Here is a 72,089-nt window from a genome sequence, read left to right on the forward strand (position 1 = left end):
AGCTAAGGTCGTCTTACCCAAACCGCCCATGCCCGCAATCGAAATCACACGTTGATGGGGCGTTTCTTGGAGAAGTTCAGATGTCAGTAACTCAACATCCTTGGTGAAGCCCACGACATGTTGGTCGTCTTCATAAGGTGTTGTCCTTCGTAGTTGCTTGAATCTCTCATTCATGCTACTTGATCCCTCCCCAGCAGCTTCGATATTTCTAATCTTGAAAATTTCATGATTTCGATCGATTTCATCGAGTCTATTCTTCCATTCTTGAACCTCCTTTCCTATCCCATACTTGTTTGCTTGTTTGTAGATGCAAAAGTATTTTCTGAGGCAAGCCTTGAACCCTGTCCTTTTGGGTCCAACTTTGAGAATAAACTTGTCAATAATATCCTCGGCTTCGTAAGCAGCATCTCTAATATCGGACACCCATTTGCGTATCCTACTGTCTTGATCTTGTTTTTCTTCTGCATCTTTCAAGAAACACAACATGTATTCCAGTTTGTTTTTCAGAGAGTTGACTTCATCTCTCACTCCTCGCAAAAAATTAACTTGTTCGGTGAGAAGGTTACCAAGCCTTTGCGCTACGGAGGAGACAATAGCATCGACCATCCTAGGCAATTATGTTCCTCAAGACTCTCACTAATTTGAGAAGGCTAAGAGATGTAGGTGTATTGAATTTGGGTGATTGATTTTAGGAAGAAGGGAAATTCAAGAGATTAGTTACTTCAAACAAGAAAGAATGAAGACTTGTATAATAGAATATGATGTGTTGTTGCCTCTAAAAAGGAAGAGGAATTTAAGCAATACCTCATGGATGCTTTCAACTGAATAATGGCGTATAAGAGTTATACATAACTGTGTGATTGTTTAAGAACTCAATACTTTCCTTTCACAATGATAATTCGATTTCGAAAGGACACTTAAAGGGACTTGATATCCTTCAACTTGAAGGCTTTCATTTCATGGACATCAAAAACCCTTGCCCACCTATATACATACATAATTCTACTATACATAATTTTAAAAATGGGCATATTTTGTACTATCTATTTCATAACTATACCATAATGATTTGTAACAAAAAGAAGAAAAACAACTCTTACTTGTGGTCGATTTTGTCATTTAATTTGTTGAGTTATGTCAATTTAGTGAGAAATTATTCAATACTTCTAAAGTAAGTATAAGCGGTACTCCAAATGTGTTGTTATTAGTATAAATTATGGAGGGAAACACTATGGGACACACCTCTTAAAGGATGTGTACCATATGCACCTTATAACTAAAGAAAAAATTGTGTAATTTCATGCTTTATGAGTTATAATTAAACAAAACATCTGATATAATTAAAAATATTATGAGTCATAATTAAAATAATATCACAATTAAAAAAAAAATTATCATAAAAATAAGAAAATAATATAATTAAGTGTGCATATGATACACCCTTTTCAAGGGTGTACATATTAGATTTTGCCTGTTATAAAGTCCACCACTTTTGTGTTGAAATTTTAAGAAACAAAATATTAAGTGACAATTTGTAAATAAAATGAAATATTATTCTAAAAATATTAAATAATCTTTTCAATGTAGTTCAATGGATAACATTCAATAACGACATTAAATGAGTCAGTAGTGTTGGGACAAAGGCTCGTGTTGTGGCTTATATTTTGGAGCATGTTTTTGATGATTCGAGTCGTTCATATTTTGGAGTGTATCGAGTAGAATATATCTGTAAAAAATCAAGTTAATCAGATATCGTTAACCCTTTCATCCACTCACATTTGTATTCATTTTAACACTTTAAATCACAATGTCATTTATTTTTGAAGACACAAATGTGAGTAGATAAAAGGGTTAATGATATCTAATTAACTTGATTTTTTGTAGGTATGTTCTACTCGATGTACTCTAAAATATGAACGGTTCGGATCATTAAAAATGACACCGAAATAAGCCCATGAGACAGCACAACAGACACCCCAAATCCTAAATATGATACTAAGGAAAATTCTATGATATGTCCCACGTTTGTGACCTTGGTTATATCTTATTGTCGTGTTATTTATAATTTTTTGTGATACTGATTATTATACTATTTTAATTATGATTTAAAAAGTTTTTTTGTTATACCTCATTTTATATTTAGTTATGACTCATTATTATTATTTTTTACAATTATGAACTAAAAACATTTAATTATGACATTTACCATGACCCATAAATATGATATGAATTGAGGAAAATATTTAGAGTAATTAATTCTATATAAACAAAATTTATACAAAATAATATGTCTCAATTTTAGTCTTTCATTAGAAGTCAAAATGTCCACAAGTAGGGTGGATTAACTTTTAACTTGTCTGGAAACTTGACAATTTTTTTTTTTTTTTTTTTAAATCATATTCACGTTATAGGAAATATATGTTGGAAAAATTGGGTTTTAGAGGCTTATTATGAACTAACTTTTAGCCCAAATGGTTATCCCACATTGACAATTTAAGAGAACTTATGGGTTGGGCCTTAAGGAGCACCCCAAGTTTGTAGAAGGGAGGAGTTAGTGACAAAGTAGACTTTGGCTCAAACCACCACACGCGCACGACCACCGCCATCCGTCTGGCCAAGCCAAGCGCGAGGGTGGGTCAGGTCAATCCTAACATTAATTTTTTGAACAAAATTTATTTGAATTTTTTCAAATTCTTGCGGGAAAATTATTTGAATTTCTAAACGAAATTAATTTAAATTTTGTGCCAAATTTTTCTGTCCAAACAATGTCCTTTTTTCAGTCCATTTTCCAGCAGGTTCAAATTGTTCTAAACAGTTTGAAAACTGCCCAGTAGTTTCCAACAGATCTAAAACTGTTTTGTATCTGTTCAGTTTGAAAATCACACCTATTCGGATCTGTCCAACTGTCACAATTTTGCCTATAAATACATGCCATCTTCTAGCATTTTGGACATCCAGAAAATTAATCTTGCTTCTCGTTTTTTCTCTTTTGCATTGTTATTCTTCGTATTAGTTTTAGGGAAAGTTTTAGAGAGTATAGAACATAGATTCTAGTTTACCATACAGATTGTTTGGAGTACTACTATAATCTATATAGATCATTGTATCTTGGGAGATAAACGCTATTTATCCGTAAGCACGGAAGCTGGGCAAATCTGTCTTAAGGACAGAGTGTCACACACTCGACTTAATCATTTTATTGTTAAGTTGTTTTGGTAAATAAATTCTGTAAGTAATTTATTTTTATTTATTTGATTTAGTTTCTTTACACAAAAGATTATTCCAACAATATATTTATTAAAACATACTCAATTATTTCTAGAAGTTACATAAAAATTTTCCTCATATTAGTCCTATTTCTTTCATGAAAGTGTAACATTTTGCATGGAACAAATACAAGACATACGGATTTAAATCATGGGAATGAACTTTTTCATTAAAAAATAAAAAAATAAATAAAGTTTTCCACTTACTACCTCTCTCACAAAATGTTTATCTTCACTCATTGATAAATTTTTTTTGATGTTATAGTACCAAGATGGAGTTTACAACTCATTCAAGAACCTTGGATCACCAAACTAACAAGAAAAGTATTCTTCGTTTCTGTTATTCTCTCTCCCTCTTTACCAAAAGCTTGCCTGAAATACCAGTTCATCCCTTGGACAAAAAAGGAAGATTCCAAAGTTAGCTTTGTCCTTTCGCGTTAAATTTTCTCAATAACCAAACAAAGAATATTACTTGTCAACCTGTCAAGAAACTTGAAATCATAAATGCATGATAATATTGGTTATCATAGGTATAGTGTAAATTTCTTTACGGGTTATGAACAATACACAACACTTAATTGGTTCATTTTGAACTTTTGGTGGGAATGAAATCTTATGGATTGTGAACAAATTTGCAATCATCTAATTTATATGTTGCAATCACAGATGTGGATAGTTGAGGCTTTAAATGCATTCTTGATTAAGGGAAAATGAGTTAACTAATCACTAATCGGTTAATGATTAGTGGTGGTGATAGTTTACTATTAAAAATATTAAAAATGTCCGTCCATGAAAAATGTATACTATTTGGGGCATTTTTTCATAAACCATACTCCTAGTACTTATGTTCTAATTACTCCAAACTAATTTGTTATGTTTCAATTAATTCTATATGTAGAAAAGTTTCAAAAACAACTCCCTATGTGGAGGCATGTATTCGGTATTCAAATGGTGTTGCGCATTGTTTGGCTAAGTGAGCAGTGGGAGGAAGTGAAGTTCCTCATTGTTTATAAATTTTAACCACAACGTGAATATCCCATTGTACATATGAATTACTTATATTCTTATTATTCACATTTATATTTTGTGATGTGAATCTTCTTATTGTCAACATGAACACGAGTAGTTCATACAATATGAAAGTGAAAACATAAATGTAAATGTTTGCGATGTCTATGTTGTGTAAAATATAAATGTGAATATTCACAACACAAGAATAATCGGACTTGTAAATACTTGAGATTTTTGAAAGTTAATTCTATTAACAATACAAAGGTGTGTACTATTAATAGAATCTGCCATTTTTCTTGCAAACTTTATTGTGCAATCGTAGTTTGTCAGCACATCAATCATGAACATTTCATACTGTGAAATTTAATTATTTTTATTTTATATAATTATATATTCAAGTGAAATCTTATATGATAAATCTCATTAAATAAGTTTCAAAAATATAAATTTCATCAAAAATAAATATGTACAACAAAAGTTATAAATTTTAAAGTTTAATATACAAAAAATTAAAAATAATCTAAATTAGCTCAACATATTAGGTTGCTAAGAGTTAATAAAATATCTATAAGAGTAAAATTGTTCATAAAAGACCTAAAATATAATAATTAAGATTTGTTAGATCAAATCTGCAAAAGAAGAGGACCAATTAAAATACAAGAACATTTCATGAACTAATTGAAATACAAATATATAAAAAGAGATCTTCTAATAAATCCCTCACTTTCTATTCTAACATACCAAATGCTAAAAAATTCACAACATTTTTTAGAAAACATTTTTTTTGTTAAAACAAATGGATTGTAAATCTATCTTGAAATTCTTGAGAGCTTCTTGGCTTGAAAGCCAGCTGGTACGTTGTGATGGATTTTCCTTTGAACATCCTACAATTCTAAGGTAGCATATTCAAATTCCTCATTGACAAATCCAAAAAAAAAAAACACTAACATTAAAATATTAATGTGTTCCCTAAAATTTAAAATCGTACATTTAGATCCCTATGAAAATAAAACAAATTTGATAGTTGGTGTTCTCTTACTTTAGATAATAGAGCATAGCATTGTAGTATAGATGAAAGTCAAGATATTTAATTAATAAAAATAGATTTGCTTCAAGCAACCAACAATGCTAGGCTACACAAAAAAATTCACAAAAACCGTCCTGAAGTCATGCCAGTTGACCCATCCTAATTTTCATTGAGGCAGTCAACTCGTACTTTCGGAAACGTTTGAAATAGGTGAAACTAATACTAAGGAGAAAGAAATTTGAAATTCTTTTGGGCAAATGCAAGGATAAAATTGCAAACATGGGAAATTGCCAAAAAACAAAAAATCACCTCACTAGTATATATCTACAACATCAATTTCTACCCGTGTAAAAACTTCATCAGCAAACCTCTAAATTTCATTACCGGACTGAACACAGCACACGTGTCAGCCATTCATTGGTATTGATCTTCCGGATTGAGTATGTTTTCCTTGAAGCTCTTTGTCAACCAAATTGCAGTTTCTCTAGGAGAAACCTTCCCTGGTCCAAACGGCTTCAACAACACCCCCAGTTCATTGTACCTTTTGTCTTGCAGCAGTCTTGCACTAAATTCAAGCAACCCTTCCAAAGCTTCAGCTCGCTGCTGGTATGAGGACATGTCAAATGGACGACGCTGCAAGTCTGACAACGTCCGGCTCGTTGCCCCAGCTGTCGCATTTTGGTCTGAGCACTCACTTCCATCCTCTCCACCCAACTTAATTTTGCCAAAACTTAATCGGCCAAAGTTTCTTTCTAACACCTGCACCGTACATTTGTCCTTCATGATTGATTGATCGCCTTGTGGCGAGGTGGAGGAACCTTGTGCAGAGGTTGATGAAATTCTTCGGATGGGAATGACGGAGTCTTCGTATGAGGCTAATGGAAATTCAACCATCCTGTCAATTCGAGGAGAATTGACAGAAACATCTGGAGACTTTATGCAGTCAAGGATACCGACACAGGGATTGGATCTCATCGGCAATGGCAAAGATGCTCTGCGATTTGCATGAACGGATTTTTTTTCTGGTTTTTGAGAAGCTGGAAACTGCTAGTGCAAGCATATAAGATCTAAGAATGCAACCTTTAAAAAATGGAGAAATTGCAGTTTCAAAGCTCCAAAATTGTAAAATAAGCCCACAAATAAGCTGCTGCTTTAATAAAATATTCATATATATAATATATAATAAATATATATTTGTGTCCCTCATGTATCATGTCCAACCAATTTTAAAAATTTTGCATGTCAGTGTGTATGTGTCGTGCCGTGTGTATCTAATATCTATGCTTCTTAGTTTAAAGCAAAAGATATCATTTTATCATCGTATGTCAGTGACTCATCAATTTACTTACAATTAAGTCTAACCTACTACAAGTTTCGAATCAATTTAGTTTAGAACTTGTTTAGTTAACGAAGTTCAATTTTTCATTACAAGTACCAATTACAGTACACCAATCCAATAGAAAGCTAGACATATTCAAGGAAAATTATTTCCTACCTTCAATATCATATCCTTCTGTAAACTCAGTTGAAATGAACAAGCATTTTCATGCAAATTGTTATGCGTAGTCTTTATCTTTATTTTTTTATTTTTTCTTTATTGGATCTTGCTTTCTAGACATACAAGATTTCCATAGTTGTGAAAGAGCTTAACCCAGCCCTAACAAAAAGAGTAAAGTGTGTCAATAAAGATAACACCTTGGCTATTCATAGAAACTAGAAATGTACTAACGTGTACACACACACAAAGACGCACATGCATGTATTAATAAGTACTAGAAATGTCTCCACACACTACATGTGTGCATTTTACTACACTTATTTATCTTCACTTCCCCCACAAAAAAAAAAAATCCCTCATTCTGAACTTACTATTTAAATTCTTCTAAAACTAAAATGCTATGATTTTACCAACAATATAGCGAGAGACTTTGTAACCAAATCGATAGTTAGAACTATTCCCATCATGGATTAAGTGAGCTTTTTCAAAAGACACGTTACTGTTTTACCCTTATTATCAAAGAGAGAAGAAAGAACCTGTTAGTTTTATGGGTAGTTTAGGCATGTAAAAAGTGTGACAAAGCTTCAAAAGTTGTTCATGTTGTGCCAAAGTGAGTTGTGTGCTTTATATAATAAAATAGATAAAATTGATTAGTTTAATGTAACTTACTGATACTCGGTTCTTTGAAAGTTCTGCTTGCTTCTTAGGAGTGGGAGAATCTTTTGTCGGAGTCAATCTTGGAGTCATGGCAAAATTTGAAGCCTTTGAAATAATTTTTCTACCAAAGTCCGATTCTTCATGAATGCATTCAACAGACAATTCTGCTATCTTTTTATTCAAATAACTTGGAGTGCTTTGATTTCTCTGAGAAAAAGAGGAATCTCGCTCAGCTCCAGTAATATTTGGATTCAAGGTCCTGTTATTGCCGAATGAATGCCATTTTTCTTTGTACGTGGAAACAGGAATATCTTCTGGCTCCACAAATCTAGTTTTCTTTATGTAGTCAGCTTGAGGCCAATGGGTTGGTAAGCTGTTGCGCCTGGGGCTATTAAGTTTGAGATGAACCTTCAGAACATAAGGCTGGAGGTGTTGGTGCCTTAGAAGCTCTGCTGCCTGCAAACAAACACAATTAAAGTCTCAAAATAGACAAACCCAAAACAAATAAAGGAAAAACACTAGAAGGCGGTCAACCTTCTTTCAGAGCTTCTGGACACTTCCAATTTGCTATGCAAATCGTGCCATGTGACTTACTTATTTAAGTACTCTGAAATTACTTTCTTGGTTTTGAGAGCCAAAGTAAAAAGAACTTTGCTTTTGAGACCACAAAGGCCCTTTAGTATAGTATTTGGATAGCTTTTTAAAAAAACAATAGATTTTGTAAAAAGAATAGAGGGGCAAGAAAAACTCATATTTGGCATTGGAATTAAGAGCTAAATTTTTTGGAAGCAAAAATACAAAAAATTGCATTTAGTTGAGACAAATAGTTCTATTACCACCACCATCAATGGCCTAACCCTGATTTTTTTTCCTCATAATACTACAACCATAAAATCATTGATTACTATCACCACCATAGAGGTTATGAAACAGCCATACATGTCAATCTATATCAAAACTACATTACCAGGATCACCATGACACATCTATTGATGCCATTTGCAATACAACACATCACATCATTATTACCACTCTATTCCATACTACCACAGGCACTTCACTATTGACACACCCATCACATCTAGAACCACAGCGACCATCAAGGACCTATGACTACTATCCTTACAGTTACCATGATGATTACAAACAAAGTCATGCTTCTCTATTTGCAGTACGATATCATTTTTGCATTGCAATCTACCAAATATTATTTTCAGCTTTTTCTTTGCAGACAAACAACAGCATAGCAAATATATGTTTATTTCTTAATTCATATATATACATTCCAAAAGTTAAATCCAATTGAAATATAAAACCACTAAGTACATTAAACATGTCTTGGCTTAGAATTTTGGAAGATAAATTACAGGGATTTAAAATTATTAGTGAAACTTACTAGAAAAGGCTTATGCTGATGACTATGAATGGCAATATATTAGCTATAACAACCACAACTAGCTGAGTCCTATTTAATGAATTAGGAATCATTTAGATTAGCTAAGGCCATGGCAAATCATTCATATGCTTATATTAATGCTTCTCCTACGTAAAACATTTTCATAAAGTGTAAAAAAAAAAGAATAAAGAACAGGAAATACACTCGGCCGAAGTTCTGGATTTTTCCGCAGCATGCTTTTGATGAGGGCCCGACTGGAAAACAGAAATAGAGCAAAGATTAGATTAAGACACTAATTAAAGGGCACAATATACAAATAAGAACACTACTCCTCACAAGGAAAAATCTAAAATTTCATAGGCATAAAAAACTAGGATATTCATTCATCTTTTGTTATCCTCTTACACTATCTTATCTTTTCAATAAGTTGCCATACATCAACTCTAATGGTGTAAGGCACAAGAGAGTCCCCAAATATACAAACTAGAAGAACCAAGATAACAAGAAAGATATTGCATGAACAGCCACAATAATTACGTAACACAAGGAAAATGACTCACAATGCACTAGAGTATTTGGTTGGAAGTGGTGCCACAATAGACTTATTTATTTTGTTGATCAGCGCTTGCATGTCCTGTCCCAAAACCAAAAGCATAAGCATGGCAATTTATGTTGCTCAAAGTCAAACCATCCAGTGTATTACAAGTATTTTCAATAATACTTGCCCAAAAGAATACCATGGGTTCTGCAGTTTCTCAGAAAGAGCCAAAAGGGAAAATAATAAAAGACCTTTCACTAGTGCAGATCAATGATACCAGATGTTCAGAAGGCAATGTATCTATTTAATGGTTGTGTCGCCTGAGCCTCCACAATCGAGGCTAGGACCCAGCCAAAAAAACAAGATTTTATCCCTACCTCACCTCCATAAGACCAAACATTTTCACACAAACTGACAAAAGCAGAGCTAGCATTGGATGAGGGACAGCCCCACCCTCCCCCCCAACTTTTCAGAAATTACTGTTTGACCTATAGTTTTCAAAATGTCTACCAAGTCACACAACTTGTGAGTACTAAAGGCAGGCAACAAATGAATTCCCTCAACAAGGCAAAGTTCACAACAGCACAATGTGCATACTGCCAAAAAATTAAACCAAATATAACCAACAAGAGAGACAGAGTTCCCAAAATCTGATACAGAAATGAGCCTTCTTGTGTCACAAAACGGCAAAAATACTTGAGCCCCATTTTGTAAACTGCAATATATATTGCATTTAAAATTATGAATCATGTTTTTATATGACCCTATCACATGTATTGTTCACAAAGTTACATAGCAAAATAGCCATATCCATATAGCCATATCCATGGTCAGTTTCAACTATATTCAGTACCAACTAACAGAACATTTACCACAGGACACTCACAAGAAAGCGTTACCACATAATTCTGTCAGAAACAGAGTTCTTGAAACTTACAAATGCTTTAAATGCAGGCTTATGAGAAGTCATTTCGTATATACAACATCCTGATAATACAAGCATAAGATCCGTAAGTGTACATTCAGCTAGATAAACTACAAATATGCCAAGTTGCAACTTGCATTCATGATTGCATTATCACTTATATATGTATTTATGTGATATTTGTGTATATACTTACCCAAGGACCAAATGTCTGACTTAGAGCCATAAGGTATGTCAGCAAGAAGCTCAGGGCACATATAACTTGGAGTTCCTACAACCTGAGTTACGAAAAAGAAATCTTGAACAATAAAATTAATGCAAAAGTTGAAACTTGAAAAATGAACCAGTTATGTTATGTTAACCACAAGACTTACAGAGGATGCAAGATCATCTGATGTCAACATCTTAGCAAGTCCAAAATCACCTGCAACAGGATTAATCAATGGTGATTCAGCAAAATACCGACACCTCTCAAGAATATTAAGGAAAGAAAACATATCACTTACCAAGACGTATGTCTTGATCTTTTGCCAAGAATATATTTGAACACTGAAAGAACAAGACTGTCAGTAACATGCAATTTCAGAAATTTCAGAAAGATAATTTATAAATCCTTAAGTATACAGTTAGATGCAACTTACCTTAACATCTCGATGAAGAATATGATTCACATGTAAGTAGTCAAGAGCCATAAGCAATTGAACAAGCCATTTACACAGCTTCTATAAACAATTTAACATCAATGTATCAGTGAACAAAGAAATTGTGAGCTGATACAAACTGAAAACTGCAGAGGTGGGAAGTAGAATGCAGTACAATCTAGATTGCGACAACAGAGAAGAAAAACGAAACAAAATAAATGTGATACTAAGATACTAGAAATATAAAACAACCTCTTCTGAAAAAAGAACACCATTTGCTTTCTTTATAGCTTCTGCCCTGTAAAAGACAAAGTAGCAAAAAAGATGACGTCATATAGATTGCATGTAAAGTTTCAGCCCAACTAAACGGATTAAGCCAAGTATTGCAGTTTTAGCAAGAAAAGTCACTTACATGTCTCCTCCTTCACAATAACCAATAATGATGCATACAAAGCAGCCCTGAGAGCCAAGAAAATGAGATTGTCAATTGTAACATCCAAAAAATGACAGAGCATATGCGACTATTCTGAAGTGCATTGAAAAACTATTAAGAAAGCACAACTGGCCAAACAATGCAACAGGTAAAACAAAGTAAAACTTTTAAAATTGGACCAGGTAAATTGGCATACAACTAAATATGTCAATGTGAATAAAATATTTTCACTGCTGGCTTAAAACTACCCATTAAGACTAATGAGGGCCATCAGAACTTCTACCATTTCTGGTTTTCTGCCATGTAGACCACCTTTCGCAAAATCATAACATCAGATCTACATGATGCAAAATACACACTGAAAAAATAAATAAAAGAGGAAAGTCACTGTAACAGTTTTAATTCATGACATTGCTTAATTAGCTTCTCAAAACTTTCATAACCTAGGTGAGCAGAGGAAAACACATGTTGGATTCAGAGAACTACACAAAATTGTATTTATATATATATATATAGAGAGAGAGAGAGAAGTATCCATAAATGATGGCATTTAAGTAGTAAAGTTCCATAATGATAAGACCAATGATCAACTGGGTTAAACAATGAAGCATATTAAAGCAATATCAGCATAACAGGAAGGAAAGAACAAAAACAAATAGAATAGAGACATTCAGGTAGCCTATTAGACCATCAGAAAACAAAAGATGAAAGAAAATACCAATGTCAATCGAACAACATCAATAATAAGAGATATAATATCTGCTGACCTTCTCTACCCAAGAATCTTTATACTCCACAATAAACGGATTCCTCATTTTGGCAATAAGCTCCATCTACATAGTGCAAGAAAAAGAAAAATATTAGTCTGTACTCTACTCTAGTAATCTGACAATGTCCTAGATAAACACCACAGCAAAAGTTCAGCATGTAGCAAAACCAGCTAAAGTATAAATGTCTACATGCTAATTAATGATAAGTATGCGCAATTGTGTGCATAGCACTTAAATGCTCTTCATTTGACATTTAATTAATTCTCCAACCATATTTTAGCTAGGTTTCTATATTTTATTGTAATAAATACACTTTATAAAGTGTTGGTAGTTTTTGTAAGTTAGTGAATTTAACTTCCCATTTTAGAGTAAATTTTTTTTCATTTTTATACCAGACAATTTAACATAAAGTTCTTCTTAAATATTGTTATACCAACCCTAATAAATTTGAGAACTGTTCCAAAGATCCAAAAAAACAAAAAACTCACCTTAACCCAATTAAAAATAATAATAATATTATTATTAATAGCAAATTTTTCATTTCATTTTTTTTTTTTTTTTGTAATTCATTTCAAAAAGAATAATGACAATACAAACGCAGAAATAATAAAGAAAAAAAAATTACCAACCTCCTGGTGCGCAGATCTACGGGTCCTATCAGTTTGGCGGGCAAGACGAATCTTTTTCAACACATACCTTAACATTTGGACAAGGGAAATGATCAAACCAATTGCACATAAAAAAGTTTAATATATATATAAATAAAGCATGATTCATCTTTTCATCATTCATTAATATTTAATATAACACAGATATATGGCTCGAAGACAACAATAGCAAAAGAAGAATATGTCACTATTATCCTCACTTCTTTTTTTCATCCTTATGCCTCACAAGAACGGCAGAGCCAAAAGCCCCCTTCCCAATTTGCTCTAGTATTTCGTACTGCTCCATTTAGCAACTGATTAGTCTTCTACTAGGGTTAGAGCCCAAAATGCTTCAGTCCTGTCACATATTTCCAAATTCCAACAACCATAAGTTACAATCAAAAGCAAGAAAACCAACAAACTTTTCCACAGATTGAACACATAAGAATAATTTGAAAATGGTAGCAAAAGAAAGCTGCATTATTTGTGAGGTTACATAACAAATGCTTATCCATCTAAGCCGACAATGTTTCTTGGACAAACTTAAAAGAATGCCAAGATTATAATAAAAGTGGGTAACCAAACAGAATATGATAAACCTAGATAGAACCCTGATTTTTTGAAACCAAATAGCGAATGTTTATTACTGTTTAAGAACACTAGTTTCTTCTCAAAACCACGGAAATACAACTAAAAGCGTTCAAATGTGAGTGTGTGTATATAGAGAGATGTATCTCTGCCACATTGCTCAAGTATAAGCATTGATATAATCAAGCAAAATAATTAACCTAAGATTTTACTCAAGGTTGAGTACCAGAATGCAAGGATCTTAACAACACCACAATTCAAATAACATTTCAAAAACATTTTTTAATAAATGCATAAATAAATAATTAACCTAAGATTAACCAAGGTTGAGTACAAGAATGCAAGGAGTACTAGAATTCAAATAACATTTCAAATATATTTTCGATAAATGCATAAATGTTAAAATTAACTACAGCCAAAATTCATGAAGCAAGTGGAGAGAGAGAGAGAGAGAGAGAAGCAAAATATCTTACTAAAGAAGCGGTTACAGTCCACGAATTTCGAAGAGTTCAGAAAAAAAACGTATAATTAAATCCAAAATCCAAAAACTAATGATAATAATAATGAGAGAAAGAGAAAGAAGAAAACAAAATGCCTCTTCGCAGCCAAAAATAAATAAATAAATAAATGATGCAATATTTGATAAATCAAGAAATTAAGCAAGAAACAGAATGGAAACAGCACAAAATTACACGTAAAATACTGAATTCCCAAGTAAAATCAGAAAACGGAAAATGCAGGACCAAAACACTAGAGAAATGAAAGCAGAGAAATTGAAGCAAAACTACATACGCCGTTCCGAAATAGTTCACCAGTACAAAGAATAATCAAAAGATTAAAATAAAATAAAATAAAAAAAGGTTTAACATTCAACAGATTCACAGAAAAAATAGAAGAGAAAGGGGAAAAAATCACCTGGAAAATGTGGAAGTGTGGAAGTACAGAAATCACGACTCACGAGCTGTGTCCAGGAGAGAGAGAAAGCGCAATGCGGATTTCGACATTCGAGCGCAAGCGACGAAGCTGTAACGTTGCAGCGGTAGAAGACGAAGTAGCTCTAAAGAGAGAGAGAGAGAGCGATGAGACTCTTAAAAGAGGTGGTTAAACATTGCGCGTTTACGGAGATTTGAGAGAGAGAGAGAGTGAGTGGAGGGAGTGTCGGAGCAAATATTGGCAGCGTTCGTGGAGGCGTCTTCTGCGATTATAAAATAAATTTTTTTTTTAGATAATTATAAATACACTTTTGAAAGTTACGTAAAATATGAATGGCCTGTTGTTTGAAACATTAAAAATACTTCTTTATCAAATAAAATTAATTAAAAAAATAAAATTTTAATTACTTTTTTATACAATAATAAAATTATTTTATTTATTAATTAAAATAAATTTCTGACATCATTAAAAATTATTAATTAATTTATTATTTTATTAATAAAAATAGTCATTTGTTATAAAATTAAAAATTTTAAATAACGGGATGTAATTTTTAAAATTGTAAATCATATTTAAATAAATCTTAATAGATATATTTGCAATTTATTAATATTGATTTATCGTAATTGTAAAGAAAATTAATACAAGTCTTTGGGGAAAGAAAAAAAAATTATTGGCATGGTGTTAGTGAAAAATATTTACGTAAAAGTAATAAATATTAATAATTAATATTACACATTTTTTCACTAAATAATAATTTTCCTAAAAAATCACATTTTCTTCTTTTTTTTTAAAAATGTGTCAAAATATTTTTTTTTTTTTTTGACTATTTAACCTAGAAGGATCTGAAAAGCAATAAGATTTTTTTTTTAAAAATCCAAAAAAATAGTTTATTAACATAAAAACAAAATTAAAAAGAAAACTTGGTCTGTAGTATACTTTTTTTTATCAAAAAAACAAAATACTTTTTTGATCCGTCTAATAGAGTAGAACCTGAAGTGAAAAGTTTATTACTATTTTTATTTTAAATTCACTAAAAAAAATTTAATCATCTTTAATTTTATGTAATTTATTACATTTTAATTCTTGGTGTTAGTGCATCCAAAATCAATATGTAGAGCTCGGCTCGGTAAAACTCGTTCGAATTCGATTCGTTAATTTTTTCTAGCGTTTGAGTTCAAACTCGAACTCATTAAATTTTTAATAAACAAGCCCAAACATTGTGCCTGTTTGGCACAGCTTATAAACAGCTTAAATCAGCTTTTGGCTTAAAATAAGTCATTTTGAAGTGTTTGGTTGAGCTTGTGAGAGATAGATTATAACTTAAATTAATTGATTTTGAACTAAAAGTTGTAAGCTGCCTCAGAAGTGCTTTTTCTTTTAGCTTATGCGCGCAGTTGGTTGTGGAAAGGTGAAATGACTTAAATGTCTCTTTAAAAATTCAAAAATTACCAAAATACCACTATATAAACTTGACAAAAAACACTGTTCGCATCCGGAGAGAGAGAGAGAGAGAGAGAGAGAGAGCGTGAGAGACGATTTCCAGTGGCATGAGAGGCGATTTCCGGTGATAATTTCTGGCTAAGATTTCGAGTTGTTCTCTCTATATCTCTCTCTCTCTCTCTCTCTCTCCGGCGTTGGTTCATCGCGAAGCCTTGGTTTATAATGAAAAAATGAAAATAATAATTTATAATGAAAAAATGAAAAAAAATTATAATAAAAAAATGAAATAATTTTATACTAATTAATTTATAATGAAAAAATGAAAATAATAATTTATGTAATACTAATTATATTAACTTTTATTAATGAAATAATTTTTTTTAATTAAAAATGAAAAAAAAAATGACAAAATAATCATTTTTATATCATATCAGGGCAAAAAGGACAATTACACAGCAAAAAGTTATTTTATAACTTATCAATCAAACACTACTCTGCTGCTTAAATCCATTAATCTCACAGCTGTACTAAACAAGTTAACAGCTTATATTCACAACTATAAGTTATATTCTGTTAAGGTATAATCTATAATCATTTTTCCACAGCGTTACCAAACGGGGCTATTCTAAAGTTCAGCTCGTTTAATATTTATTATTTATTTATTAAACAATGTAAAAATATGTATAAAAAATAAGATAAATATCTTATTTATATATTTAAGAAATGTAAATGTAAATAATAGTTAATTATAGATAGTACATTTATATTATAGTGGTAGTAGATATTATTATTTTGATAAAATATTGACTTTTTTTTTTAAATGTTTATATATATTGTTTGTATAATTGTATAATCAAAATTTTAATTGTAACTTTAGTCTCATACGCAAATATGAATTTATAAATTTTTTGGCTCGTTAAGGCTCATGAACAGGTTCGAGCTCGAGTCAAATAAGTCTAAGCCAACTCAACTCAAGCACGGTTCATTAAATTTTTATTGAGTTCGAACTCGAATTCTTTAAAATCTTAATAAATAAGTCTAAACATACTAAAACTCAGTTTCACTTTTCCATGAAATATAAACAACATTAAGATAGTCTCAAAGTATGCAATTTGTAGTATTCCTTTTTTCTTAAAATATGTTTTTTGTTTTATTTTAGTCTCTAAAATATGTATTTTCTTAATCTTTTGTCTCTCATCTTTCATTTTAGTTGTATTTTTTTTTTTTTTTTTTTTTGGTTGAGATTCTCTCAGGTTGATATCTTAACTTGAGAGAATTTGAGAGATTTGTAGAGTCTACCTTAGGTCCTATTTTGATGATCTGAACCGTCATTTTTTAGGACTCGTTGAGTAGAATATTCATGCAAAAAATCAATATGATCGGATATTGATAGCTATATGTTTGAATCAAATTTATATGATAAAAAATGGATGGTTATTATTGAAATTATATTTGTCGTCCATTTTTTTAAAATAAATATGATTCAAATATATAACTATCAATGTTCAATCATTTTAATTTTTTGCATGAAAATTCTACTCAATGAATTTGAAAAAAGTAAACGGTTCAAATTATCGAAATTGATTCCAAAATGAGTCTACTAAGTCCAAGCGGTCTGTCAAATTGAGATCTCAACTTAAGAGAAGCCAAATCGTTTTTTTTTTTTAATTTTATTTTTTATAATTCTACAAATACTCTTTCCCCCATTGTTGATTTTGAAAGGTGTTGATGCTAGAGATTAAAGTGTAACTGATCGCATATTCTCGAGATTAAATGAAATAATTAAAATATTGGAAACTAAATTGTAACAGAACACTACTTTGAGAACCATTTGTCTAATTAGGCCCCGTTCGGCAAATTCTCACTTTAGTTTGAAAGTTAAAAAGTCATTAAAGTTGTCAAAAAATCAATAAACATCAAAAAGTCAAAATTTCTTTCCAGTCACTCTTACTTTTACACATATTTTAATAAAAAATTAAAAAGTTACTTAAAAAAAAAAAGTACAAACCACCACTTACCTCCATAAAAAAATATATACAAGTTAACAAATAAAATAAAAAAATTTCAAACATTATCCATTTCAAAATATACAATGTTAAGGGCATCTCCAATTAGGGGTGAGCAGCGAATATACTGATCCATCAAAACTGACCGAACCGAACCGATCCGTAGTATTTTGGCCGGATGCGTGATAACGAGCGGACGGTTGCGGATTGATTTTCTCCAATCCGCCAATCTGGCGGATGGATGGCGGATTTGAGATTCCTTTGGCCGCAATCGAACCGCCAAACCGCGAACACCCCTAGTAATTTATAAGACTTTGTGTTTTCAGCTTGTTTAAATATTTTGTTTGTATTTTCAATTTAAAAAGACTTTAAATATTCTGTTGAATTTTTTTTTTTAACTTGAATATCTTTTTTGAATTGAAAAAAATAAACGTATTATTTATCTCTATTTTTTGGTTTTTAAATCTATCTCTAAAAATAATAAATAGAAAATATGATATATGCTGGTTGGTTTTTGTTTTCAAAAATATATATAGATATAGATGTAACAACACAGAGACATTCAATCTCTACTACTACTCTGTTTATGGTTTTAGTGGGTTGAATTGATTTTATATTTTAAGAACCACAGATTGTAATACTTTATGTAGATGAGACATGCTGTGATTGTAGTATGTGGATGACGCATACAGTGATTGTAATATTCTAAAGTTTCAAACTTTCTTGCTTTGGATGAGGCATGCAGCAATTGTAATATTTTTTTAAGTCATTAACTGTAATACTTTCTTCTTCTTTTTTTTTTTTTTGTTGAGGAAGTGCACAAATTGAATTATGTTGAAAATTTATAAAATTTTAAACCGCCAAACCGATTCGCATCCATCCTCCAAACCGCCAATCTGCTTAATCCACATCCACCGGATAAGCGGACGGATGCGGATTGATTTTCTCTAATCCGTCAATCTGGCGAACGGATGGCGGATTGGAAGTTCCGTGGCCGCAACCGACCCGCGCCCACCCCTATCTCCAACCGTTCATATTTTTTTCATCAAATTTGAGTAAAAATTTGAGTAAAAGTTTCATTTAATATCAAGTGCTCCAACGGAGGTTTTTAAGACTTCATCAAAACACTGGTTGACCAGGCGAACGTCTAGGTGGATGTTTGACCGATTGACCGACCAGTGTAATTTTTCCATAAATTTGTGTCTTGAGGTGGTCATCCGGGGACATTCGGGGGTAAAAATCCAACGGATATAAGAGCATCTCCAACGGTAATAGGCATTTTACCTATCTAAATATTACTATAAAGTATATATTTTATTTTGCCTATCAACTGTTTTATGTTTTTACTCCAACCATGCTCTTTATTTTAGCTATTTATCCAAATATTATTAATTTTATAGAATGCCACGTCAACAACAAAGATGGAGGGAAATGATCCTAGTGATTGAATACATTTTGCCTAGCATTGAAGGCTAGCTACATGTAGCTAGTGAATATGAGTTGAGGCAAAATGCCTAATCATATGCCTAGTGCATTGGAATTGAAAAAAGTGAATCACACTAGGCATTTTAACTAACAAGTATTATATGCCTAGTGCATTGGAGATGCTCTTAGTGATTTGATGAAAGGCACATTCATCTTCAATTTGATGAAAGATTTGAGAAGTTCTGAATTTGATGAAAGATTTAGGGCTAAGTTGAAATAATAAAAAGTGAATTTTTCATCAAATTTTAAATTTGATGAACCATTTAGTGACTATTGGAAATGCTTTAATATAGATAAGAAAAAATTATAAAAGTTATTATTATTATTTGGGTAAATTATGCAAATAGTCCTTGTGCTTTACACGGTGTGTCAATTTAGTCTATGTAGTTTCAATTTGTTCGATTTTGCTCCTTAATTTAACGGATTGTGTCATTTTAGTCCAATAAATAACGGTTGTTAAATTAATTTAATGGAAAGTCAAATAATGTGTTAATTTGGTGCCTGTACTTTACACAATGTGTCAATTTAGTCCCTGTAGTTCCAATTTTCTTGATTTTGACAAGGACTAAATTGATACATTATGGAAAATACAGGGTCCAAATTGATACATTGTTTGATTGTTCGTTAAATTAAATTAACAACTGTTATTTATTAGATTAAAATGACACAATCAGTTAAATTAAATGGCAAAATCGAGCAAATTAAAATTACATAGACCAAATTGACACATTGTGTAAAATACAGAAACTATTGACATAATTTTCCTTTATTATTTTAATCATTGTAGCAATTATTGATTTTGGAACGTTCTTCTGGTGATTGAATAACAGACCAAAAGAGGGGCATGGTGGGCTCACCCCAACTACCAAAATCATGCTCCTTTTTTATGAAAAAAAATTTCTTTGTTGACAATTATTTGACACGTACGTTCTTTTTTTTTTTCTTTTGGAGATTAAATTTTAAGTTGGTAATTGACAACATTAAAAAAATGAGGCCTCACTATAGTATTTTTGACAAAAATAAAAAATAAAATAGTTGTTAGCGACAATCAAAAGGAATTTCAGCGACCACTAAAGACAGGTATATAATAGTAAAAAATATAAATATATAATAATGTATATAAGAAATATAGGGCAAAATTTGAAAACTTGGGCTGTAAATATAGTTTTTGCCGTTTAGGGTGACAAAGAAGGTAGGAGAGGGGCTGGGCGGGGTAGAAAAGGGGATGGGTGGATGCAGAAGAGGGTGGCAAAATGCACTTGGAGGTGATGATGGTAGTAGAGATGATGGTAGTAGGAGTTGTGTATCATAGTTAAGGGTAATTTTGATATAATGATGGACGTATTAAAAATAATTAAATTTTGAAACAGGTATTTGAAAATTTTGTTAGTCACGGACAAATTATTTTATTCTCATTGAAACAGGTGCACACAGAATAAAGAGACACCCCATATAATTATGATTGTTTTTAATCAAATAAGCAGATCTATTATTTCTCAAAAAATAAAATAAATAAATAAAAAAGGAGAAGAAGTAAGGTTGTGGTCCATTGGGGACAGTTTGGTGATCGTCTTCTAAAACGGTTAGTAAATGGCACATGTTACTTTCTTTCAATCGTAATAAGGTAAATAGCTTTTTGGTTGTTGAAATCAACTACTTTGTTTGGTGAATCATGATTTTATGATACTATTGATAAATTGGAAAATATCAATTTGATGCCAAATAGGTTAATAATTGTAAGTACTATTGAATGAATTACATTAAAATTTTGTGAGGAATGAAGATAAAATTATATTGACCCTTTAATAATAATAATTTGAAATATGTCAATGAAAGTGATAAAATTATTATATGACCCAAGTGAGGTGTAGGCACAACTTCGGGTGGAGAGGGGGTAAAAATTCACTACAATATAATATCACATCATTACACAGTATTATCATTCAATAAAAAATTATTGTATAAGAATATGATCAATCCACTATGTATGTGACAATATAGAATAATTTTGCAAATGATAGTTATATTTCAATAGTGAAAATCATATGTCAAGTGATAATTTAATATCATGAGTATATTGAATTTTGTTGAAAAAATAGTACCAAACTATAAAGGAAATATAATTTAAAAATATATAAAAGGTTTTTGGGTAAAATCAAAACTGAAATAAATTGACAAAACAACGGAACAAAACTTACAATACATAAATAAATAAAACCTGATCGAGTCGAGTGTGTGACACTCTTTTCTTAAGACAGATTCGTCCTCCCACCGGTGCTTAGGATTTAATAGACGTCTATCTCCCAGGATACAATGATCAATATCTTACACTAGCAGCACTACTATTGTAAGCTTAGCGAACTTCGTTGTGCATGTACTCTCTTAATAGAAAAATTAGACTCGGGAAATATGAAGAATAATGCAAAGTGAAGAAGAAAATGACAAATCACCATACAAAATGAAGTAAGGGAGATGGAATATATAGACATCTATGTGACTCTTCAGAAAGGTTGTGATCCTTCAAAAGGACACACCCTTTCATCTCAAGAGACACAATCATTGGAGTAAATTTTAATTCAAATTTTCCAACAATCCCTCACATGAATGAAATTTACGGAAAGGACATGCAACAACATGTAGACAAAAAGAGAGTACATTTAAGGAAATATCCTGCATCGGGATAGGTAGCTTTTAGCTTTGAACCTTCCCTAGTGAAAGTCTATCAGACTTACTAGCTAATCAGTGGAAGTAATGCCTTGAACTGTTCAACCGTTTGCGTAAGCCAAGACAATAGAATTCACACATAATATCTCCAGACACAGTTTAGTTCTCACAGTTGTGCCCGTTTTGGCCTTGGGCAGGTCCTGGTGTTTCATGAGTGCTTTAGAAAATTTAGCCTTATCAATTCTCATAGAAGCCGCCCCTTTATACTCATATAGGTGATCCTTATTACGAGTCTCTTAAATACTCCTCTTGAAAGATACCCCTCTAGGGTTTTCAAGATATAAGTGATCATTAAAAGCATAGCTTACCCTAAGTCCCCTACATACAACACATGTTGCAGATATCACTCTCATCATAGGAATGGATAGGAGATAGACTCCTTTAGTGATTTCTGGCGAGCCACACATAACTTAGTTGTCCCTTTGAACTTAGTTCTTAGGATCTTCAGTCATCTAAGTAGGGTTACCATTATGATGACTTCGATGTAATAGGTTTTAATCACATTCTTGCTCTAAGTGAATTCCAACAAAGAGAACATCAAAATCCTTTAGTCCAGATTTCCTAACATACCTGTTAGAAAATGAACCTCAAAACTTTAAGGCAGCAATGATAGGTCCTGAAGCACCTTTGTGGAAAGAGGCTATTAATAATGAAATTGAGTCCATTATGCAAAATCATACTTGGGAATTGGTGGATCTTCCACCAAATTCTAAACCTCATATAAATGGATATTCAAGAGAAAAATGAAGGCAGATGGTTCAATAGACAAGTATAAAGCAAGACTTATAGTAAAAGGTTACAGACAAAAGGAAGGTCTGGACTATTTTGACACATATCCCCTGTGAAAAGAATAACATCCATTCGTATGCTTATTGCTATAGCAGCGTTGTTTAAATTAGAATATCACTAGGGAAGGTTCAAGACCGAAAGCTACCTATCTTGATGCAAGATATTTTCGACTTATACTCTTTCGATGAAGTCTGCATATTGTTGCATTTCCGTTGTCATTAAATTCCATTCATGTGGGGGATTGTTAGAAATGGTTGGAAAATTCTGGGTAAAACCAGAGTTTTTTCCTAACTTTGGTCTATTATTTAAGTGGGACCCGAGCGTCAAATTTGGCGGGTCAAAGTGGTAACGCGTTCTATGCCGCATTTTGATTCACGTGGTATATTTGGTTGCTCAAAACCATTACCGAGTGAATGAGAAATTGAAGCCAAAGTATGCTCCATGGAAATGGAGTTTTGGTGGAAAATCCTTAAAGGTTTAAATAAGGCTTGTCCCACATTGATTTGGTGGGAGGGTTTGAATGAGTTTATAAGGTATGGGATTGGAACTTGGGGTGTGCCCTAAGGGGTACCCAAGTTTTGTAGAGAGGGAGGTTATGGGCAAAATGGGCTAGACCCATTGGACCCAAAAATCACCACACGCGCGCGCACCGCCGCTTTCCGTCCGGTCAGGTGGGCTGGGCTAGGCTGGGTTGGGCGCGGGTGCGTGGTGTGAGGTTGGGTTGGGCTTGTCCGACCCAATACTAATCTTTTTTGGCCAAAAATATTTGAATTCAATTTATTTATTTTTTTTGATAGAATAAATTATGTCCAATTTTAATTTTTGAATTCAAAATTTTATTTGCACCTCTTCAGAAATTCTTTACAGGTTTAGATCTGTCCAAAACCGAATCTATTCGGTTCAAATTTAAATCCACCCAAATAGATTTGAAATTCAAACAGATTCGGTTATCTGTTTAAATTCAAACCCAACAGGTACAGTACCTGTTCAAACATGTATGCTACCTGTTCAATTCAAAATTAAAGGGTGTCATTACTTCTATAAATAGACCAGCTCTCATTTGATCAGATTCACTTCAATTTTCGTCCATCTTTTGCTGCAAATCATCTCTGCATTTTGCTGCATTTATTCCATTATTTTTCAAAATTAAAGAGCAAAAACACTTTGTGTGTTCGTTGAACAAATAAATTGTAGTGTTACATTTATTTGTTATTGATCATTTAATAAAAAGGAATTGTTGACCATATTCAGATCTGCTCAAGCTCAGTGAGTTGCATTTTATTCAAGAATGGGTCAGAAAATAAAGCTAAAATTATTGAAAATTCAAATTTCAGATTAAGAATATTCAATTTAATACTAAGTTGAGATAGTGCTAACCACAGTTTATTGTATTGATTCACCACCAACTTCATGTCCCAGACCCACATATGGGCCGGCCATTGATAACCCAAATAATATATTAGACTGGTCTAAATGATTCGTAAAATGAACAAATTTGTTTGGTGAATTATTTTTAAAAAATATTTTATTGAAAAATCAACTTTTTAAAAATCAAAAGAAAAATAAAAATTGGGTTTGAATTTTCCAACATGTTTTTGCTTAAAATAAAACCATTAGAAAACGGTGGATTTTTTGAAGTTTCACCATTTTTTGGAAAAAGGGAAAAATTGCAAAAAATAAAATAAAAAACTTAGAATTTGATAAATTTTTTTAATTTTATCAATTTAAACTCTAATATTTTGATTTTTTTTCAACCTAAACAATTAGTCTATTTTTGTTAAGTAAAATTGATGAAAAATGACATTTTAGTCATTAAACTCAACGAAAATAGATTGATAGTTAAATTAAAATAAATCAAAAGTTTGAGATTTAAATTAATAAAATTAAAACTTTGGAGTTTATTTTGTTACAATAGTCAAACATTAATTTTTTTTTTTTAATTTTCCTTAGAAAAAATGAACAATGAAAACAAAAACATAACCAAACTGCTACTCAAAAGCGTATTTGGTAGTTTTTTTTTTTTTTTCTTTTTTTCTATTGTTGGTCATTGAAAAAAAATGAAATTTATTTATAAATTTTGTTTGAAATTTTGTTTTTGGGAAAGTTTTTTGAAAACAAATTTAGATTGGAGTTGTTTTCAATCCTCAAAATGAACTAGACAATCCAGTTATTTGTTATGGACTCACTTCAATCAGCAGATTGTTCTATGTAGATCATCGGTAAAAACAAACAAAAACAAAAATTTAAAAATCCAATAATTATAATTAATGACATAATTTTATTATATTCATTTAGATAAATTACACTTTTTTCCATTTATTTTGGTCATTTTTTCAATTTGTTCTTTGAAGTTCCCCTCCCCCAACCCCAATCCCAATCCCAATCCCAATCCCACTTTGACCCTTCATATTTTAAGTTTCACTATAACCTTTCATTTTTAAATTTTTTCGAGTTTATTGCTAAATTGCAAAACTAAATAAAAAAATATTACGTTAGAGATTTGCATTTATGTTAGAGATGTCAATTATATATAATAAAATATTGAGATAATTACCTAAAAGTCCTATCAATATGTTTGGTTGTAGCTTAGGTCCTATTAAAAAAATTTTGAACCAATAAGGCCCATTTGTAGGTATAAAGACGCGTTTGCCCTTTAACATGAACAACTGTATATAAAATTCCATTCACGCTATTTACTAGAAAAAAAAAAAGAAATCAGTTTACAGATCAGTTATGGAAGTAGCTGAAGATTCAAATTGTGAACGATCTTGAAGGATTTATTGCTTTGGTTCGCTATTATACGTAATTGATTTCTCGATTTTGATTCGAATAGGAAAGGATCTTGAAGGATTTCTTAGTTTGGTTCGCTTTTTGAGTTGAAATCTATTGGAGTTTGTTATGTGCGATTTCGATTTATAAATTGAAGAATTGATTTGCTCGATATTTGATCTTCGATCTGGTTTATAGGTATGTATTGTTTCGATTTTGTATATTATTTTTTTTAGAATTTTCTTTAGTTTTGATTGAATTTATTTATGAGAATATGTTGAATAATTTTGTTTTTACGAATTGAAGACGTGATTTGCTGGATGATTTCTCGGTTTGGTTATTTATTTTATGAATTGAAAACGTGATTTGTGAAATATTTGTATTGTTATGAAGTTTTTTGTTCTGGTACTTTTTGTTATGAAGTATTTGTGAAAACTGAGAAAGTTCTTAGTATTGTTATGAAGTATTTGTTCTGGTTTTTATTGATGCGATCTTTTTTTCTTGTTTAGATTGAAAGATGAGTGAAGGTTGTACGAGTGTGCCTATTTTTTTGTTGTGCAAGTATAATGGTTGCACATTTGCAATTAAGATTGATCAAAATGTTACATATGATCAGTTGGTTGAGAAGCTATGTTTGAAATGGGATAATTTGCAATCTGATAATATTTGTCTATCTTACTCGTTGCCTGGACATCCTAATTGTACGTTGGACAACAATGAGGAGTTAGATTTGTTGTTGGCATTAGTTATGCATTTTGATTCAAAGGGTATTGATGTTGTTGTGAGAGTAAAAGACTCAACCATTGACTGTGGTTATCTCAACAAAAGATTGGATTATGGAGAAAGAGAGTCAATGTTGGATCTTGAAGTTTGTGATATTGCATTGTCTCATTACAGCAGTAAGTCTATGAACTTGTCAAACAGAGCATCTACATCCTCCAAAAGGAATTCGAGGTTGGAGGTTGAAGAAGAGGTTGATATGTTATCATCATTTTGTCGACACAAGGAAAAAGTACTGTTATCTGCTGGTTAGGCAGTTATTATTACAAATGTAGGACAGAAATTTGAAGGTAGAATTGTTGAATTTCGTAATGAATTGGTGGAGTTTTCTATTGAGTGTGGATTTGAGTTCATATTTGTTAAAAATGATAAAGTTCGTGTTACCGCACAATGTTTGTTTAGAGAGACAAAAGGTTATATGTGGAATGTTCATGGTAGAGTGGAGAATGCTAATGGGTTTTTTTATATAAGGAAGTTGAACAATGTCCGCATATGTGGTGCTGAAGTACGTATGATGAATCGTCCTCATATGAGTTCTGATTTAGTTGCTGATTTGATTGTTGAAGGTGTTCGTGATAATCCATTGACACGTCCAGTTCATGTTGTTCGGGATTTTAAGTTTGGGTATGGGCTGAGAGTTAGTTATCATCAAGCTTGGTTAGGGGTAGAGAAAGCAAAAGGTGAGATTTTTGGAGACTACTTAATGTCATTTGACCAGTTAAGATGGTATGTGGATGTTGCAAAGAGTTGCAATCCAGGGAGCTACATTGAGTTTGAGTGTGACGATGATACTAAACGGTTTAAGAGATTATTTGTTTCTTTTCATTGTTCCATTAGTGGATTTAATTATTGTCGACCTCTCTTATTCCTTGATGGCACATTTTTGAAGGGAAGATTTAGAGGAAATTTACTTGTTGCTACAGGAAAAGATGGAAATCAAGGTACATAAGAAATCTGTTTTCTCTGTTCTGAAATTGAGAAAGTTCTCAGTTTAGAAATATGATTGAATGTTTTAAATTTTATATAATATTGTTGTTGTATATGCATTTTTTATTTTTTTAGTTATTCATTTTAGTGTTTGATATTTTGAATGTTAAAGTGTTACCATTTTCTAAGAATAATAGAATATTTTCGTTTTTTCTGTTTTGTACATGCAGGGTTCTTTCCTGTTTGTTTTGCAGTTGTTGGCTCAGAGAATCAAGATAACTGGCGTTAGTTTTTGGAGCATTTGAGTAGAATTGTTTCACCAGAACGAAATACTACATTTGTGTCAGATCGTAACCTTGGATTAGTTGAAGTGTTGCCAAAGGTTTTCCCAATGGCTGTCCATGCTTATTGTTTATATCATTTGAAGATGAACTTGAGGCATCATTTGCGTGGTATGTTTTATGGATTGAAAGAAAAGCTGATCACTCTGTTTGGGAAATGTGCATATGCTCCAACTGAAGAAACATTTCATCAATGTTTGGTTGAGTTAAAGACTAAAGATGGGTCAAGAGTTGAAAAGTTTTTAGATGACATACCATATGATCATTGGAGTAATGCATATTTTCGAGGGCAACGCTTTGGAGAGATATGGTCAAATGTAACTGAATCTTTCAATTCGTGGATACAAGAGGAACGCCACTTGCCTATCACAAAGTTGATTGATAGTGTAAGAATTAAGTTGATGAGAAAAATTGCTAAGAGGAGGGAACTTGTTAATAAATGGAATGGTTTGATATGCCCTAAAATGGTGTCCAAGTTGCATGATGGTTTTAATACTTCGAGGCCATGGATTGTTAGTTCATTTGGAAATGATGTCTATGAGGTGCATTCACATCCATCTGTTTCAGTTGACATTAGTAGACGAATTTGTTCTTGTGGCGAGTTGCAGTTGAAAGGGTTTCCATGTACACATGCAGTTGGTGCTATACAAAAGAGTGGACATGATTTAAGTTTATTTGTTGATCAATACTTCTATATTCAAAGTTATCAAGAGTCCTATTCTTTTCCCATATATCATGTTCCTTCAATTTGGAAACCAGATTGTAATGTTGATGGTGATAGTGAAGTTGTTCTTCCTCCTTTGTCTAAGAAGCAACCAGGAAGGCCAAATAAGAAGAGGATTCGTTCGAATGGTGAGAAAGTAAGGCAAATTACTTGTAGTAGATGTGGAAAGGTTGGCAATCACAATAAGAAATCGTGTAAGGAGGCTTTATGATTTTTTGTAGCTGCTTTGTGATTGTAAAAATTTCGTATTCATAAATTTCTTGAAGTAGCAGTTTGTACTGTTGAGTGCTGAGTAATAATCTTCTATGTTTTGAATAAAGTGACATTGAATTGAAAGTGAAAATATTCTTAGTTTCAAATTTTAATTTTTGAAATTGTTTGTGTTAATATTGTTTGGTTGGCTTTCGTAAATAAACTTGACTGTTGAATGTTTGTTTTGAAGATTATGTGAATACTGTATAAAAAGTGAACATATTCTCAGTTTAAGTTTTTAATTCAAAATAGCTGATTTTGTGATAATAGTGTGAGGCTCTTGTTATGAATTGGAACTAGTTATAAATGTGATCAATTGAATGAATGTGAATTAATATTCTAAATAGATGTGGTCGATGCTCTATGTTTTGATTAAAGTAACAGTGGACTGAAAGTGAAAATATTCTTTATTTCGAATTTTAGTTTTTCAATGTCATAATATTGTGAGGCTGCAAATAAATTGTTGTGATAATATTGTTGTTTGAAAATTGAGTGATCTGTATAAAACTAAAAATATTCTCAGTTTTAAAGTTTTTAAATTTGAAAATAAGTGATTGTGATAATATTGAGGCAACAAAACACTGCATAAAAACTGAAAATATAAACAAAAACATCAACAAAGCACTGAGAACATGGAAAAAAATCCACTATTTTCACATGTAATACTATTTTCACTTTTCCCATATAATAGTGTGAGGAACAAGATAATAGAAATTGAGAATATGGACAAAAACATCAACAAAGCTCGGGTGCATATATCTTTGAGAGTATGACAAAATATTCCATTACACATCATAGAAATTGTAATATGTTTGTTAGGCCATATGCTTGGAACTATGAACAAAAACATTAGTCATTGTATCAGAGTATTACAAAAAAGAGTTCATTGAGTTACACATCAAAAAAGATTTCATTGAATGTTGCAATCTTGACTCTACTTGACTCTGATTGATCTTTGTGGATCACTGAGGAACTCATGTACCATATCTGCTCTGAGTCTTGTGGATGTGCCTGGTGGTAATGTGTTTGGAATTGGTTGATGCCTCATGTATTGTCTTATGATGTAGCAAACAATAATTCCACAGTCATTCCTACAGAAATCATTTTTAACACAGTTAGGGAAAAAACAAAATTTTTTGAAAAAAATATTAAAATTTGTTAGTTATAATAAATTAACATACGCCATTGCTTCTTCCTGAGGGCTGTCTTTGACTGATTCAATCTTGACATCAGGATTCCATGCTTTTTCTGCTTGACAACGTGTATCCTTCATGTATTGATGGATGATTTTTTGCTGTAAAAAACATCAATATAAAGTATGTAATGATTTACTTCTGATTATTGTAATGGTAATCTGAAATTGTTCTTACCAGTTGATTTGCAACGTTGTAGTGCTTGTCCTTTCCTTTTCTTGGTCTCAAAGAATTGAAATGTTTCCAAGTCCCCAAGTGTTTGTCGATAACAAGTAATGTCCGATGATTGAAATTGTGGATGGGGATATGGATGTATCTACATGGGAGCAATTCTTGAAAAATATTTTTCAAAATATTTTTCCTTTGTTCTGAAGTTTTCTTCTTTAACATTGGCTATTTTTTACAAAAAATATGTGAATGTTCACAGTAATGGTACGAACTCAATATTCAAATGTCGATGAAAAGCAACAAAACATGATTAACTACGATTTATCACTCAAATTGTTTTGAAATCTGCATATATTCCCAGCAATGATACCAAAATCAAAATTTGAGAACATTCACAACAATGATAACATACACAAAAAATCTACTTTGAAACCAAAATTGAACGAAAGATAAAGTATAGAATTGACACATGCATATTTATTCCTTACCCAATATAGACTTGATAGTATGAAAGACTTGCCATTTTACTCTGCTCCATCACCAGAATTTTGTGCTTGTGGTTCTCTTTCAAGAATTTCAGCATATGCATCAATTGTCTATCAAATTGAAACACAAAAGTGATGTTAACAAATTAATGAGAAGTTTTTCGGTGTTAAAATATTACAAATATTATACGTACACAGCTGGATATGTCTGTCCCTTTTACCAAGTTCTTGATATCATTAATAAACACACAATTTTCATATCTTGCGCCAAACCATATACAAATACTACAAAACAATAAAAAATGTGTTAATAATTAAGTCAAAATATTTTTAGAAAACAGAGCTATTTTACAGTTTCATTTCGTATATTTGTACTACATGAAAAATTGAAAGATTTATGTAAGATTATACCTTGATTCTGTTTGCTTTTCTTTCTAAAGAATTTGTAGTTTATACTTATCTTCAGGAGGTAACAATTGAGCCACATGATACTTATTTGAAATTGTCTCATCTTTGTGTTCTTTCTCTTTCTTAACTTTAACTTTCTTGCCTCTATACTCATAATCTGATATCTCAGCAGTCTTCCTTGCTTTAGCTTTGATATTTTTAATCATGGAATTCTATAGATTTGTTTGTCTTGATTCTATCAGATCATCGGCTTTTATTGCACAAACTTGTTGGGTTAAGTCATAGATTTCTTCCTCCACTAACTGATTCTGCAACTGAGAATTTTGACAATCTTTCACATTTGTATTTGTCTCACAATGTTTTGTTGCAAAAGGTTGTTATGTTATCTCATAGACCTCTTTCTGATGGAGCTCTTTGTCCACCACTTCAGAATTTTCCTGGACCTCTTTCTGCAGTACTTGAGAATTTTCATCGTTTATTGTATGACCTTCATTCTTTGCATCTGTCCCAGAATGTTTTACTCCACAAACTTCTTGGGTTATCTCATGGACCTCTTTTTTAACCAATTGGTTATGCAATCGAGAATTTTCATCTTTCAATTGTTGTATTTGTGTTGTGAATAGTCTGTTATCCTCTTCAAGTTTATTTATGTAGATGGTTTTCACTGTGTTGTCAAGTTGCAAATTATTGTTCTCAGTTTTAAGTTTCATAAGTGTTTGTTGATGAATTTGTTCTTCTCCCTCAGGTGCATCATTGAGTACAATGTTGCAGAAGTCATTAAAGTCTTCATTTGCTGGCTTTTGTTCTTGGTGGTACTCTTCAGCATATTGACCATCTTCTTCTTCTTCTTCTTCTTCTTTATCATCATCTTCTTCAGAATCTTCTTCTTCTTCTTCAGTATTTTCAACATCTTGTTTTTGTTGTTCTTGTTCTTGTTCTTCAGTTCTTTGTCTTCAGAATTTTCAATATCTTCTTTTTCTTCTTTTTCAGTGTCATCAAGTTCTTCATCACTTTCCTCACTCAATTAAGCACTAGTTACCTGTAGGTCAACATACAATAGATATTAGTTTTTGAAATAATTGAAGTTTAGGAAACTAAAAAGTTTCTCAGTAATAATTCAGTGTATAAAAATAAGGATTTTTCCCAACTTGAATTGAAATTCAAATGAGATGAGGATATGACCTGTCTTGTTGTCAGTTGATGTAATGATATGACTTTCATACATTTATGTAATTTAATAAGATTCCACTTGATCACCCTTGGGCATGCTTCGCTAACTTCAGGGTGGATGATCAGTGTGTGCTCACACAACCAATACTACAAAGCAAACGTAAAGAATTTTTGTCATTTGAATAAAAAATAATACTATCTGTTATTAACAACAAATTAAGGCTCCGTTTATTTTGGAGGATAAGATGAGGATTGGGATTAAGATAGTTGTGGGTCCCATTTAATACCCTGTTGTTTACAGAGGTGAGGGATGGATTGAAAAGCCGAACGGCTTCATACAAGCCTTGCAGAGGGGATTCACAGTTTGCCCCAAAACTTGGTATTCAAAGTTAGTCTGCTAGTATTAGGAGTGTGATTTACTTCTTTACCCATATTGTTGCCCTAGCCCTAACTCATCAAAGCAGCAGCAATAAAAGGGAGAGGCAAAGAGAAGCTCTTCTTCTTCTTCAGATTTTCAATCTCAGTACAGCAAGCTCTCTCATATCAGATTTTCGATCTCAGTACAGCAAGCTCTCTAGATTCAGCTGAGCATCTGCTACATCGGTAATTTTATATTTTTTGTTAATCCCACTATCAGATTCTCTACCCCAAATTATACCCTGCTTTTTTTTTGTGGTTTATGATTTGTAAATGGGTTTCTAAAGTTAGCACCAAATTCATAGTGAACAGTGGGAATCTGTTCATATCAAGTTGGGTTGTCCTTGTAAATCTAGTTTTTGAATATGATGTGCTTTATATATAGTCAAGCTTGGAAAATTGGGGCTTACATTTTCTAACAACTAGGGGGATTTCTATCATTTTTTGATACGGTGCTAACTACGAATTTGGTATGAACAGATTTACAAGGAAACTAGATTGTGGGATTAACAGATTTTTTGAAGTTAGCCTTGCCATCGAACACCTCAACTTTAGAAACTAGATTGTAAAAAAATAAAAACCAGATTAACAGATTTTCTAAAGTTTCTAAATCTGTAAATCTGGTATCAATTTAGTTTCTAAAGTTAGCCTTGCTATCAAACACCTCACAAGCTTGTAAATCTGTTTTTTTTAGCCTCAGCTCAAAATTCTGAATTATTTTTACCATAATGTTTGATGAAAGGTAATCTTTGATGAGCTAATTTGCTGAAAAAATACCAATGAATTGGAACTTGCAGGAAAAAATTAAAGATTATTAGAAACTAATATTTTTGGAACTTAGAAACTAAAAAATTTTGGAACTTAGAAAATTTTTGGTGAGCTAATTTGCTGAAAAAATTACAGGAAAAGGAAAGAAACTAATATTTGAATTAAAATACCGATGAATTGGAACTTAGAAACTTCAACCTTGATTTGATTGTGCTTAATTCTACTTGATGTTTGTAAGTTTTGTTTTTACTAGCAAAGTCAATGGGAGTATGGAACACCAAATTCCCTTCTTTTTTTTTTTTTTGCAAACCATATGGAACTTTAGTTTTAAATGTTTATTTCCTATGTTGAAACAAGACTCTATTTACGTTCAAAATGTAGAATTTTTATATGCTAGTAATGGATGATGTCTTGGGTTTCTTTGGGTCTTTCATGTATATGATAAAATAATCCTTGTAATAGTTTATGGCCTCTCTGAAGATGTATGTTTTCGGTAGAAATATATTGGCTGCTTCTTAATCCTTGTAATTAAGAACTTGCCCTCATTCTTTCTGTTTCATTTAATATATTCTCTGTATATATAACTTTTTTATCTGCAAAATACCCACTTAAACTAATCCTTGTAATGAGGATGTATGTTTTTGGTAGAAACAAATGTTATATAATTTCATTTCATTTGTTGTTCCCTTTTTTCTTTCTTTCTTTCTTCTTTGGTTGTTTTTTCCATTTAGTGTTATATAATTTCATTTAATTTCCATGTCATTTTTGTTTTTCTTCCCATGTCAACTTGGGCCCTTTTTTGCCCTCTTCTTGTTCTAGCTATTCTTTCGACCTGAATCAAATCATGCCCTTGTAGTAGGTGCCAATGCAATCTTTAATGAAATGCATTCATATTTTATTGGAATTTTTTTCTTGTACCACCATGCATTCATCTTAACAACTTTGCTTCCACAATTCACCCACACTTTTTTTTGATGGTTATGTTATTTGTTACGTTTTTTTTTTTTTTTAACAACGGAAAATGTTATGTTATTTGTTGACCACCAAGTATTCTGTAAGCATGGTAGCTAAATGTTTGTCTCAAAAATTCCCACTCATGTTGGTTGGTATTTTATGATCAAAGTCCATTTAGAGGCACTTTTTCTGCTCCCTTTTTCTGAAGTTAAAGTAGCAAAATAGATCTAGGCACAATAAATCTTTTGATGGAACTGGTGATAGGCATTTGCACTTGCTCATTTCTTACTGCTAGAGTTTTTAATATTGATCAGCTTCCTTTTCACCTCAGCACAATCCATGTGCATTAATTATTACTACATGATCTATTGCATTTTCATGTACTGCTCTGATTTTTAATGTCCTGCGTGACTTTTTTTCTTCTGATTTTCAGATAGTTTTAATTTATCTTGCCATGAACAAGTTGTAGAACTTGCCAAAGACACTTTTGGAATAGATGAAATCAATACAGAGAAAGCAATAGGAACTGAACCTCAAAAGAATCATAGTTATGTTCAACAAAGCAATAGGGTCAAATTCTTTATGGGTCAAATCATTTGTTTCAAATTTTGTCTAGGTCATTTATTTTTTTAATTAAAGATTAGTTTGTCTAGGTCATCACACGGGTTGCGTAAGTTTATTAAACCTAACTACCCTCTTATAAGTTTGCATGATAATACTAAAAAAAAAAATTATCCCTTTGAGTTTTCACCATCAGTTTTTAATTTGTGATGTATTGTTGTTTTGCTAAGGAACTATGTTAAAAGCTTGTTTGAACAAAGTAAAGTGACAGATGAACGTAGGGATAAAATCCATAATGTCAAGAATCTAACAACTTGATCTGTGTTAGAAATTCTTTTTTTTTTTAATGTTATTAAAATGGTCAAATCAGACCATGTTTTTTGTTTTTATTTTTGCATATATGTTGATTGTAGTTTTCAGAGTTTTTTTTTTTTTTTTTTTTTTGAAATGAGTATAATGTTCTACTTTTTGTGCATATGATGTTCTAACTTTTGCATATGATGTTCATATGATGTTTATAAATCTAATTTTTGCATATGATGTTCTACTTTTTGTGCTAAGTTTAGCCGCTTATTGTTTATTCATTTTTTGTAGATGGATAATAATTATGCCACTAAGAAAAGGAGAAAGGGCCTTATAGAGGAATTTGTAGGCCTCCAACATGTTGTTTCATCCATTAATTATGCATGTGCTATGTATATAGTGATTTTACATGCTGCATTCAAGAAGAAAGAAATTAGGTTGCAACTACCTAGATCACCTCACCCCTATGGAAAACAAATTGACCATTTGAATAGATTGGTCAACGATAGTGACATAAATTGTCATGACCAACTTCGGATGAATAGGCGTACTTTCATGCTTTTATGTGGGTTGGTGCGAAGTGTTGGATTGTCTGATTCAAAATATGTTGTCTTAGAGGAGCAAGTTGCAATGTTTTTGAATGTGCTTGCACATCATATTAAGAACCGCAAAATTAAATTTAATTTCATGCGTAGTGGTCAAACAGTTAGTAAGCACTTCAATAATGTTCTCAAGGCTGTGTTGCGCCTCTATGGTCTCCTCCTTAAGAAGCCTGAACCAATAACTGCTAATTGTACAGATGATAGATGGAGTTGTTTTCAAGTATAATATATTTACAACTTGGCTTAATTAGCGAATTATATTTTTCTATTACCTATATTAATTTTATAATATTGTTTTATTTTTTAGAATTGTGTTGGTGCTTTAGATGGAACCTATGTTAAGGTTCTTGCCCCTGCAATAAACAAACCAAGGTATAGAACGAGAAAGGGAGAAATTGCCACAAATGTATTGGGTGTGTGCTCACAAGACATGCAATTCATATATGTCTTACCTGGATGGGAATGATCTACTTCTGACTCTAGGGTACTTAGAGATGCTGTCAGTAAACCTAATGGGTTGAAAGTGCCTACTGGTATGATAATTATATATGTTGTTATATATATAAGTATACTATATCTATATTAAACAATTATTTTTGTACATACACAATAAAACCATCTTACATAATTACTGGTCACTACTATCTCGTAGATGCGGGTTACACAAATGGGGAGCGTTTTCTTGCACCATATAGAGGACAGTGTTGTCATCTTTCCACATGGAGAGAAGGGGGTGCCCCAACAACTCTACAAGAGTTTTTTTAACATGAGGCACTCTTCTGCTTGTAACGTCATTGAGAGGTGTTTTGGGCTACTTAAAATGAGGTGGGCAATATTGAGGACTTATTCTTACTTTCCAATCAAGACTCAATTTCGTATTATCACTACATGTTGCCTTCTCAACAATTTCATACAACGTGAAATGCCTATGGATCTTGACGATGATGAGAACCAGGAAATAAATCCTCCTCCTCCAGCTATTGCATTAGGAGATGAAATGATTGATGTTGTTGAAGCATCTGATCAATGGAGTGAATGGAGAACTGCCTTGGTAACCCAAATGTTTAATGAATGGCAAGTAAGCAGAGGTCAATAAATTAGTGTTGTATGATGATTTTTATGTAATAGTGAGAGTTTATTATGGCATGTAATTCGAACCATATTTGTTTAGTTTTTGTGTGGTATTTGTAACAAATATTCTGTAAGTTGATTTGTTATTTATGATTGACATGTGCGTTATGATTTAAACTTATGATATATGTATATATATATATATATATAAGTATGGATGACACAGGTACCACTAGTTCTCGTAAGAAGGGGAAACCTCGAAGGTTTTGGAATCACCGTGAGGAACTCTTCCTCATTACAACCATGAAAGATGTAACTGCAAGTAATCCCAGGTGGAAGCTTGAATAATCAGTTTAGGGCAAGCTTCTACAATGAATGTGAGAAAAAGATCTTAAGTGCATTTCCTGGAACTGATCTTCGAGCCACTCCTCACATCGACTCGAAGATTAAGTTGTGGAGGAAACAATATAACACTCTTCAAGATATGTTAAAGATAAGTGGTTTTGGTTGGGATGATGACCAAAAGATGGTGCTTGTTGATAGTGACGACGTATGGCAGAACTATGTCAGGGTAAATCTCATTTTATGTTGTTATTTGCATGTCTTTGTACTTAAAATCAATCTATTCTTTTTAATAATTGGATAATCACTTGTGTAGAAGGTGTCGGCTGCAAAAGGGATGCGAAACAAGCCATTCCCGTTCTATGAAGATTGGCTTATTCTATTTGGGAAGGATAGGGCGACCGGTGAACTAGCTGAGGATCCTGCTGATGCAGTTGCAGCAATAGAAAATGAGGATGCAAATGCAACTACAGAAGAAGGAGAACAGTCTCCTGTTGAACAGTTTAGTATGAACATGGGTGATGATACAGACTACTCAATGTCTACTGCAGAACCGTCTGACTCTCCTAAAACTGGAAAAAAAGGGGCTCGACCTGCTGAGGGGATTCCCATTGAACTATCAGAGATGGCAAAAAATCTTGGATCATTCATTGAGAATACTAATACTACGATGGTGGAGATGGCTCATAGGATAGGATATTCACATGACCTATCCCAACAAAGGAGGTTGGTTAATGCAGAACTTCTAAAGTTGCTAATGAGTAATACCCAAAGATTGATGGCAGCATCTATGATAGTGAAAGATGAAGACAAAGTTGACTTGTTCTTCAGTTTAGATGAGAATGACAAGATGGAGTGGGTTTCTTTGCTATTGGAAGGTCATATTTGAATGTGGCATCTACTATATGATGGTCTTTTTGTATGATGGGTTTCTTTTTGTTTGCTCATGTGTTGGGCTGTTTAAGACTGGTTTTTGTCGCTTGCAATATGTTTATATGATGCTCCTATGTTGGACTGGTTAAGACTGGTTCTTGTAGCTTGCAATATGTTTACATGTTGCTCCTGTGTTGGGCTGCACTGTATTGTATTGTATGCTACTCTCTGCTACTTTTGAAAGAGCCATAATATGCTACTTTTGCTTCTTGTGATTCTGACCACTGTGGGTGTCAGGGGCGGAGGCACTCAAGGCCCAGGGGGGTCACGTGCCCCCCCTGGGATTTTGGAAATTTTTTTTTTTTGAACATAAAGAAAATATTTTACATAAAAAAAATTTATAAAAATATTATTTAAAGTGAAATGTCAATGATATTTTTAAAATTATGAGAACAATAATGGTTATTTTGATTGAAAGTAAAGAGACTATGATAAGTTATATTATTATTTATAAAAATTTCAATATAATGGTGATATCTATAATTATTGACATGCAAACAGAATTAACCTTAATGAAGATATGTGAAATTTATTGGATTGTTACGTACATTTGACATGTAGAGTTTGTCCTCCATATGTTTTTTTCCATTCATAACTAAAATGACCACTATATAAATTATAATCAAGTAACACATCTTCAATTATAAAAAAAAGTAAAAAATTACAATAGGTCATAACTAATATCAAAATGAGTCATAACTAATATCAAAATGAGTCATAACTAACTATTACTTGATATATAATAATAGCCAAAATAAGAACCACAAGAAGTTATAACTAAATTATATCTAACACTATAATGTGTCATATCTAAAGCCCACGAAAATCATAATTACGACATATGATAAACACTTTTTTTTATGGTGTGTTTTATAGAATTTCTTTACTAAAATATATTATTTCTATCTCAACTTATCTTCTTTTTTAATTCTTCAATCTACCTATAAATAGTTACTCCCCAATATTTATATAAAATTTAATCTCAAATCCTATAATTTAAAATTCACATTTATCCAAATGGACTCTTAATATTTAAGTTTAGTAATATCTCATTGTTGTTTATTATAAAAATAAAAATTAAAATTTGCTTGGTTAGAGTTTTCCAAAAATACTTTTCAAAAAATTCTACTTTCTTGTTTTTCGGGTTTTTTTTATTTATTTTTACTGAATTTTTTTAATTTTTAGACATATCTAATATAAATATACCTAAAAAGTAAAAAATTTGTGAAAAAACCTTTTAAAAATTCACTAAATACAAAAAATACAAAAAAAAAAATTATAAGAAAATTCTGTACATTATTTGTATTTTTATGTATTTATTAAATTTTTAAAATATTTTTTCACAAATTTTTTAAATACATCTAAGTAAAATTCATCTAAAAAAGTAAAAAAAAATATTTTTAAAATTTAAAAAATATTCACTAAAAACAAAAAAAATACGAAAACCAAAAAACTCAATTTTTAAAAAACTTAATTCAAAAAACTCAAACCAAACACACTGATGTTATCATTAATTTGTGCCCCCTCTCCATCAAATTCCTAACTACGCCACTGGTGGGTGTCCCATGTTTTTATATAATTTAGTTGAATTGTGGAGACCACTTGCGTCTGTTTAATGTTAATAACTTGAAGTAGTTCCATACATTGGTTTATTCTAGAACAAACTTGTTTAGTAGCTGATTGTTATATTTTAATTAAGTTACTGCGTAATTGAACTGTATTGGATCATACATTCCAGTGTGGGCGTTCTCTAATGTTTTTGGATTGGGGCAGGTTGGACAATGCAGGCTATGCTGTTGGTGCTAGGGTGTTGGAACTTCTTTTCCATCAGGAAAAGGTTTGGAACTCCTGTGTGTTAGATACTATAACTTATTTCTGAGGTTTTGATGCTTGTTACAGGTTAATCTCCACAGTCATCAGATAGAGACATTTAGTTTGTGTTACTTGTGTATATATTTGATATCTCCTGTACCTAACAAGATGGTCACACACATCCAATCAGATAGAGGCATTTAGTTTGTGTTACTTGTGTATATATTTGATATGTACTATCTAGAAAATGGCAGAACTATGTCAACGTTGTAAAAGAGAACAGGAACATATACAACATGGTTCAGGATTTAAAAGGTTGGTTAATTTCTGAATAACAACCATTTACTGTTTTGATGAAATTATCAGTCTTGCTTTTTTTTTTTTCTTTTAAAGATAAACTACAAAGCATATAAACCAAGTGTGTTTACTCTATCATGGTTGAAAATTTTCTTCAGGGAATATTCGAGTTTATTGCAGAATTAGACCTGCCTTCAGTGCCGAAACAAGAAATGTGATAGATTTTATTGGAGAAGATAGGTCATTAGTGGTTCTTGACCCATGGAAACCCCAAAAAGATGGGAGGAAAGTTTTTCAATTCAATCATGTGTTTGGACAAACTACTACTAAAGGTAATACGCAGATTCTTCTGTTTTACCAATTTTGTGAATTATCTTCACTTGGCATAATAATCATTTCCCCTCCCCCCAACAGATGAGATATTTAAGGACACTCAACCAGTAATTAGGTCTGTAATGGATGGATACAATGTATGCATTTTTGCTTATGGTCAAATTGGATCTGGAAAAACACATACTATGGTGAGGTTCTTTTCTGATTTGGCTTCAGATGCAAGTGTTTTTTTTTCCTCCTATTTTCCTCCATGATTTATTGATGATTGTCAAATATATCTTTTTGCAAACACAAAATATCCTTTTGCAGTTGCATTTCTGCCACTTGGCACATCAATTTTCTGCCTCTCGGCACTTAAATTGCTTTCCTTGTTTAAAAAGTGTACTTTTTGTTCCACTTTAATTATTCATTTGCCAAATTTTTGTATTCTTGACTATCAGCAAATTAGAAATTCAAAGCTGTACTAGTGAAAATGGCTTGAGTATTCCTGATGCTTCAATGCATTATGTGGAATCCACCAATAATGTTCTTAGCGTGATGAAACGAGGTGATCTCAATCGTGTTGTCAGTTCCACTGCCATCAACAACCAAAGTAGTCATTCCCACAGGTCCAATATTTATTTTATTTTTTTCATCTATTAAATTTGATGAAAAAGTCGATTTACATTAATTGTTTATTTTGCAGTGTCTTGACAATACATGTGCACGGTAAAGATGTATATGGAAGTATTCTTCGCAGTTGCCTCAATTTGGTGGACCTTGCAAGAAGTGAACAGGTTGAAAAGTCAGAAGTTAGTGGTGATGGCCTCAAGGAGGCACAATACATTAGGTTGTAATATGCAACCTAATGACAAGTTGGCTGCAGAATGCATTAGGTTGTAATATGCAATATAAATGTGATCTCGGCCTGTTGTAATATGCAATATAAATGTGATCTCGGCCTTGGGTCAGAAGAGTTCTCTTCATTTAATTAACTCATTATTGCAAATTTTTGCCAAAATCACCTATTCTAAATGTGAAGGGTCATTTCTGATTGTGGAGTTTAGGCCTTGTCTGTATGAAATTTATGCATGTTGTATACTGACAGTTTTAATGATTCAATTTCAAAGATTTATTTGTACTTCAGTCTATTTTCTCATTCGACTTTCAGTCATTCGAACTATTTATTTATTTATTAAACATATTCATGTAAAAAATTTAAAGAAATCGAACTATATATATTTTAAGAAGAAAATTTCAAGAAGAAAAAAATCGAACTATGAAAAAAATTGAAAATAAAAAAAAAATCGAAAAAAATCGGACTATGAAAAAATTTCAAGAAGAAAAATATGCTGTGTGCAAAGCTATACTGGCCATGCTTCAAGCTGAAAGGATGAAATGTAATCTTATTTTCAGTTGGATTATTTAATAAAAAGAATAAAAATAAAAAAATTACAAAAAAGAATAAAAAAATAAAAAAAGAAGAGAGAATAACATTGATAGTTGGATTATTTAATATTTACAAAAAAGAATAAATAAATAAATAAATAAAGAAGAAGAAAAAAAAAGAGAATAACATTGACTACAAATTTATTGATAGTTGGATTCACTAATATTGATAAATAAATAAATAACATTGACTAAATTTTTTTTGATAATTGGTTTCTTTAATAATTTAAAAAAAAAGAAAAAAAAAAGAAGAATAACATTGAGTAAAAATTTATTTATTCTTTAGTTGTTATAAGTCTAAATTTGATAATAATGTAAAAAGGGTATTTGTGGAATTTCACATGGTTAATCCTATTCCTATCTCTCAAAACAAGCATGAACTATTACTAGTCTATTGGTTATCAAACAAACACAATTTTCTTAATCCCCTCACTATTAGTCCCCTCACTAACAGTCCCCTCACTAATAATCTCCTCCATTCTACCTCTGAAAACAAACGGGGCCTAATAGAATAGAGTAAAGATGTACTTACTAAGAGAGCCATAACACATCCTGTGACTTTTGCTAGATTTTTGTGGTATTTTTCAATTGAAGACATCAGTGTGTTCCTTATTGCGTCTGCCCAATTGTATGTTCTCATTGAGTTTATGTCTTCCATGTAATTAAGAAATACCCATCCAACTGTTGTTCCTGATGTAGAGAAAAAAAGCTTCAAACAAGTATACATACACAACATCCTTATCACATCTTCAGTATCTTCTTTCTTCTTGTCTTTCAATGCTTTTTGCAACAAGTCTATGATGGTTGTGCTCGATAGCCTTTTAGTTTGTATGGATCTCCTTGTCAGAAATGATGATATACTTTTATTTCCATAACCAAGATGCATCGGCTCATCTCCACAAGATATACCGAAGATGGACTTGATGTCTTCTGTTGTTAGCTTTACAGTTTTTGGTCCTAACTGGAAAGAACCACTGCTACCTGGCTGGTATGTTTGAATTATTTTCAATGCAATGTCATCATATTTTCTGCATTGTTTATAATTCATCTTCTTTTTCAATATGGCATCAAACAATAACCAAAATGGGGTTTTCTTCAAGCCATTAATATGCTCATTCCTGAGTTTGATGTATTGTAATAGCTTCACTATTGTCACCATGTTTGATCTGAAAGTTTGTTTTTGTTCTTGTATTTCTTGTTCTTGTTCTTCAGCATGTTCTTGTTCTTCGTCTTCAGTATTTTCAACATCTTCTTTTTCTTTTTCTTCAGTGTCATCAAGTTCTTCATCACTTTTCTCACTCAATTGAGCATTAGTTACCTGTAGGTCAACATACAATAGATATTAGTTTTTGAAATAATTGAAGTTTAGGAAACTAAAAAGTTTCTCAGTAATAATTCAGTGTATAAAAATAAGGATTTTTCCCAACTTGAATTGAAATTCAAATGAGATGAGAGTGTGACCTGTCTTGTTGTCAGCTGATGCAGTGATATGACTTTCATACATTTATATAATTTGATAAGATTCCACTTGATCACCCTTGCGCATGCGTCGCTAACTTCAGGGTGGATGATCAGTGTGTGCTCACACAACCAATACTACAAAGCAAATGTAAAGAATTTTTGTCATTTGAATAAGAAATAATACTATCTGTTATTAACAACAAACTAATAGAATAGAGTAAAGATGTACTTACTAAGAAGGCCATAACACATCATGTGACTTTTGTTGGATTTTTGTGGTATTTTTCAATTGAAGACATCAGTGTGTTCCTATAGACGTCCCGAACGCCCCGGGAGGACGAGTCCCGTTCTGTTCATTTGGGCTCACTACAGTTCGGACTCTCAAATTGTCACGGTTCTCAATCTGAACCAAAGAGTTCAAATCCGGCAAATCGTTTTGAGAAAACAGATTTTTTTAGAAAAAAGTGCCAAACATGGACTGCTTTGCCAGATACAGAGTCGCCACCTAAATATTTTATTTTGGGGGAAATTTAGGAAACCCTGACTCGTTGCCTAAGGCCACGTGTCCGTCATCACCAAAGTTGCCTCGGCTCGGGAACTTGGGTACGATTGGGGAAGGTCACTTCGTGAGCACCCCCGCTCGCCCGATCAAAAGATCGGCCTCTACTAACCATGATATCGAGTTTTGAAAACATTACGCGCTCTTATTCCGGTTATTAGCCTAGATTTACTATATAATACGCACAGCATACAAGTATAGACTGGATCGCCTGAATTGGAACAAAACGTTTCATGTTCGTTTATTTTGAAAATGGTTTGATGGTGCTACCCGCAAGTAGGCTAAGACGTGGATTTGCCACCCTCGGGTGGGTTTAGAAAAACATGATTTTGCCACTATCTAGTGGGCTTAAAACTCACAATTAATGAATTGTTCCAATTCAAATAACCCAACCTTCACCCACAGGCATTCAGGCAGTTATATCATATAAGCATATAGCCTCATGGTAAGCATGCTATCATGGCAGTCACTCACACGCATGCAAGGATGCTAAAGCATAAAACTTACCGAGTACTCCAAGCCAAAACAGAAGCTAATTAGAAATCCATGCATGATCCTAACTGTACAGAAATACCTAATGCAACACATGCAAAAATGCAACTATAGAAGGCTCGGCTATTCTAAAGATGGCATGTGAAATGCTACAACTAACAAGTATTCAACTTGGAATTGAAATACAATGCAGTTAGTATGATGTGCCAAGCCCGGTGCATGCAAGACAGATGAATGAATGCAAGCATGCTATCATACTGTATGCTAATTGAAACATGCCCTAATCTAACCATCATAAGCGGGTAAATAAAAGGGAGGAAGACGTGGGGTTGGAAGACATACATCACACACACGCACACTTATTACAGTTGTGCCCTCGCTCGGAGGGTCCGAATAAATAATGCAGTCCCGAATAAACAATTACAAAATCCTAATTAATTAACAAATTAATCTAGAAAAGAAATAAATTGGCACGTAAATCCGTGGACCGCCTCAGCTCTGTTCCGAATGATGAATGATGCATGCTCGGGTTGCCTTTGTCGGAAAATCCCTTGTAATGCCCCGGTTTGCCTCTGTTTGCAATTGTTCTTGGAATGCATGCCAAGCTCCGGAAGGCTGCTGATTTCTGATTTACTGCAACAGAGAGCAACAAATGGGCATGGCAAAGTATTTTCACATATGTATGCATGACTACTCTTCAGGGAGTGTAGTCCTCGATCCTCGTGCCACCAATCACGCATCTCAATGCATGATGGCCGAGGAGTCGAATTGCACGACTCAATATGAAATGAATGCACATATAAACACAACAAGACCTAAACTCCATCATGGGTAATCCGGAGTGTCGGCAATCGGGAATTGAGACACGTTCCGTCATTCGGAGTACGAAACGTCCCTCGTTTCCCGTGCTTGGGCTAACTCCTATCCCAAGCACTATGCAATATGCACGACATGCATGAATGCAATCCTAACATGCAACCTAGCATACACAATGCTACGAAATGGCATATACAATGCACGATGTAACGAGGCATACACAATGCTCTAACATACAACCTAGCATGCACAATGCTATGAAATAAAATGACATACACAATGCACAATGGACTTACACCAACATGAGTGAACCTCAGCCACACTCACATCAGTAGCCATTAGGTGAAAATGGGACTATCGAAATGCGTGCACACATGCACGCAAACCGAGGACCGATCCTAGGCATAACATGCAACTCTAACAAGGCATGGCAAGGGATGCAAGATGGCATACAAGCTCACAAATTCCAGCACTGAAATATGATGCTAAACAGCCCTGAAACGTGGAAAAATGGCACCTGATGCATGAGATGAACCCCGAAACTCGAAACTAGGCACATGGAATGACTTATAGCTATACAAAACATGTATTATTTGATCATGAAGTCTAAAGACAGAGCCAAGGCAGTCCCAAAACATGAACATTTTCAGTTCAAAGCATGGCCAAAAGATGCTTGCATGATGGACTAAAGTAGCATGCAACTTTGACTAGCAAACATGAGTTATATGGCAAGTATAGGATGCACATGGAATCTTACCAAACCAGCAAAAATCAGTGAATAAAACATGTGAAAATATGCCCAAATAACCATGGAGATGCAACCAATACATGCAAAAATGATGAGCTCCTTTAGAGGGGCATGCAATGGATTACTAAGCACATATAAGGTGGACACTTAGCATGGCATAAAAAACTATGAAAATCAAATATGGTAGTCTTAAAACTCACCAAATCGACCCTGGAAAGTGACTTCAAAGTATGCAAGATAGGGTCTCTTTGGAAGGCCGAAAATGACCACCAAACAATTCAAGGTGAGAGGGGGTCACCCCCCTCTGATTTGGAGGCTCAAAATAGTGTGCTAGCCACTGAAAATCCACTGTATTTCAGTCGCTAGAATGCCAAACCAAGCATGCAACAAGAGCTTAGGTGTAAGGCTCAAAATAAGGGACAATCAAGCATACAAGGAAGCATATGACCTCAAACAAGAAAATGTCCTTAATCAAACATGAAGATGATGTCAAAAGGAGACTTTTTACAGTTTATAAAAAATCTCAAAAGTGAACACAAAAAGGGCTAATCTATTATGCAAAAATGGCCCTAAAAGATAGATTAGACACAATGGACAGAAGATGGCCCCAAATAGCAAAGATCCCTTCAAAAAAGTTGAAGAGAGGCTCAAAATAAGGCACTTTACAGTTTATATCAAGTCTCAAAAATAAACACAAGTGAGGCTAAAACAACATGCAAGAAAAAGGCCTAAGAGAGGGATAAAGAGACAAGTGGTAGCAGCTGGCCTCAAACAGAGGAGAACCCTTCAACAAAGTTGAATAGGGGCTCAAAAAAAGATATTTTACAGTTTATGACCAAGTCCAAAACATCTCACAAATAAGACTAAAATACCATGCAAAAATAGGCCTAAAAGAGAGATAAAGAGGCAAGTGGCAGTAGGAGACCTCAAACAGCAAGAGGTACTTGATCAAACATGAAAAGGAGATCAAAATATGACTATTTACAGTTCAGGTCGGAGCCCAAAAATGTAAGAAACAAAGGCTAAGATTGCATGCAAAATAGAACAAAAAAAGAGAGAAATGAGGCTCACCCTTGTAGCACAAGTCTTCAGCAGCTTTTGGACCAAGGAAAGGTGCTCCTAACCTCTGAAAAACAGCCTTAAGTTGCTGGAATGAAGTGTGGAGGTTGTAGGCTTGGAGGTGGTGTGTAAAGGTCAAGAACAATGGGTGTTTGGAGCTTGAAAATGGAGAGCAATGAAGGAGGGAATGGTGTATGCTCTAGCTGGTTTTCTAACCCTTAGAAATGAGGCTTAAGGGTGCATTATATAGAGGGAGAGAGGTTAAGGAAAATGGGGGGAAAACAAATTCAAATTTCCCCTCCAAAAGGCAGCCCCTCGGATACAGGATCTGGGGGGAAATAGCTGGCACAGTTGGAATACACTTGGAGAGAAGATCATCGCCGGCCAGGTTCAGAAGGTTCAGGGGGGCCGGCAGGTCACCCCCCATGGCCGGCCGGCCAGGGGTCAAAAGGGTCAATGAAGATTGCTAGCCGGCCACCTTAAAAAGGTGGCCTCCCATGTGTACACAACACAACTATGTGGTCAAAACCCAGAAAATGTGAACCAAGAGAGAGAAAAGCCAACTTTTTAGAGGGGTTCAAAAGGGTCAGAGACAATTTCTGGCCGGCCTATTCATATTGGTGGCCTCCCAGGTGTGTACAACACAAATATGGGGTTTAGGGCTAAAGAAAGTGCCCCGGGAGTGGTCAACATTAGCTTTCTAGTGAGGAAAACGGGCGATGGAGAGCGATGAAGAAATAAAACTGGCTTTTCAGAAAAATTGCTGGCCTCCCACCCTCCTACAAGCTTTCTGTAATAACCCTCACCACTACTTACCGATAAACATTGATTACCATTGAACTGAACTGATTATGACTGATAATTGAACTGATTAAAGTACTGAACTGACTGATTGAAAACTGGAACTGAATTGACTAAGTATGTATGCTAATTTGTGTTCTATCTGTTTGATTGATTATTTGATCTGTTCGTATTTTAGTGTTTAAACTGCTAATTGAAGGCCTTATCGGCGGCCGAATCCAGAATTGATTGATGTTCCACGACCCTCATAATTAATGTGATTTTATGGTGTATTCATCTGGAAACTGATTAGGTATGATTAAATTAGGTTGAATATTGACCAATTGCATAGTTTGACTTAATTACTATTTTGCCACATGAGTGGCCCACTACCTAGTCACTATTAGAGCCTTGCACACTTGAATCAAACATTTTCCCCAGCCTTCTTCTTGTTCTTGCCGACCTTGAGGGAGAGAGGGAGAGAATAGATCTGTCCTTGAGGGATTGGCTTAGTCAACTTGAATAATTGCTTAGTAATTGAAGTATAGATTGCATATTTGAGCTCCTAGTCTTCTAATTCAAGACTTAGGTAAGGACTTCATCTTCTCATTCTTGTGTTTGAGCTAATTCTTGCATGGTCCACGTTAAATTGTAGAGCTAAGTCATGTTTTAGTTCATACATGTTGATATAGAGCATAATTCATGCATGCATGTTTGAATTGTTGAGTTGTGAGTTGATTTCATGGTAAAATGGTACATGCATGTCCATAATTTTATAATGGTCCATGTTTTCAACTTGTTTTTGGAACAATTGGCTCCTTAGAGCATCAAATTGAAGCTTCAAAATGATTTGAATTCATGCATGTTTGCATGTTCATCTTGTTCATAAAAATTGGTTTGAAATTGGGTTTGAATTAAACACCCTTGGGCTTTGATTTCTCAAATTGAGCTTTGCATCATGTTATTCCATGTGTTTACAAATGTTTTCCAGAAAATGGGCCCAAGAGGATTAGTTTTGATGCATTTGAACCTGGTCTTGGCTTGGAGGTGCAATCTGGAATTCCCAGATTTTGCACTTCCGCTCGAGCGGGGAAAGTGGCGCTCGAGCGTGGAATGCGAGCATCCAGTATTTTTCTGCACTGTTTTACAGTCCGCTCGAGCTGAGTATTGGACGCTCGAGCGGAGATTTCACACATCCAGTACTTTTACAGTATACTCGAGCGGGAGAGTTGACGCTCGAGCGTGTACCTTGTTGCATGTCCGCTCGAGCGGGTAAAACTGCGCTCGAGCGGGACTTTGTTTTTCTGAAACTTCTGAAACTGCTTTTTGAGTACATCTTTACATCCTCATCCCATTCTAGGCATTCTTAGGCCTAGTTTAAGGCGTCTTATTGAGGAGATAGATGTAGAACACACCGAGGCAAATTAGGGGTTAAGTTATTATCTTTCCCAGCTGTGTAGCTTAGTGTGTTCAATCTGTTAACTGTGTAGGGTTGGCGACTAGGGAGGCACGCTCTAGCATACTGTAGCCCAAACTCTGTGAGTAACGATTGTCTAAAGATATGTTTGCAAATGATTGTTTTCTGAACAACTGAACTGTACTGCTTTCTGAACTGACTATTGTTAATTGAATGAATGTATGTCCTATATTCTGAACTGTATTGTGGCATCCTTAGCACCTACTGTTTACTGTTACTGTTACAGAGATCTCTGTCGGTTCCCTTGTTGGAACCACTACTGTTTGCTGACTGATGGCCATCACTACTGTTCGGTCTTTTAAGACCTACTGTTTACTGTACTGTTATGCTAATGGATGTACCACATATGACTGTACTAACTGAATGACTGAAATACTGTTTAAATGAACTGTTTTCATACTGTAAGGACATTCATTCTTAACCTCTTTACGCATTATGTTATTCACTGGGCTTTAGCTCACTGCTCATATATATATGTGTAGGTGTTCAGGCACCAGACCGCGGTTAGGAGCATCAGGGTTACTCCAGTTTTGTCAAGCCAGCCTATGTGCCTCACTGCGAGGTTCCGAGCCTATCATGTTAAGGCTTAGGGGCGTTTTACAATTCCCCCTTCTGTACCGTCTTACTGTTCTGTATAGACTGAATGTTTACTGTACTGTTATGCAGGGATTAAGTCCCTAGTCTGAATGATTGTAAATATTGTGCGTACTGTTTATGTATAAATGTATGAAAAGTCTTTTTGCATACAGACTGTCACAGCTCATTGGGCATTGTTTATTTACTGTTTTGGCTTCCGCCAGGCCCTGTACTCTGTTTTACCGTTCTACAGTTCTGCAGGCCTTCGGTAATCTCGGATTACTGGCCGGTTACGGTGCTAAACCCATAGGGCCGGGTTTGGGTCGTGACACTTTCTAACAATGAAAATAAGGTCTCCACAAAAAATGAACCAAAACGGATGCAAAAGAGAGGTTCGGGGACCGAAACGCGCGGCCGGGGGCCCCGAAAATGGGCTGTTAAGCACCGGAGGTGGCATTCGACCATGAAGTTGGTCTCTCGGGCCACAGTGTTCCTCAAAAGGGAGGAAATAAGGTGCATACCAAAAATCGGAGCGAACAGAGGTGGTTAGGCAGTCCCGAACCGAGGCACACGGCCGATGACTCTGAAAAATCAGAAACCGGGCTCCAAACGGGCAAAATGGCCTACGACCACGAAATGTAGCCTACGGCCACTAAGAGATGATCTACGAGACCTCTCCCTCCCTTCGGGAAGAGAAAACAGAGCTTGGTTCGCAGACCGAGACAAGGCACGAAAGAGTCCGGAAATCCGAAGGCAAGGCTTGCAGCCGGGACTCTGAAACTTTTGAATGAGCACAATATGCAATATCACCGAGCGCTCAATCAGTGACGTCTAAGTCTTAAGGTCGGTCAAAAATGGGGTGTCTACAGTTCCTTATTGCTTCTGTCCAATTGTATTTTCTCATTGAGTTTATGTCTTCCATGTAATTAAGAAATACCCATCTAACTGTTGTTCCTGATGTAGAGAAAAAAAGCTTCAAACAAGTATACATGCACAGCATCCTTATCACATCTTCAATCTCTTCTTTCTTCTTGCCTTTCAATGCTTTTTGCAACAAGTCTATAATGGTTGTGCTCGATAGCCTTTCAATTTGTATGGATCTCCTTGTCAGAAATGATGATATACTTTTATTTCCATAACCAAGGTGCATCGGCTCATCCCCACAAGATATACCGATGATGGACTTGGTGTCTTCTGTTGTTAGCTTTGCAGTTTCTGGTCCTAACTGGAAAGAACCACTACTGCCTGGCTGGTATGTTTGAATTATTTTCAATGCAATGTCATCATATTTCTGCATTGTTTATAATTCATCTTCTTTTTCAGTATGGCATCAAACAATAACCAAAATGGGATTTTCTTCAAGCCATTAATATGTTCATTCTTGAGTTTTATGTGTTGTAATAGTTTCACTATTGTCACCATGTTTGATCTGAAAGTTAATCTCCATTCTCTACGCTTTCCCTTTTGCTTTTTATCCGTTGAAGTTGATTTTTTATGCTTTCTTATCATTTTCTTTGCATTACTTTTTAGTCTTGGGGTTTTCATGAGTTACTTTCCTGTACGGAAAATCAAAATAGACAAGATATAAACACTGAGAATGTGTCCTAAAAGAATGAATCCAATGTCATTGTCATGAAGTCTAAATTTGATAACATTCATGGCTATAAAAACAAAATCAACATTGAAACTTAAATTGAAAGCAAGAGAAGATGATTAACTAGGGTTTTTCACTCAAATTGATTCAGAATATGAGAACATTCACAGCAATCGCAACGAAAATCAACATTGAAACTTAAATAGGAAGCAAGAGAACATGATTAACTAGGGTTTTCAGTCAAATTGATTGAAAACTTGAGAAAATTCACAACAATCATGTCAAACTCAATATTAAAACTGAAATTGAAATCAAGAGAATATGATTAAGTCCGGGTTTTCACTCAAATTGACTAAGAATCTGAGAACATTAACAACAATCGTACGAAAATCAACATTGAAACCCAAATTCAAACCAAGAGAATATGATTCACTAAGGTTTTTTACTCAAATTGTCTAAGAATCTGAGAACATTCACAGGAATCGAGCCAAAATCAACAATGAAAGCTAAATTGAAACCAATAGAATATGATTAACTAAGGTTTTTCACTCAAATTGATTGAAAATATGAGTACATTGACAGCAATGGTACCACACTCAACATTGAAACCTAAATTGAAAACAATAGGATATGATTAATTAGGGTTTTTTTATTCAAATTGATTCAGATTGAAACCCAAATTGAAACCAAGAGAATATGATTCACTAAGGTTTTTTTACTCAAATTGTCTAAGAATCTGAGAACATTCACAGGAATCGTACCAAAATCAATAATGGAAGCTAAATTGAAACCAATAGAATATGATTAACTAAGGTTTTTCACTCAAATTAATTGAAAATATGGGAACATTGACAGCAATGGTACCACACTCAACATTGAAACCTAAATTGAAAAAAATAGGATATGATTAAGTAGGGCTTTTCACTCAAATTGATTCAGAATATGAGAATATTCATAGCAATCGCAGCAAAATTAACAATGAAAGCTAAATTGAAACCAATAGAATATTATTAATTAAGGTTTTTCACTGAAATTGAATGAAAATATGAGAATATTAACAGCAATGGTACCACAGTCAACATTGAAATCTAAATTGAAAGGAATAGGATATGATTAAGTAGGAGTTGTCACTCAAATTGATTCAGAATATGAAAACATTCACAGCAATCGCAGCAAAATCAACATTGAAACTTAAATTGGAAGCAAGAGAACATGATTAACTAGGATTTTCAGTCAAATTGATTGAAAACTTGAGAAAATTCACAACAATCATATCAAACTCAATATTGAAACCTAAATTGAAATCAAGAGAATATGGATTAAGTCTGGGTTTTCAATCAAATTGACTAAGAATCTAAAAACATTAACAACAATCGTACGAAAATCAACATTGAAACCCAAATTCAAACCAAGAGAATATGATTCACTAAGGTTTTTTACTCAAATTGTCTAAGAATCTGAGAACATTCACAGGAATCGTACCAAAATCAACATTGAAAGCTAAATTGAAACTAGAGAATATGATTCACTAAGGTTTTTTACTCAAATTGTCTAAGAATTTGAGAACATTCAAAGGAATCGTGCCAAAATCAACAATGAAAGCTAAATTGAAACAAATAGAATATGATTAACTAAGGTTTTTCACTCAAATTGATTGAAAATATGAGAACATTGACAGCAATGATATCACACTCAACATTGAAACCTAAATTGAAAGGAATGGGATATGATTAAGTAGGATTTTTCACTCAAATTGATTCAGAATATAAGAACATTCAAAGCAATCATAGAAAAATCAACATTGAAACTTAAATTGAAAGTAAGAGAACATGATTAACTAGGGTTTTTCACTTAATTTCAGTAAGAATCTGAGAACATTAACAACAATAATTGCCAAATCAACATTGAATCCGAAATTGAAAGTAAGAGAAGATGATTAATTAGGGTTTTTCACTCAAATTCAATATGAATCTGAAAACATTAACAGCAATGGTACTAAAATCAACATTGAAAACTAAATTGAAAGTAAGAAAACATGATTAACTAGGGTTTTTCACTCAAATTCACTAAGAATCTGAGAATATTAACAGTAATCGCACCATAATCAACATTGAAACTTAAATAGAAAGCAAGAGAATATGATTAACTAGGGTTTTGCACTTAAATTCACTAAGAATTAGAGAATATTTACAGCAATCGCACCAAAATCAACAATGAAACCTAAATAGAAAGCAAGGGAACATGATTAACTAGGATTTTTCACTCAAATTCACTAAGAATCTGAGAATATTCATTGCAATCGTACCAAAATCAACAATGAAACCTAAACTGAAAGAATGAGAACATGATTTTTGTGGCATTACAATGAATGTTCTCAGATTCACAAACAAAAACAAAAACAAAAGTTTCGAACTCAACATTCAAGCTGAAATGGAAATCAAAAACAAAAGGTTCGAAAATGAAAGTTTTGAACTCAACATTCAAGCTGAAATGGAAATCAAAAACAAAAGTTTCGAAAATGAAAGATTTCGCAAAAATTAGGGTTTAAGATACTTGAATCTTACTTGTTTTCACCATTTTTGGTTGTTCGGATGTTTGAATGTTTGATGATCTAGTTTGTTTTTGTGAAATCTGAGACGAGATTGATGAAGGAAGACGAAATGTCAGGCGAAATTGATGAAGGTGAGAATGAAATCTGCGAGGGTGAGAAATGGCAGGATGAACTATGAATGAAATCGTGAATCTGCGATTTTTGTTTTGTGTTTTGATTTGGTAAGGGTAGTTTCGTCATTTCAATGGATTATGGGACTTACTGGTTAAAAGTTTTTGAACTAGGACTTAACGTACCATTATTTGCTAAAACGGGACTTACTTGTAAATCACCCTTTTTCATTTTATTTATAATTTTGATATTTATAAACAAAATACACTATTCATCTGGTCTTCTCACACTTTTTTCTTCCATGCACATATATTATAGGTTATTATTGTTATTATTTTGTTCCTTAACTCATTTTTAATAAATTTTTCTATTATTCAAGTCAATAAAGCTAAGGTCACTTCCATATCTGTTTTGTAAGTTGTTAATGGTATTTTTCTTATATTTTACAGAGTACTCATTATATATACACAAAATCAAATTTTAAAACCTTTTTAGTCGCCAAAACCTTCTGCGACCGTTTATTCGCGACAAAACCGGCGACTAAAAAATTTAGTCGGAAAAGGTAAAAAGGCGACTTTTGGCGACTAAAACTGGACCTTTGGCGACTAAAAATTTAGTCGCCAAAAGTGATTTTTCTTGTAATGAATGACTTTTTGACTTTTTACGAAAAGATGTGCAAAAAGTAGAAAAAAAAGAGAATCTTTGACTTTTTGGTATGAGCTATTGACTTTTTGGTTAATTTAATAACTTTTTGACTTTTTGGCTAAAAGGGAGAGTTCCCAAACGAGGCCTAAGTTTCATAATACATGCAAATAGAAAATGTAAGTTAATGGTTATTACAGTTCATAGGATTGCATGCAAATAAGAAATATACAAAATAACAATGATAAAAACACAATTTATTACACTATCTTAAAAAAAAAAAAAAAAAAAAAAAAAAAAAAAACAACAACAACAACAACAACAACAACAACAACAACAACAACAACAACTTATTACACCATTTTAGTGTATTTACAATTTTTTTTTTTCATTTTGAATATTTGATTTTTTCATTCTTGATATAAAAAATGAGTGAAAGCTTAAAAACACTAATGTTTGGTACCAATTTCATTTCTTAATTCAATTCTTTTTTTAGAACTCTGAACATGGTTTAAAATTATTTGAAAAAAAAGAATTTGCTAAAATAGTTCCACAAATGCATTTTAGGCATTGTTTTGATATTCTTTTGTATCTTAAATGATAGAAAATAATTTTTGAAATGATACCAAATGGATCCATTTTTTTAATGTCTCTTTTTTGTAATTCTTATTTAATAATTTTAAGTTACAATTGCCCTATAAAACATACAAAAATACCCAAAAATACACTATAATTTTTTATAAAATATCGGCAAAAAGACAGGTCTTTAGCGACCAAAGTTTTGGTTGCCAATACTCAATTCCACTGTTTAAAATTATACATTTGGCGACTAATCTTTTAGTCGCCAATAGTTGATGGAACGCCGACCAAACTGTTTAGTCGCCAAAACAAATACTTTTGGCGACCAATAGTTTAGTCGCCAAAGATTGTTTGGTTGCTTTTTCTGAGATTCAAACCACCAACCTTCTACCTTCTAAACCTTTAGCAACACACTCCTTCCACTATACCACTACAACATCACATGAATATATATGCAATATATATTATTTATTTATTATATTGACCCGTATTAATATAAAACTATATATATAAATATAATTATTTTTATGCAAATATAATTTGTGTAAAAAATAAATTATTTACTAAAAAAAAATTGAAGCCACTTTTGGTGACTAAATATATTATTTAGTCGCCAATAATGTAATTTTGGGCTACTAAAATATTTTTTAGTCGCTAAAATATTTTTTAGTCGCTAAAAAAATAAGTTCCGGCTAAAAGTAGCATTTTTGGCGACTAAACCTGTTTTTAGTCGCCAATTGCCTGTTTTTAGGTACTAAATTTTTTTTAGTAGCCAAAAAGCTTCATTTTCAGCGACCAAACTGTTTTTAGTCTCCAAAACACGTAGAATCAGTGACCAAACTGTTTTTTAGTCGCCAAAACCTATACTTTTGGCTACTAAATTATTTTAGTCGCCAAAAACCATCACTTTTGGCTACTAAGAAACCTTTCGTCGCTAAAACCCATACATTCGGCGACTAAATCTGTTTTTAGTCGCCAATAACTATACATTTGGCTAGTAAACTCTTTTAGTCGCCAAAAGTGTGCTACTTTCAGCGACGAAAATTTGGTTTTTAGTCGCCAAAACTGCTTTTCCTTGTAGTGATTCCAAACATACTAGTTTTTTTTAGCTCATATTTTAACTAAATAGTCAAAAGTTACTAAATTAGCCTGTTCTCAAAACTAGTATGTTTGGAATGACTTTTTGACTTTTTACGAAAAGTTGTGCAAAAAGTAGAAAGGAAAGAGAATCTTTAACTTTTTGGTATGAGTTGTTGGCTTTTTGACTAATTTAGTAACTTTTTGACTTTTTGACTAAAAGAGAGAGTTCCCAAACGAGGCCTAAGTTTCATAATCCTTTATAAATTTGATGAATAGTTTCTTTAATTTATGTTGGTATGAGTCTTTGCGTATGTGATATCAAGAGAGAGATTATTTGGAACCTACTAATGCAATATTTTGCAAACTCAATTTAATTATGGTTGCCGTATATTTAAAATGATTTGCAATTTTTTTTATTATTTGTTAATAGGTATTGAATATTTTAAATTATTTGTCTAGGTTTTGTACAACTCTTCATCGATTTTTGTTTTTCTTTTTAATTGAGAATATAAATTGTATAAACTAATTTTTATAGGTTTTAATTTCTTTACAGTTTTGATAATAAAAAAAAAAAAAAATTGTTGCTTATTTTTTAAACTTGGAAGAACTTTTATAATTTTATTGTATGAATATTTTTCTATACTTTCACAATTTCTTAATTTTTAATTGATATTATTTGTAGTTATTTATATTATTCTTTTATTTAAAAGAAATTCTAACACAACCCGTGCATAGCATGAGTAAAAAAATTAGTTTTTATGTATAATTTATGCACAGCGACTTAAAAGATTATAAGAATAAGACACATAACGGGCTCATAATGGAGGACTGAATAGTAGTCCAAATTAGGAGTGGACATCGGTCTGCTGATCCACTCAGCTTAGTCCTATGTTTTTAGGGCTTGGAAATAATATTTTAACCTTTAAGACTGGACTATACTAATCATATAGGCCTGTAAAATTAATGGGCTGGGTTTGATATTTATGTTTCCGGCCCGGCCCGATAAATATTATACTTATTACATTTAATATAATATCTTAATAAATATAAAACGTTGATTGATTGGAAATAATTACTAACCTATTCTCAAGAAAGATTCGTTTGGTCAATCTGGGCTGACAGTGTATGAAGGGTTTTCTTTTGCTTTCAAGTTTCAGTCACTCGAAGTATTTCCCTTAATCTTCCTTGCAGTGTCAGGAATTAACTTATACATTTGTGTAGGTTTCTTATTATTTTATTAGTGATAGTGTCATTGACAAATTTTCAGTGCGTATTTTCATTTTAGTGTTGTGAATTATTTTAGTTGTTTTCAATTTCGAATGTGTATCTTTAGTATATATGTCTGATGGATAAGTTTGGAATTTACAGTAGCTTTTAGGGTTGGATTTGGATTGACTATGTAGGTCCGATGGTCCGGTCGAGCCGGACTTAAACAGACATCAAATCTCTTATTATATATAGTATCAACCTGGTCCGAACTCAGCCCGGCTCGATCAATGTCCACCCTTACTCCGAATGACTCAAAAGCCTAGTCCCTTTAAATGAGCAGTGCCACAGCCCAATCCAATCCAATCCAAATATATACTAAATCATATAGATATCCGGCCCACTTCTTCATTTATAAATCTTTGAAAAAATCAAGAGAAAATTACAAAAAAAAAGAAAATCTTAGAATTTAAATCTTGTCATAAAATAAATTTTGAATTTTTTATTTTATTAAGTAAAATCATAATCTTTAAACTGTATTCAATCTAAATCAATCGTTTATTTTTGTTAAGTAAAATTAACAAGAAAAATGATATTTTAGTCATTAAACTTAACAAAAAATACTATTTTAGACATTTTATATACACCTATATTGAATTTAATGATTAAATTTTGTTTCCCCTACAATTTTACTTAGTAGAATTAGCATATAGTTTATATTGAAAACAAATCAAAATATTATAGTTTAAATTAACAAAATTAAAAATTCAGAATTTATTAATTTTTTTTAGGTTATAATTTCCTGAAAAATTATTAGTAAAATTCATAATGAGTTCACCAATTCAAACTAATTACTCCGCAATGGGCATGTTTGGTTCTATTTTTTTGTTTCAAGCTATTAGTTGATAACAAACAGAAATTAAGAGTGTCATTTTTTTTTTAAGATAATCAAAGTTTTTTAAATTTGTTTAAACTATTTCAGCCTAAACAACACCAATAAATTAAAAACAAACTAAGTCCTAATTAAATAGTGTAAATATCTAACCCACCTTTCGTTTTAAAAGAGTCTGTTATTAAAATAATTTTTTTAAAATAACTTAAGTTTATAAAAGTTGAAAGTAGTAAAACAGTCATTTCACCATTCAATTTTCAAACACTAAAATCATACCCCCCCACAAATAAAAAAAAATACTGAAGGATTCAATCTCATTTTAAAATGGGATTATATTCCTTCTAGTCCAAAAACTAGATTGGAGTGTGTTATTTGAACCCCATTTTTATAATTTAAGTCGTTTATTTTGTAAAATTTTACATATATATATCATTCATAAAAAAAATAAAAAAAATAAAGTCGATACGATAATATTATCATCTTCAATTTATCTTGTTTCTTAAAAAAAATAAAAGTAAAAATAAAAAACGAAAGAAAGGTCAAGTATATTTCTAAAAATAGGTCATTTACTTTCTTTTTGACGGATATAAAAAATAAATTAATTGTGATTATCAAATCAATTTAATTTTTTTTATAAATAATGTATATATTTTTTATAAATTAAATAATTTAAATCATCGAAATATAAGAGCATCTCAATAGCAAATGCTATAATAGTATTGTCATTGTTATAATTTGACAATGAATAGTAAAATTATAGTAATGTTACTCTAATGGTCAGATGTTATTTTGACAGAACCAAACACAGAAACTGGTGTATTCAGACCACCGACAAAAATGACAGTTTCTGTGTTTGGTTCTGCAAAAATGACAATTTTGCAGAAATTTATGTTTTACTGGAAGGGAGATTTTGGCACATGTAGATACATATGACAGATGCTATATGTGACCATTAAAGCATCACTTTTTTTTTCACCTACCAAATTATGTCGTAGTTTGACAACAGACTTTTTCAGTTGATTTTTTAATTTTTTAATTATTAAAAAATTGAGGAGTGATGGAGATCCCCTCCAATCACTACTCCCATCACCCCTCCCCCCACACACATGTGGCAGGTGATAATTGGAGGACAAAGGAAACAAAAAAAAAAAAAAAAGAAAATACAACCAATGAAAGAGAGAGGGGGTCAAAGGGGGTGGGAAAAAAAAAGAATCTTAGACATTTTTATAAAAAAATTTATTTGACTTTTTAACAATTATAATTTAAATGTGATACTTTATTTTATTAACTTTTTTAATTTTTTTAATATTTTTTTAACCAAAAAATTAATTGCCAAACAAGGCCATAGATATAGCAATTAATGGCATATCATTGAAGATGCAGTAAAGCTTGTGATGCAAGATCAGATGCAGGCGTGTAGTTTGGGTGTGAATTAAATCAAATCAAATGCATTCAGCAAATGCAAAAAGATGATGATGGCCCCACCGAGTTGTGTGGACTCACTCTCTCTCTCTCTCTCTCTAACTCTGTTGCGTAAAAGGACAAAATTTTCCAGAGAAGTATTTGGAGACATTCACCGTATAACTCTGCGTGCGCTCCCATAGTCATGTGGTGGACACCCACCGTCCCCAACCCAACTGAAAATTTTAGTGCTGTTCGGTAACATTTATATTTTTAGTTTTTTATTTATATTTATAAAAATTTTAAAAATTTAAATAAAAATTTGTTTGGTAAAATTTTTAATTTATAAATTAGTGGTCTCAGTTTATAAATTTGGCTAAAAAATAAAAATACAAAAAATGTGTTTTCATTTTGAGTTTTTAATTTTTTTTTTTACCACCCAATACTAACTACCACCCGCCACCATTTTCCACCACTGTCTTCCGCCGCCATCACCCACCACCCACCGCCCACCCCCCACCACCACCACCTGCCACCACCACTCACCTGCCACCCACCACCACCACCTACTTGTCGCCCACTCGCCACCACCACCCACCCCTCGCCACCACCACCCACCACCCGCCACTTACTAGCCACCACCACTCACCACCTACCTGCCACCACTAGCCACCCACTACTACCAGCTACCTGCCACCCACCAGCCACCACCATCCACCACCACCACCACCACCATCATCACCCACCACCCACCTGCCACCCACCTGTCACCACCACCCACTCGCTACCACCTACCACCCACCACCGTCACCCACCCACCCCCCACCATCACCACCACCACCCGCCAGCTACTCGCCACCACCCACCGCCACCACCCACCACCCCCCACCGTCACCCACCCACCACCCACCTGCCACTACCACCCACCATCCGCCACCACCACCACCACCCACTCGCTACCACCCACCACCCGCCACCACCGGCCATCCACCACCCACCTGCCACCACCACCCGCCACCCGCCACCACCCCTACCCACTCGCTATCACCCACCACCGTCACCCACCCGACCACCACCACCACCCACCCGCCACCACCCACCACCACTAGCTATCCACCACCCATCGTCATTACTTTCCACCACCGTCTTCCGCCGTCACTTGCCACCACTTGCCATTTCTCACTCTTTTTTATATTTTTAAATTTTTTAAAATATTTTGTCAATTACCAAACGCGTTTGTAATTTTTGTTTTTCTAAAAATAAACAAAAAAAAAAAAAAAAACTAGTTTATAAATTTTTTGTAAATATAAACTGAAAACGTAAATATTGCCAAACACACCCTTTATGTTACGTCATTTTTTTTTCTTGTCTATCTCCAATCCCTACTACTTCCACTCTTTCTTTTCTTTTTCTTTTTTTTTTCTTAATTTTTATTAAAATACATTTTTGGAGATTTATTTAAAATAAGATAAATTATATTGATAGTCTTTATATTTTATTATTTGTATTGCTTTAGTCTTTATAATTTCAATTGACTCAATTTTAATATTTAATTTTATATTTTGCATTAATTTAATCCAATTGATTATGCCATTAGATTTTTTGATACAAAATTTTTATTGAATTGATTGAGGTTAAACTACTGAATTGATTAAATTACAATTTTATTCCAAAAGGCATGACACATGTGATTCATATACATGGGCATATACCATAAAGAAATGTTAACAAATATAATCAATTGCCCAATTCGAGACAAAATAAAAAAAATTCAAAATCAAAATTGATTCAATTACAAGAGTCAAATTACAGGGACTAGTAATATAGTTTGCCCTTTAAAATATTAATTGTTTCTTGTAATTTTAAAAATTATATTGTCCTTAAAATTTCTAATCGCATAACAAATAATCTCTTTCATTAATCAATCGTTAAGTCAATTAATAATTGATTAATGATATTAGCAATATATTTCAATTAAGTAATTTCATTAGAAGACACTACAACAAACTGCAAATTTGGCGACTAAAACAATTTTAGTCGCCAAAAACAGCATATTGGGCAACTAAAAACCTGATTTAGTCGGCATTCGCTTAATCTTTTTAGCTACTAAATTAATTTAGTCGCCATATAGTCTTATTGGCGACCAAACTTAGTTTTAGTCGTTGTTTTCTACCATTTTACGACAAAAAAATTTTGTCACCAAAAAATGGGCGTATTTTTGATGAATTTTTTGCAACCAAAACTAAGTTAGTCGTTGTATATTAAACATTGCCGACGAAAATTTGAAATTAGTAGCCAAATAGGATGCTTTTGGCGACCAATTTTTAGTCGCTGTTAAGGATATTTAGCGACAAATAATCATTTAGTCGCTAAAGCTTCGAAATTTTTTTAGAGGGAAACTCATTAATATTGGCGCCCAGTATATATATTACACAGACACACATTTTTGTTCTGTTTTGTCTCACACACCAACATACAGAGCAGTCGATACCAAACCTCACCACCGATCATCACCATCGCTAGCCACCGGCACTCGCCACCACGACCACTGCAAATCGGCCCCACCACTGACTACAGATATTTGTCTCTCGTCTCTCTCCCTCTCTGTCGATCTAGGTCTGTCTGTTTGTATCTCTTTCTCGCTGTCTCTCCCATCTCCGTGTCTCATGATTTCTGTAGGGTTTTTATATGTTTTTTTTCTTTCATTTTCTGTTGATTTCGTAAACAATTTTTCAGGGCTTTTTCTGATTTCGTGAATAGGTTTGGTTGAAATTTCGTATTGTGGATTTCTAATTCTCGATTTTGAATTGTTGAACTATATGACCAAATGTGCCTCTGTTTCAAGAATATTTCAAACTAACCCTATATATATATATATGCATGCCTATGTGAGAAATCTAATTAATGTTTTAGCTTGTTTTGTGTGTTAGTGAGAGCACCTGAGACCACAAGGAGAAAGCCTCTGCAATCTAAGTAAGCTAAGGAGCTTAAAGTGACAATCCAGTTCCCTTCTGCTGTGCTTTTTGGAGATTTAAGGTATCTTTTCTTTGAAAAAAATTTCAATCTAATTTGCTTATAATTTTTTTTTTTTTTTTTTTTTTGCTCTGATGATTAAAATCCTATTTATGTTGTTCCCACCATTTAGAACAACATATGTTTTGAATGTAATCAAACACTCAAATTTAGAGTAATAGAAAAAATAATTTATTAGTTGGTTAAATTTGATGTCTTCGTTGAGAATGAAAATCAAACAAGGAAGTATAAGATCCATTGCAGGTGTTTGTAAGGCACTTATTGAGGAAATTAAGTTCCTTAATTTGTTTGGCTTTATATATCTCTATAAATATATGAAAATGATTACATCTTAAATTATCAAACAAGACACTTTATCATTAATCTTAAACTCTTGACAAATTTGAAAGAGGGCAAACATGCTTTCAGTGGATACAAAAATAGTCTCATCCTACACTACACCTCTTTACATCTCTCAATCAAGATAGAAAAAAAATGCCTCTTCATTATAATTATTTTGATTGTGAACGTTAGATATCTTAAAAATTTGAAATAAAAATTATATCATCAAAAAATTACAACTACATTATAAAAAATGTTTGAGAGCCCCAATCATTTTTAAACATCTACAATTTTTACATACACAAACAGCACTTGGATAGGGTAGTGGCGGCCATCCTACTATAACCTGCTGCTCATTCAATACCCCATCTCATCCACTATGGATTTAGTAGTAGTATATGAAAAAATAAAAATAAAAATAAAACAACAAAAAAACTAAACAAAGGATATAACTAAGGTTTACATTCAAAGTAGTGGCAACCATTAAAAAAACTAGGCGTTTAGTCGCTCAGATTTCACAGGTGCACCTGATGATGATAGCTTCCATTCTGAAGGCAGAGGCTGTTGGCCACCAAAGAGTCACTAACCAACCCAACTTCAACTTCATCAAAATTCAGATTAAGTGAATGGCCCAAATTAGGAGGGCATGGCCCAAATTTGTGTATTATATATGCCCCTGAATCTTCAAATATCATTATGGGAGTATGTTCAGTTAATTAGCTTCAGTTGCATACTCTAATGCCTTTAATAATGTAGGCAGAAATAGTTTAAGAGAGAACCACAAACAATTTGCCTTAGGATACTGTGAACTACCACACATCCCAAACCACATCTTGTTGATTACCCAACAATGCCCTCACATAAATGTATTCAAGATATACTTTCTGTGCCATACGAGGGTCTTCTTAATAAAATTCAAAATACAAATTGTTGTTATGTCCCTAGGATTATCAGTTAACAAAACATTTTCTTCTCCCCTCCGCATGGGTTAACAATATAATGTCATGAACTAAAATTATGGAAAGACATTGGAAACATACTACAAAAAATTACAAGCAAAAATAACTGAATTCTTTGAATATCTAAATGGAAAACCTTGATGTGGATCCTAGGGAATAGAAACCAAAATGATTTACAAACTTGTAAATACATACTGACAAGGAATCAATGAACATGTGAAAAATTAACTAAATAGTTAAAGAGAGAAATGAATTTAAAGGGTATGGGCAACTCAAGTACTAAATTAACCCCATGAAAGAAGAAATGATTTTAAAAAGTGATTATAAGACTCTAATATGTAAAAAGTCGTGATTGAAAAAATGGTTACAAATGTTGTCAAGCTTTTTGTGTCCAAGTTCAACGAAATCCAACGTCAAAGGAAATGGAATGCAGAAGTTTGATTACATACGAATAAAATTCAAAAAATAAACAACTACCTTCGAGGACCGCAACGGAGAAACATATATATTATGTATTGCAGATACTTTTTTTGGAGACATATCAGGAAGACTTGGAAATGGTGATATCGTAGGTGATCCAGGTCATTGTACTTGTGGGGACATACGGGACATAATTAGCACGCATACGTTGGGAGTTGGTGTGAAAAATGCCACAAATTTAGCCGAAAAAGGCCTTTGAGGGCCAAAAATTGAAAGCAACCCCCGAACCACTGTAGGGATGGCACGGGTAGCTTCCTCATGTCAAATAGGACATGCGGGTCGTAATTAGCACGCATACGTTGGGAGTTGGCGTGAAAAATGCCATAAACTTAGCCGAAAAAAGCCTTTGAGGGCCCAAAATTGAAAGTAGCCCCCGAACCACTGTAGGGATGGCACGAGTAGCTTCCTTGTGTCAAATAGGACCTGTGGGGACTGATGGGACGAAAACAGCATGCGTACGTTGGGAGTTGACGTGAAAAAGGCCATAAATAGTGCCGAAAAAGGCCTTTCGGGGCCTGAAATTAAAATCAGCCCCTGAAGCACTCTATGGATGGCACGGGTAGCTTCCTTGTATCAAATAGAACCTGTGGGGGCAGACGAGACATAATTAGCACGCGTGGTGTGGGAGTTGGCATGATAAACGCCATAAACTTAGCCGAAAAATGCCTTTTGGGGTCGGAAATTCAAAGCACCCCCCGAAGCACTCTATGGATGCCACGGGTAGCTTTCTCATGTCAAATAGCACTTATGGGGTTAGATGAGACGTAATTAGCATGCATACGTTGGGAGTTGCCGTGACAAACGCCAGAAATCTATATATTTAGTTTTATGGATAAAATATATATATGTTTACACTTTAGACTAAACTTGACTTAGGGCCCATGCCTGACTTGGGAAATTTCTTTACACTTTACACTGAACTTGAATAAACTCTCAACGCAACCGAACCCATCTAAATTGTAACCTATTTGTGACTTCCGATCATGATTGCCAAGATTTTGACAATACCAATACATTTAAGTAGACTTTGTTCTATACGCCAACGTAAATGTTACACAGTACATATATTTGCATTGAGTTTCCAAGTGCATTGAGTTTCCAAGTGCAGTAAGTTTTATTCTAATACAATATTGTACACAGTACATACCTTTCCACATTTTCACATATTGTCATTGTGGAGATTTAGATCTTAGATTTTCTGTAACACCAAGTGAGCACCATGTTGGGGTTGGAGTGTGAAAGAGCATGCACATATGATGGAGAAAGCTGAAATGCAAAGTGTTGTAAACTGATAATAAAAATTTTATAATCCTCTCCCCATCTCATTTTATGTGTCCTACTTTCAATAGTTAAAAAATTTTAACCACTACTTCCTAAATTCAAACTATATTTAAATACAATTTCAATTACAATTGATATCCTTGCAATTTGTGTTTTGTAGATGGTTGTAACTTTTTGTTGAAAATTTTTGTTTGCAATGGAACTAATGGGTGTAATTTTTGTTGTGTAGATGACTTTTGGCATTGACATGTGGATCTTCTATTTTTTTGTCCGGAAAATAATTCACAGTTTTGCAAATTTGGAAAGTTTTTGGTCGTCCTCTACTTTTTGTGTGGAATTTGAATGAATCGTACATATAATTTTTGACGGGGTACATAGTATTTTTGGAACTTGTATTAATTGCTCTAGTGGTATATATAGATTACCTTTTGTCATGGTGCCAAATGGTCATTACAATGCATAGTATAGTAAAAATGTTTTGTGTATAGAGAACATTGTTTTGGTAACATATTTGGAATGTATGACGTTATTATTTGTAATTGGAATATATTAGTTGGTTTGTATATAAGTTTACATTGTCAGGTGTTCTTTTTTGTTTGATAGTTGTAAATGAAACATGTATTACGAAATAGGTGATAATATATATTGATTTGTTTGTATACCTGTTACAGGTTGTGGTGAATACATATAGATTGTGAAAAAAATTATTAAAATGAAAAAAACAAAACAAAAATAAAAAATGACATTTTTGGTGACAAAACAATTGGTAGCCAAAAAAAGAAATAAATCTTTTGGCGACTAAATATTTAGTAACCAAAACAAATTGAAAACAGTTTTGGCGAAAAATTATTTAGTAGCTAAAACTCAAAACACTTTTGGCGACTAAATATTTAGTAGCCAAAATAAATTGAAAACAGTTTTGGCGACTAATTGTTTAGTAGCTAAAACTCAAAATACTTTTGGCAACTAAATATTGAGTCGTCAAAACATAATTATATGTCATAGACAACTAAACTGTGTAATAGCTAAAGAAGAATCAACTTTTCTGCGACTAAACATTTAGTAGCTAAAATAACACTTTTGGCTACTACTAATTTAGTAGCTAAATTATAATTTGGTTGTCGTACATATTTGAATTTTTTGCAACAAAAGATTTAGTAGCTGAAGATGTGAGTTAAAAATTGATGTACCCTTTGGGCGACTAATATGTTAGTCGCCAATGTCACTCATCAGCGACTAAGCCACTTTTAGTCGCTAATTCCTGTTACTTTTGCCTACTAAAATATTAGTTGCCAATTTTGGTAGACTTTTGGTGGCTAAATTTTTTTAGTCGCCAATACCTTCGCCGACAATATACCCACGACAAAGCCAGGGACCAAAATTTTTGGTCGGGGAAGCACTTCGGCGACTAAAATCAATGCTTTTGGCGACAAAAACATTAGTCGTCAAAAGTGTATTTTCTTGTAGTGAGAATAGTTAGAAATTTCGTTTTTATTTGTCAATTTAGTTAAATAACAAATTTGACAAAGGAATATTTGTAATTTCTAAAATTATAAGGATAATTTGTATTTTAAATAAATATCAAAGAGTGTATTTGTAAGAAAAAGAAAAAAAAAAATCATTTTGTGAGTATACAGTTGATGATTAGTCTAACAGGATATTTTTAGTTTTTAAATTCAAGCTAAATTTAATTTTCATAGAGCTTATTAATGTGCTAGATTTGAAAATAATTCTTCAAACTTGACCCGCCTAAATATTATATTTATTTAGTTTCATTTTAAAAATGAATTAAATGCATTTAAGAAATAAAAATAAACTCACTAATATTTGAAATTATGATGTAATGAATAAATAATACAGTAAGTTTTTGTGTCAATTTTACTATATATTTATTAATATTCAGTTTTGTAAAATTTAATTTTGTTTAATATATGAGTTTGTTAGGTGGATTTGGAATTGTAACATCAATTTAGGGGCAATCTACGGATGAGATAGTAGCATTAAAAGAGTTAATCTTGGGTATGACATCTTTTTTATTTTTTATTAACATAGGTTTGGTGCGAACTTATCCTGGTCTGGTCGATGTCCATCCTTGAAAGAGTTAAGTTGTTTGATGATGATAAGATTTTAACAATTTGTTTCGAGACTTAACGGTTTTGTGAGGGAAAAAGTTTAGTTTTCATGAAATTACTTTTAAAATTTGAAATTTATTGATTAGATTAATTTTAGACGTGACTTATAATATATTAAATTTAAATTTTAAATATTTTTTTTTTATACGCACCATTCTTGGGCTGTAATTTAGATGGTCTTGAGAAAGCGTTTGCATGTCAATTTGCTGTATATCAAGTTCGAGTCTATATAAATATACCGTAATTTAACTATTAATTTACTAACATCTGACCCAAAAAAAATTTTTGCCTGACGTGAGTTGAGAAATACAACTTGAGGTTGGCGATAGTCAAGTTGGAGGGGAATAGCAACTTTTGGAAATACAATTTCCATTCCATACCCTTACCTAAAAAAAATTCCATTCCATACAAGCCAGCTTCTTCTTCTTTTTTTGCTTTTTTTTTTTTGCAGTTATTTTTTGTTTCAAAAATGTTTAAGTCCCCCTTTCCCCCACCCCTTTTGACCTCCTCTCTTTTTTTATTGGCCAATTTTTCTTTCTTTCTTTTTTTTTTTCTTTCTCTTCCAATCACCACCCGCCACGTGTGTGTAGGGTGGTGGGGGTGGTGATTGGAGGGGGTCTCAATCACATCCCTTTTTGTTTTTCTATTTATTTGATAAACAAGTTCTGTTAAAAAACAAAAAGTTAATTTACATAAAAATTATATATATATATATAAAAGGGTCTACTATCATTATTGAAGTTATAGCTAAATTTATTTTCTATTCTCAAGATGTCTGTCACAAATAATTTTCAACTGCTCTATGGACATGTTTGATTAACATGATTAGAGTATGAGATTGGTATTATTAATCCGTGGGCCCAATAATCATGTGTTTGTTTTGAAATTTTGTTTCAGGATTATTAATCCAATGGATAATTAGGCCAAGTTTGGGATGTTCCAAAAAAGTCAAAAAGTCAAAAAGTTACTCAAAAAGTTAAAAAGTTAACACTATTCACCAAAAGTCAACAATTACGGCTGCACAACTCCCAATTCAAATTTTTCCCTACAAATCAATTTTTACAATTTTTTATTACACATTTTTCAATAAAAAGTCAAAAAGTTAACCCAAACATCCATATTTTCAACCTCAATTTTTTAGTCCAAAAAGACAAAAAGTGCACTTATTTAGTCTTCCCAAACTTGGCCTAATCCAACAAATTTGTTGGATTATTAGTAATGGGGTAAGGGCGGAATTATATATTTTGAGCTGGGAAATAAAATAAAAAGACTCTTTTACCCTTGACTAAAAATTAAAACACTTATTATTTTTATATAATTTTATATTTTAGAAGGATAAAAATAACTTTTAAAAATTTAAAAATATTTTTTGATATATATTTTATCAAATTAGTTTATATTTAAAGAAAATTAAAAAACAAACCCAACATGGCCTTTGTATTTTTATTTTGCTTTTATTTATTTATTTATAATTTTTTTCAAAACCACGTTTATGAAGAAATTTTGATAAAATAAAGATTGTGAAAAAATATTGATGGATGATAAAATTGGAAAAAAAGATAAATATAATTGTAATCCTACATTCATATGTTTTCTTATTCAAACAATGGGCAAAGTAATAATTTATCTTACTAATCCAATTGGATTGAGAATATCACACTAATTTGATTAGATTATTAATACCTTCACTATTAATTTTGTAAATCAAACATGACCTATAAGTATTAACCACATAATGTCTTACTCAAACATGATAATTAGGAGTTGTTTGGGATGTTCTAAATAAGTGCACTTTTTGACTTTTTATAAAATATAAATTGGATTTGAAGTGATGTGATAGAGAGGTGATGTGATTTAAATAAGATGATATGACTTAAATAGGATAGTGACTTTTTTAACTTTTTGACTTTTTTTAGAACACCTCAAACAAGGCCTTAGTTTGCATGATAGGATTCATCACATTTATATTAAATCTACGTAATGAAGTTTGTAAGATTAAAAATATAAAAATAAAAAAAAATACAATAAATTATTAGTCTAAAATGCTGAGATAACACTAAAAATAAATTTCGTCGGTGACACTACTTCACATATATAATACCTACATATTAAAGCATATATGTCAAGTAAGGTACTATGAAGTTGACCCAGGCAGAAAAAACGGTACAGCTCAAAAAACCAAACAAACAAGCCAAAAATAAAAATAAAAATAAAAAATTTAAATTTAAATTTAAAATTCAAACTCAAAAGCTGGTACTTGAATCAAATTCTTCTCACCTTCTCCATCCACATGCATGTTTGCATCACCACCACTAGACCCATCTGGAGGAGGTCTGTCGAGGCGGTTTTCTGGTACATCTGAGTGGTTTTCCGGGACGGACGAGTGGTTTTCCAGCCTGAGTGTTCCTTGGCTGTACAAGCCGCTCAATTGGTGGAAATAAGGGCAAGTCCTTGAATCAAGGGACCTTTTCTTGTTCACATCTTTAGTCTTCCTAAAGTACTTGTTTATGTTCTCCCATTTCTCTTTACACCTCTTTGCATTCCTCTTGTATCCCAATTCCAACATCCCTTGTGAAATTCTCTCCCATAGAGGACCCTTTGTTCCTTCCTTGTCCTCTCCACCGCCACCGCCCTTGCCACCGCTATTGAGACTGCACCGGAGGTTTATTAGTGCCAACACTTCATCTCTCGGCCACCTCTTACCGATGTCTTCTTTTTCGTTGGGTGCCGAATTAGGGTTTTGGGGGGTTTTCTGTGTCGATGATGAAGTGGGTGATAATGGATTTTTTTGGGTATTTCTAGGGGTTTGGAAAGAATTGAGTAGTTTAGAACTAGGGTTTTCGGGTAGTGCTAGGGTTTCAGAACTGGGGTTTTGTTGGCTACTTGGTTGAGATGGAGGATTAGGGTTTTGAAGGTGAATAAAAGAAGACGAATTTTGAGAAGAATTTGGGGTGAATTTCTTCAAGAACTCAATGAGTTTACTCTGACGATCGCTCGCAATGGCTTGTTCTTGTGCCATGATGTCAATCTCCTTGTTAATCCTCTCCATTTCCACTCTCTTCCACGCTTCTTCTCTTGCAATCTTTTCCTCATCTTTCTTCACCATGTCTTCAATGAGCTTGTTGTGCAATTCTTCTTGTTGAGCCATCATCTTCTTCACAACCTCCTCACAAAAACCCTTCAACATTTGAAACCTCTTGTGTCTCTTCCTCTTCTTGTCTCTTGGTTTCTTTTCATTTTCTTGAGATGAGTTTGTTGTTTCATTTCTCGAATCCTCTTTGTTTGGAAACAAATTTTCGACATTTTGGTTTCTTTCCGATAAAACCTTGTTAGGGTTTTGATTATTATCACCATGGCAGAGCTCTTCCAGCTCACTGAAAAACCTGTAGTTCTTGGTGTAAGTACTCATGTTGTCAAAGTGTCTGCTTTCCTCTTCAAATTTGTCCTTGCACTTCTCAGCACTTCTTTTAAACCCAAGCTCTGAAAGCTTCCTGAAAAGAAATGATATGCTTACAAAAATTTTATTTATAACTTAAAATCAAAATAATGTGACAGTAACATTTTTTTAATATAAGTTAATTTGACAAATATTTTATTTGAAAACAATAAAATCAAAACTTGTTATATCATTCTGTATTATTTTTTGTACAATTTTTCATATTGTATAACATTATTCCACCATTAATAAACAAAAACACCATCACCAATACATGCACATAGGCATTAATTTCGTCTCGTTAATTATTAGTACATCTTTTATCACTCTTGAAAAAATAAAATATAAAAGATGGGTTTTCTTAAATTTTTTACCCCCCCCCCCCCTCTCTCTATCTATAAACAGACATACAAACAAACCATATGTATGTAATTAACAATATATAGTAATTAATATTTAAAATCTCTACACAAGAAGCTAATTTGAAGTTCATGAAGTAATAACAAGAACTAACAAAAAAACACAAGATCCTTTGAATAAATAGCAAACCAAAGTCTAAGATTTAAACATTAACTCCATATACATCTTCATTATACAAAGCAATATGA

General features: G+C 32.7%; 6 protein-coding genes and 1 long non-coding RNA gene across 15 annotated transcripts in view; 4 read left to right on the forward strand and 3 right to left on the reverse strand.

Moving 5' to 3' along the window:
- LOC114291913 (disease resistance protein RPP13) overlaps nucleotides 1-866 on the reverse strand; it is an 11,474-nt gene extending 10,608 nt beyond the window's left edge. The window contains exon 1 of one of the 2 annotated variants that reach the window (XM_028235798.2): nucleotides 1-866. This exon is cut by the window's left edge and continues 1,001 nt beyond it. In XM_028235798.2, the coding sequence (XP_028091599.2) occupies nucleotides 1-606 (606 nt within the window). In that variant the 5' untranslated portion in view covers nucleotides 607-866. The other variant, XM_082869947.1, reaches the window with a different exon arrangement.
- A 4,479-nt stretch (nucleotides 867-5,345) lies between these two features.
- Nucleotides 5,346-14,573, reverse strand: LOC114267185 (serine/threonine-protein kinase Nek2-like). 3 transcript variants are annotated; one of them, XM_082869945.1, is made up of 15 exons: nucleotides 14,313-14,573; nucleotides 13,031-13,167; nucleotides 12,792-12,858; nucleotides 12,160-12,225; nucleotides 11,372-11,418; nucleotides 11,212-11,257; nucleotides 10,960-11,040; nucleotides 10,825-10,867; nucleotides 10,693-10,742; nucleotides 10,515-10,596; nucleotides 10,331-10,380; nucleotides 9,416-9,489; nucleotides 9,058-9,109; nucleotides 7,472-7,915; nucleotides 5,346-6,348 (listed from the first exon to the last, which is right to left on the reverse strand). In XM_082869945.1, exons 2-15 carry the CDS (start codon nucleotides 13,114-13,116, stop codon nucleotides 5,719-5,721), a joined length of 1,818 nt encoding a protein of 605 aa, XP_082726071.1. In that variant the 5' UTR covers nucleotides 13,117-13,167; nucleotides 14,313-14,573; the 3' UTR covers nucleotides 5,346-5,718. The 3 variants fall into 3 exon arrangements, with proteins under 3 accessions (XP_082726071.1, XP_082726070.1, XP_082726072.1); XM_082869944.1 differs by having other exon boundaries at nucleotides 5,346-6,351; XM_082869946.1 differs by lacking the exons at nucleotides 13,031-13,167; nucleotides 14,313-14,573 and having other exon boundaries at nucleotides 12,111-12,225.
- A 12,171-nt stretch (nucleotides 14,574-26,744) lies between these two features.
- LOC114291923 (uncharacterized) lies at nucleotides 26,745-28,529 on the forward strand. Its single transcript, XM_028235810.2, has 3 exons — nucleotides 26,745-27,267; nucleotides 27,484-27,537; nucleotides 27,601-28,529. The coding sequence occupies exons 1-3, from the start codon at nucleotides 26,745-26,747 to the stop codon at nucleotides 28,527-28,529; spliced, it is 1,506 nt and encodes a 501-aa protein (XP_028091611.2).
- A 3,155-nt stretch (nucleotides 28,530-31,684) lies between these two features.
- Nucleotides 31,685-38,034, forward strand: LOC114291909 (uncharacterized). 6 transcript variants are annotated; one of them, XM_082869956.1, is made up of 4 exons: nucleotides 32,076-32,597; nucleotides 35,907-36,132; nucleotides 36,252-37,241; nucleotides 37,329-38,034. In XM_082869956.1, the coding sequence occupies exons 3-4, from the start codon at nucleotides 37,155-37,157 to the stop codon at nucleotides 37,899-37,901; spliced, it is 660 nt and encodes a 219-aa protein (XP_082726082.1). In that variant the 5' UTR covers nucleotides 32,076-32,597; nucleotides 35,907-36,132; nucleotides 36,252-37,154; the 3' UTR covers nucleotides 37,902-38,034. The 6 variants fall into 6 exon arrangements, with proteins under 6 accessions (XP_028091592.1, XP_082726082.1, XP_082726083.1 ...); XM_082869957.1 differs by having other exon boundaries at nucleotides 37,332-38,034; XM_028235791.2 differs by lacking the exon at nucleotides 35,907-36,132 and having other exon boundaries at nucleotides 31,685-32,597; nucleotides 36,897-37,241.
- LOC145791754 (uncharacterized) lies at nucleotides 35,289-36,695 on the forward strand. The gene is made up of 4 exons (XM_082872188.1): nucleotides 35,289-35,819; nucleotides 35,907-35,971; nucleotides 36,083-36,149; nucleotides 36,252-36,695. The coding sequence occupies exons 1-4, from the start codon at nucleotides 35,289-35,291 to the stop codon at nucleotides 36,693-36,695; spliced, it is 1,107 nt and encodes a 368-aa protein (XP_082728314.1).
- Nucleotides 38,035-40,827: 2,793 nt separating the features above from the next.
- On the forward strand, nucleotides 40,828-41,510 carry LOC145790904 (uncharacterized). Its single transcript, XR_014330270.1, has 2 exons — nucleotides 40,828-40,995; nucleotides 41,073-41,510. It is a non-coding gene; the product is annotated as an uncharacterized LOC145790904 (long non-coding RNA).
- A 28,586-nt stretch (nucleotides 41,511-70,096) lies between these two features.
- LOC114291918 (Duplicated homeodomain-like superfamily protein) overlaps nucleotides 70,097-72,089 on the reverse strand; it is a 2,682-nt gene continuing 689 nt past the window's right edge. Inside the window, exon 2 of the mRNA XM_028235809.2 lies at nucleotides 70,097-71,536. Within this exon, the coding sequence (XP_028091610.2) occupies nucleotides 70,276-71,536 (1,261 nt within the window). The 3' untranslated portion in view covers nucleotides 70,097-70,275. The remainder of the gene's footprint in view (nucleotides 71,537-72,089) is intronic.

The sequence above is a fragment of the Camellia sinensis genome, chromosome 5, assembly GCF_055761805.1.
Source record: "Camellia sinensis isolate YWXY chromosome 5, ASM5576180v1, whole genome shotgun sequence".
Lineage (NCBI taxonomy): Eukaryota > Viridiplantae > Streptophyta > Magnoliopsida > Ericales > Theaceae > Camellia > Camellia sinensis.

What these genes read in the sequence shown, in the direction of transcription:
- LOC114291923 (XM_028235810.2), top strand. Translation starts at nt 26,745, where the DNA reads ATGTGGAATGTTCATGGTAGAGTGGAGAATGCTAATGGGTTTTTTTAT. An exon ending in AGGAAAAGATGGAAATCAAG is followed by an intron (nt 27,268 to 27,483) that starts GTACATAAGAAA and finishes TTGTACATGCAG; the next exon opens with GGTTCTTTCCTGTTTGTTTT. An exon ending in AGAGAATCAAGATAACTGGC is followed by an intron (nt 27,538 to 27,600) that starts GTTAGTTTTTGG and finishes CATTTGTGTCAG; the next exon opens with ATCGTAACCTTGGATTAGTT.
- LOC145791754 (XM_082872188.1), top strand. Translation starts at nt 35,289, where the DNA reads ATGGATAATAATTATGCCACTAAGAAAAGGAGAAAGGGCCTTATAGAG. An exon ending in CCTGCAATAAACAAACCAAG is followed by an intron (nt 35,972 to 36,082) that starts GTATAGAACGAG and finishes TTCTGACTCTAG; the next exon opens with GGTACTTAGAGATGCTGTCA. An exon ending in CTGGTATGATAATTATATAT is followed by an intron (nt 36,150 to 36,251) that starts GTTGTTATATAT and finishes ACTATCTCGTAG; the next exon opens with ATGCGGGTTACACAAATGGG.
- LOC114291909 (XM_028235791.2), top strand. Translation starts at nt 37,155, where the DNA reads ATGTTAAAGATAAGTGGTTTTGGTTGGGATGATGACCAAAAGATGGTG. An exon ending in TATGGCAGAACTATGTCAGG is followed by an intron (nt 37,242 to 37,328) that starts GTAAATCTCATT and finishes TCACTTGTGTAG; the next exon opens with AAGGTGTCGGCTGCAAAAGG.
- LOC114267185 (XM_082869944.1), bottom strand. Translation starts at nt 13,116, where the DNA reads ATGGAGCAGTACGAAATACTAGAGCAAATTGGGAAGGGGGCTTTTGGC. An exon ending in TTCTTCATCGAGATGTTAAG is followed by an intron (nt 10,868 to 10,959) that starts GTAAGTTGCATC and finishes TTGTTCTTTCAG; the next exon opens with TGTTCAAATATATTCTTGGC. An exon ending in GTCAGACATTTGGTCCTTGG is followed by an intron (nt 10,381 to 10,514) that starts GTAAGTATATAC and finishes TTGTATTATCAG; the next exon opens with GATGTTGTATATACGAAATG.